The sequence below is a fragment of the Elephas maximus genome, chromosome 2 (genome assembly GCF_024166365.1).
Source record: "Elephas maximus indicus isolate mEleMax1 chromosome 2, mEleMax1 primary haplotype, whole genome shotgun sequence".
Lineage (NCBI taxonomy): Eukaryota > Metazoa > Chordata > Mammalia > Proboscidea > Elephantidae > Elephas > Elephas maximus.
Genome location: NC_064820.1, coordinates 196,536,124 through 196,606,945, shown reverse-complemented (window position 1 = coordinate 196,606,945; position 70,822 = coordinate 196,536,124). Strand labels below are relative to the sequence as shown.

Below are 70,822 nucleotides of genomic sequence, written 5' to 3'. Positions count from 1 at the left end.
TCCTTCTGCTCCGAGGCGCCCCCTTGGAGCCTGTGTTGTGTCTGTCCGTCCGTCTGTCCTATCCGCCCGCGTCCACTCCTGGGGAGAGGACAGGCAGGGGCTGCGGCCGCGGCTGGGAGTCTCGTCCCACCAGGGTTGCCCCCTTCCTGCCCCCTCCCGTCCAGTGTCTGCGCGGATGTAGCATGTTCTATGTTTTTAAACGAAGATCGGAAAGCGACGGCTGTCCTGCTCCCCGAAAGGGGCTCTTCGAGGGGCCCCTGAGCAGCCCGAGAGCCCCCAGCCCACTCCCACATCGACCCCAAGTACCTTTTTTTTAACCAAAAACCAGGAGCCAGGCTGTGCCATGACCCTTCCCCCCAGCCGGCCAGGTCCGAATGCGGGCGTCGTGTGTTGTGATGTGGCATGGAGAGTTCTCAAACCCCCCGTGTGAGCGTGTCCCGGGCGGGCGGGCCCGGCCGCCCCCCGCGTGTCCATGAATAAAGCCAATCTGTCTGTACCCGGGGCCACACGGGCAGAGCTGGGCTGGGCGCCGGGTGGGAGCGGTTGACCGGCTTCCAGGTCCCAGCCCTGCCCAACTCCAATCTTTGAGGCCTGGTACGCTCAGCCCAAGTACAAAGCGGGCCACCTCAGCTTCTCCATCTCCTACTCGCTCGATGACCTAGTGGGGAGTCGGGTCCCCCAAGGTCGGGACACGCAGTGAACTGGTAGATAGCAGAGAGCCGCAAAGTGGCTTAGAGTGCCACCTGCTGGGCCGTGAAGCGCCTGCTGGGGATGCGAAACCGAGAGCGCACACCTCGGCTCACAAGTAGCGCAGGCGCGCGGTGCCCACGCACGCGCGGACATGCGTGCAGGTACGCTGGTGTATTCGCGCGAACCCGAGTGTACCCACCCTAACGGGCGTGCACGTGCACACACGCGTGCCCTCACAGTTGCCCACGCGTACCGTTGAAACCTGAAATCAACAGCGGGCACTAGAAGACGCTGTTAATCCGCAGACAGACCTCTCTCACTCCAGACTGCACGCACCTCTGCACACACCCGCCAAACGCAGAAAACCGGGTCTACCCGGAGGGGAAATGGGTAGGTGCCCCAGGAGGGGGCGGGGCTTCGGCAACCAGTGCCCCGCCTCCCGGAAAGGTGCCCGAAAGTTTGATGGAGGTAGGCGAGGGTCCGCAGAAACCTGGGAAGCCACCTGGGCGGAACAGGACCGGCACTAGGGGACCTCCGACACCGCCTCCAGTGGGGAAGGCTGGGGCAGAGAAGCCGCGGGTTCTGCGCAGAGGCCCCGCCCCCGTCAAAACAAAGGTCCTGGTCTGATTTGGCACACCTCGCGCGGAGGCCCAGTCCTCATCGATGCACAGGTCCCGCCCCGGTGTGCAGCGCTCCTGCCCTCACCTGCCGCAGAGGTCTCTTCTCCCAGCTCTTGCACACTGGCCCCAACCCCCGTCCCTGCAGAAGATCTTCTTTTCTTTGCCGCAGAGGCCCGCAACCTTGTCTGCGTAAGGCCCCGCCCCCGTCTCTGCAGCGGTCCAGCCTCCATTCCCTAGGAAGTCGTGTCACGCTCTCCAGTCCGGTGGCTTGGAGAAGCTTGCTCTAGTCAGTCAACTTCCAAGTGTTAGCACCCCTCCCTCCTTCCCTGATTCGTTGGGACTGGAGTTAGTGCAAGGGCAAGGGAGGCCTTGAACACTGGGGGAGACTGGCCCGCTTGGGTCACTTTACCTTGCAGTGTAAATTATTTCCGGAAGCTGGAGGCAGCAGGTGGACGCTTCCGAAAGGAGAACAAACCGGTGGACTATGATTCTCTGATTCACTTACGTGCTGGTGCCCTTTGGCTGAATGAAGACACTATTTACATCCCGCAATCCATGGGGACTGCAAACTCGTGGCCCTCGGGCTGAATTTGGCCTGTCGATGTATTTGATTAGTTAGCACAGTGTTTTAATTTGAATACTTTTGGTCTGGGCACACCCTTTCCTGTCGGCCCCGGCCCGGTCCCTTCAATATTGGATTACATCCATCCACTGCACTCATTTTCGTGAACTGCCTAAAAGGTTTGACTGTGTGACCGCTGCTCCAGTCACTAGCACCTGATCCCCATTTCTAGATGCCACCATTTGGCCTGTGGGGGTTATTTCTCTTTCCCGGGTTCAAACCCTGCACCTGGCCCCACTGAGCCTGGTTCTGCTCAGAGACCAATGTTCTCATCTGTCAGGGTCACTAAACGCTATTGCAGGCACAGGCCCAGGAAGCATCTGGGGAAGATGCCAGCACTAGCTGAGACAGCAGTCCTGACTGCACGTGCATGAGAACACACAGCTCACAGGCCCCTCCCTCTTAACAGAGACAGAGCCATTTCCTGAGCACCCAGGATGTCCCAGGCATTAGACACTTGTTATCGCCACGCATTTCACTTAAAACTGTCCTCAAGGCTGCCTTACCACTAGCCCCATTTTACAGACGAGGGAGTGGAGACCGGAGAGACAAAGTTACCTGCCCCAGGTCACATTGCTGGGAAGTGGCAAAGGCCACATTCAATCGAGGCCTGACTCCGAAGCCTAACTCCTTTGGCATTTTCCAAGAGGGACTTGCTCTGACTCTGAGGGGGGACAAACAAACAGCAACAGGAAATGTGGAGGCAGCGGGGTGGACGCTACAGACCTCGTTCAGCGTCAGGGAGAGGACAAGCAAGATTATGGGCATGGGTGGGCTTGAGTTCCTGTGCACACTCGAGTAGGTGAGATGGGCATGCTGTGTCAGTATCTCTGTTCAGGTATGGACATGGATGTTGCCCACATGTGCTGTGTGTGCCCATGAAGTCGTTCAACAAGCGTACACCTGCCCTGACCTCCGAAATGGTGGGTGGCAGGGGCAGCCCGCAGGTGCAGCCCTGCCAGAGCTCACATTCCAGCTATCACAAGACCATCAACAAACACATGCAAGAACAGCAAGTGGAATGATGAGATGGAACACGACAAGGAGAGGGCAGTGGACAGCAGTTAAGTAGGGTGGTCAGGCCATTTCTGAGGAGGTGAGGTTGGAATTGACACCTGAATGAAAGGAGGCAGGGACTGTTGCTTGTGGGGGAAGAGCCCACCTCCCTGTGTGTCTGTGTGTGCGTGAGGTGTGCTTAGGGTCTGGATGTGCACATCGAGGTCTCCTTGCTGGACCCACCACCTTTCCTTAGTTGCCTGCTCTCTTCCCTCCAGCTGCCTTCACCTTTTGCCTGTTGAACTCCTTCACTCCTTTGAGCTTTCCGTGGTACCCCATCAGAAGTTACTTCTCCTCACCCTCATCCTGCTCATTTGTGCACACAGAGAGCCCGCTCCCCTACCCCCACCGGCATCAGCTCTCTAAGAACCCCCATTGGCCTGCTGCCCTCTCCTGCTGATGAAGGGCTGGGGAGCAGGGGAGCTGACCCCATGTCTCCACCATTCACCTGCCTCTGTCCCAGCCTGCCCACCCCAACCCCCAGTAACTCTGCTGTACAGCTTTATCAGGAACTTTATTTTTGTTTTCTCCCTCCCCTATTTATAGCTCTCTCCCCTCCAAACCATCCCTGCATCCTTCCCGTTGCCTAGAAACGGGCTCTGGGCTGAGGGTGGGGGAAGGCCAGGCCCAGCCCAGGCAGGGGGAAAGGAAGAGCTGTAACCCACGTCCCCTCGCAGCACCACCCCCAGGCTCCCAGAAGCCCACCCACCCTTTGCACAGCACCCACTGATAGTTTCTAGAAAAATAAAACAAAATGTGAAAAACAGCAGTCTTGTGAAGACCTTTGTGGCTTCTAAAGGGCATGGTGCCCATGATTCCACTTGCTCCTCTCAGTAGCCTACCTTGCTGGACATCTGGACCCATTTTTCCAGATGAGGAATCTGAGGCTCCAGGAGGCAGAGGTCCCAGAGCTGAAGCCTTCTCAGTGAAAACTCCGTGCTCTGGATTTGTTACCCTTGGGTTATTAGCCCAAAATACTGGAAAGAAGAAGACTTAAAAACAAATAATTCCATAATTTCCTTAGTGGCTGTCAGGGTGAAAGAAAAATTTAGCCACAACCCTGCCACACACCAAGCCATCACCATGCCCCAGCCATGCTCCCACTATGCCAACCCACCATGCCCCGAACCATGACCTCACCATACCCCCCACTATGCCCCATCATGCCCCCGCCATACCCTCCACTATATCACCCCACCATGCCCCCCGCCATGCCCCATCATGCCCGCACCATGCCCTCACCATGCCCCCATCATGCCCCCACCATGCTCCTCACCATGCCCTCACCATGCTCCCACCATGCCCCCACCATGCTCCTCACCATGCCCCCACCATGTCCTCTGCTTATGTCTCATACCCCCCACCATGACACCCTACATGTCCCCAACATGTCACTCTACCATGCCCACCATGCCCCCCACTATGCCTTCTGCCATGCCCCCACCGTACATCCATGATAGCTGACTGCAGCCGAATGCTGACCTTCCTGGGCGCTGGGCCAGGAGGCCTGTGCTTGCTTCCTGACTCTGCCATTTCACAAACTGTGTAAACTTGGACAATTTGCTTAACCTCTCTGAGCCTGTTTCCTCAGATCAAAAGTGAAGGTACTAATTTCCATCTTTTTTTTTAGGACTAGTAAATTGTCACTATGAGTAACTGACCTTAAAGTCAGAGCAAAACTGCCCTATAGGTTTTCCAAGGCTGTAACCTTTACGGAAGCAGCCACCACGTCTTTCTCCCGTGCATCAGCTGGTGGGATCCAACCACTGACCTTTTGGTTAGCAGCTGAGCACTTAACCACTGAACCACCAGGGCTCCTTATAGGACTAGTAGGAGAATCAAATTCAATGCTGATGAGAAACTGCTTTGTAAACTGTAGAGTGCTTTATAAGTGTGAGCAATCAATTATTGTTGATACTATTGGGGCCAAGAGGTGGGGCAGGGGAGCCAAAATGAGCCCTGAGACTAGAAAGAGAGCCCCTGGCTAGCATCAGGGCAGAAGGCCTCTTTCCCTGGCAGAGTGAGTGTCATGGGTGGGGCCGCCTGAGAGCACCTGTGGAAATTTGGGCAGTGGAGGAGGACACAGAGGCTCCTTGCATCTGACCCTATTTCTCCAGGAGCTGGATCCTAAGTGCCTCGTGCCTAATGCCCTGCTCCCTGTCCCCCGGTCCAAGGCCTGCTCTTGCCTTCAGAATAGACTCTCTGGGCAGAATGGGGGAGGGGGCTGCCAAGGAGCAGCTGGGTGGTGATTCAGCTTGAGTCACCCATCCAAATCCTGGGGCCACCCCCAACCGGGCCAGACCTGCAGCTGCTGGGGGCGGGGTGCAGACAAGGAAGGAGGGAGTGAGGGAGGTTGCGTGGGCAGTGGGCTGTGCTCATGTGCTCGGGCCAGGGGTGTTCATAAATATTGGGGCAGCACTGTGGGGCCTGGTGCATGGGAGGAGATCAGGATGGAGAAGGTGACCCCATGGGCATCTGTTATCTGAACTGATTGGGGAGGCAGGGTTTGCTCATGCATGTATTGCAAGTATACCTGAGTGTATAAAAACCATAAAACCTGTTGCCGTTGAGTCGATTCTGACTCATAGCAACCCTATAGGACAGAGTAGAACTGCCCCTAGAGTTTCCAAGGAGTGCCTGGCAGATTCAAACTGCCAACCCTTTGGTTAGCAGCTATAGCACTCAGCCAGTATGCCATCAGGGTTTCCATCTGAGTGCGTAAGGAAGGGTTAATAGTGTGAGGTGAAGTTTGACTCCCAGCTGCTCACTTTTAAGCTTTGTTGCCCTGACAAGTTGCTCAACCTCTCTGAGCTTCAGTTTCCTCATCTGCAAAATGGGAACAATAATCATATCTACCTCAGATGGTTTTGCTATGAGGATTAAGTGGACTGAGATCATGACTATAAAACACTTAGTAAATGGCACACCATCATCATGACCATCACCTGGGGTATATCAGGTTACATGCTGCACTCGTGAAGATGGCTGTGTATCTTAGTGTCTGTATTCAGGGGAGAATCTTACAAGCCTCAGGGGTGCTGGGTATGGGTGAGTATTTCTTGAAGGAGTGTGTGAATGTGTGTTCTGTGTGCATCCCTGAAGAAAAAGAAGAACTTCGTAGAAAGTTGGGTTTATACAGCATTGCCTGTCATATAATCCACTCCCTTCTCTGTCACAAACACCCAGCACACACACCTTCCTTCGAGTTTGTGATTTGCTGAAATTTGACCTAGACCAGGACGAGTGTACCAGTGAAGGGGACAGAATTGTGCATGCACTATTGAGAATCTCAGATCTTCTCAAAAGGCTGCAGCCTCAAGTAGAGCTGTAACAGGTGTAGCTGGCAGGATCCCAAGGATGAGCGTGCCGGGGGGTGAAAGGAGGAGGGTTGGTTGTGTATTTGCTGAAGTGGGTATTTACATGTGCTTGTGCGTGCATATGTGGGTATTGTGTGTGGGTGTGTGCATGTGTGTGAGTGCACGCCATGGGTGTGTGTGTGTGTACATACACGTGTGTATGAGTGTGCGTGTGGTTAGAGGTGGCATGGGGGGTGGCTGCTGCTCTGATACAGTCTGCTTGTCTCCATGGTGCCTGTTGCCACACATGCTTGCTTTTCAGAAAGTCACTGGGATTGTTTATTCCGCCCCCAGCCTGGGCGCCAGCCAAGGAGCTGCAGGCACTTGTTTATCTTGTGGTGCGTACGAGTGTGTATGGCTCCCCAGTGGCAAACCAGCTGAGAAATGTGCACACACACACTCACACGTGGGTGTGGATGACCATAATGGTTCTAATAGGCTGACTCTGAACCCCAGAATGAGCCACAAACCTGGCCCAGGCAGACTCTGCATATGGGGACAAAAATGACCCCCAGCAACTCCAGGTGTAAATCAAACCAAACCAAACCAAACCCAGTGCTATCAAGTTGATTCCAACTCATAGCGACCCTATAGGACAGAGTAGAACTGCCCCATGGAGTTTCCAAGGAGCGCCTGGGGGATTTGAACTACTGACCCTTTGGTTAGCAGCCGTGGCACTTAACCACTACGTCACCAGGGTTTCCACTCTAGGTGTACACACCACCAATTTAACAAGGCCCAAAAGTTCCAAGGAAGTGCGAGAGCCATTTACCCTGGCTTTCTTCCAGCGCTCCAGCCTCACCCCCAGAACTAATCACCAGGACTGTGGCTGGTGAAGCTGGGGTGTGGCCCACCCCAAAGGCTGGCAGGGCTTCCAAAACGCTGGCATCCACCATGAGTGCCCATGCTGTGCCAGGCACTTGGTATTTTTTTTTTTTTTTTTTACTTAGATCTTCAGGGCTCTGGAAGCTAAAAGTGACATGTAATGAAGCTGAGACTCAGAGAGACCTCAATTAAGGCCACACAGCTAGTAAATGGCAAATTTAGGAGTTGAACTTGCCACTGACTGTACCCCCTTAAAAAAATTATTGTGATGAAATTTATATAACAAAACACTTGCCATTTCAACCATTTTTATGTATACAATTCAGTGACATTAGTTCTATTCTCCAGGTTGTGCAAACATGACTACTGTTTCTAAATTTTTAAATCATCTTTAATAGCTACTCAGTACCCGTAATGCAATACCCTCCCCCTTCCCATTCCATGCCTTCTTGGAGCCCCGACTTTGCCTTAGCAAATTTTTTGTTTTGGAAATTTTCATTTTAAAGAATGTTTTAATCAACAAGTTACTACAGAACAAGAGTGGTTGGAAAGTATGGCAAAGGACAAAGATGGGAAATGGCCCTAACTGTGCCCATGATGAAGACACTGTCACTGCCCTGATCACATCCCCTCAGATGCCCTTGACATTTCTGTGCCTGCACCATTACTCCCAATGGCCAGCACTTGCATCTTTGTCTAAGGGTTGCCCTTGGGCTGCTGAGCCCACTTTGCCTACATGGTTGTGGGCCAGACCAATCCCCAAACCAAACTCACTGCTGTCAAGTCAATTCCGATTCATAGCAACCCCATAGGGTTTCCAAGGCTGTAAATCTTTACAGAAGCAGGCTGGTGGGTTCAAATGGCTGACCTTGTGGTTAACAGCCGAGTGCTTTCACCACTGCACCACCAGGGTTCCTTTGTGGGCCAGAAATGTCTGGAAATTAACACACGGCTCCATTCAACACATCCCAGGGAAAGCCCTTAACCAACATCTGCCAGATGTTGGGATATGAATATCCCAGCTCCCTTGCCCTTGGCCAGGGTAATTCTGAGGTGTGCATTGTATCCCATTTCTCAAAACTTCCCTGCAGGATTAAGTTCAGGTGCCTGTTGTTGTAGCTGGCTTAATAACTACCTTTCATTGACACCCTGGAGCCCTGGTGATGCAGTGGTTAAGCGTTCGGGTACTAATCAAAAGGTCAGCAGTTCGAATCCATCAGCTGCTTCTTGGAAACGCTAAGGGGCAGGCAGTTCTACTCTGACCTATAGGGTGGCTATGAGTCTGAATCAACTCAATGGCAACAGTTTGTTTTTTTTTTAATTGACTTCCTTCCCTTTCTAGGTTACCTCCCCACTCCCCTGCTAGTGTCCTTGTTATTCGGTGCTGTTGAGCTGATTTTCAATTCATAGAGACCCAATGTGACAGAGTAGAACTTCCCCATAGGGTTTTCTAGGCTGTAATCTTTATGGGAGCAAATCACCAGGTCTTTCTCCTGTGGAGTCCCTGGATGAGTTCGAACCACCAACTTTTAGGTTAGCAGCCAAGCGGTTAACTGTTGTGTCACCAGGGCTCCTTGCTGGTGTCATTGTACCTCCCAAATAAGCAACATGCCCTCATGCTTCATCTCAGGGTCTGTGAGGCGCCCTGGGGCTCTGGATCCCACCCTCTCCTCCAACCTTGGGCGTCTGGGCCCAGCCATCATCCTTTCCCTTTCTGGCCTCTCTCCCTTTCCCTCTCCGATGGCCCTCTCCCACCTGGATCTAAATGTCTTCAAGTCTCCACCATCTTAACCTTCCATTCCTCTGTAAGCCAGTTGCTGTGGAGCTGACTTCGACTCCTGGCAACCCCATGTGTGTCAGAGTAGAATTGTGCTCCACAGGGTTTTCAATGGTTGATTTTTTGGAAGGAGATTGCCAGGCCTTTCTTCTGAGGTGCCTCAGGGTAAACTCAAACCTCCAACCTTTGGGTTAGCAGTCAAGCACGTTAACCATTTGCACCACCCAGGGACTCCTATAGAGGTTATCATCTCTTCTCCCTCAAAGCCCAATCTTCTTGAGAGAGCTCTCTACACTTGCTCTCCCCACTTCCTTACTCCCATTTACTCACCAATCTTCCTGCCCCCACCCCACCAAGTCTGGCTTCCACTCCTATCACTCCACTGACTATTCTCACCAAGTTTCCAATTGCCTTCTTTTTAAGCCCAGAGGATATCTCTCAGGCCATATCTTGTCTTTCTGAGCCAGTTGACCCTGCCCTCCTTCTGGAACATTCTCTTCACTTGGCTTCTGAGACCTCACACTCTTCTGGGTTTTCTCCAGTTTCTCAGACCACTGTTCTCATTCTTCTTTGCAGCCTTCTTTTCGCTGCCTGTCCCTTAATGTTGGTGTTCCTCGGGGTTGTCCTGTGGCTTCCAGCTCTATTTATTTGGATTACACTCTCCTTCCATGTACTGTTGCCCCTCCCATGATCTCCATCATCAGCTCTTGGTTGATGGCCACCTGGTCTGTCTTCAGCCTTGGCCACCCCAGAGCTCAGCTCTGGACTCAGATGTCTCAGCATGCTGTCCCACACGCCCCTCATTTCCCCCCCCCAGGCTCACCAGGTATCTGTCTTTCATCAACCCAGATCCCCAAGGCAGAACCTCAGAGAGGCAGCAAAATCCTCCCTCTCCCCACAAGCACATTCACTCCGTGACCAAGGCCTGTTGATTTTACCTGAAGTGGGTATTGAATCTGTCCCCTTCTCTCCATCCTGACAAACGTTGAGGTGGTTCAAGCATGATGGTCTCTCCCTGGATGACTGCTACAGCCTCCTCGCTCATGCCCTGGCCCCCCATGATCTGAATTCCCCTCCTGCCCACTCTCTCTTTGCCCCAAGAGGAACTTTTTAGATCACAGGTTGGTCCTTGCCACTTCTCACGTCTGGTACACTTCCCCAAGCCTCAATTTCTTCATCTGTATCATGGGGCCAGTAATGTTTACCTTAAAGGGCTGTAGGAGGAATAAAATAAGATGATGAACGTGGAGCAGGGTTTGTAAACTCTGAAGCAGAGTGCTCTTGTGAACAGTGAATGAGTAATTTTCAGGTACAGAAATGTTAGGCAGCAGCGCTGGTCCGTGGTGCTGTCCGTGGTGCTGAAATTTTCTCCTCTGCTGGGATGCTATAGGGTGGCTCTGAGTCGGAATCGACTTCTTGGCAACCGATTTGGTTTGGTTTTGGTTTGGGGTCGGCCTGCCATTTAGATTAAAAAGGAATTTATTTTTTAAAGATCATGGTAACTTATGGTTCAGCAGGTGAGAGGAATAAAACATCATTGTTAAGCGTGAGGTTTCAGGAGTTACATTGCCTAGGTTTGTAATCCCAACTCCACTACTAACTAGCTGTGCGACCACACACAAGTTACCCATCTGTATCTCAGCTTTCTTGTTTGAAAATGGGGATAATGAGCTATTAATACTAACTTTCTCCATGGTGATTGGAACTTGATATTAGATAAAAACCTGTTTTAAAAAATCTTAGCACCATGTCTGCCCCTAAATAAGGGTTTCATTAACACTAGTTGCACCCATTTTTAGTAAGTTGTTTCATGGGACAGGCAATAGGCTTTCATCGTCTCTCGCACAATTACAGAATTAGCATTTCTCTTCTGGGAAGTTGGCTATTTCTCTGCGTGTAAACGTGGAGAGGATAGGCCCCGAGTCCTCAAGTCCTTGGCAATTCAGATTCAACTTGCAGCCTGTGATCACCTACTTCAGGCTCCTTCATCCTTCCAAAACCACTGTGAGTGATGATGTTTGTCCCCATTTTACAGATCAGAAGACTGAGGCTCAGAGAGGCTAAATGACTTGCCCAGTGGCACCCAGCGGGAGGAAAACCGGGCTTGCACAAAACAGTGGGTGAGCGGGCACCCTAGCTGGAAAGGCTGGCAGCTGGGGAATCCAAGACGCCTCTTACCCCCTCCCCACTACCACGCGCGTCCCCGCTGCTCGCGGGAGCGTGGGCGGCGAGAGACAAAGGGCCGGGGGCGGGGGAGGGCGGTGGAGGAGGCCGCCGGAAGTGCGGCCGAGGGAGAGGCGGGAAATTTCCGCGCCGGGGGAGATCATAGACCGAGCCGATCTGGGTCTCCATCCAGGCATCGCGTGTCCTCGGACAAGTGGCTACCTCTGAGTCCCAATTCCCTTCTTGGTAAAACAAGAAGGCGTTCGCGGGGCTGGATTGAGTGAGATCTAGGGGCAGCGCGCCTCGCCCTCAGCATGCGCGCAGCAAATGGGCTGCGTCTCCGCCCCTCAGTCTCCTAGTCTGTGAAATGGGAGCCTGACCGTGGACGGCGGGGCCCGCGGGGGCCCAGGGGCTGCGGTGAGGGGCGGCTGGCGAAGGACTCCTCTAGCTCCGGGCTCGGCTTCCCCGCCGGCACCGCCCCCTCCCCGTTTCCGAGGCTGCGGGTGGGTCAGCGCGCATGCCCGGGGCGGGGCGCGGGGCGGGAGCGCGGAGCCGGCGCGGGGGACGGCGGCGCGGAGTCCGCGGGTCCGCCCGCCAGCCGGGCCGGAGGCAGCAGAGGCTGCTTAGGCGGCGGCAGCGGGCGGCGGGAGTCAGCGCACAGCGCGCCGAGGAGCCGGAGCGGCGCACGGGCCGGGTAAGCTCTGCGCCCGCACCTCCTGCCCCTCCGGGCCGGCGGTGTCGATTCCTTTCCTCCGCTCGGGGCCGGCCAGGAGCCGCTGTCCGGAGTGCTCTAACCTCCTTAGTCGCCAGGCTTCGGCCCCGCGCGCGGCGTGCGCCCAGGTGTGTGTGCGCGCGCCCGGGGGCGGTGGGTGCCCGTTTCCGAGCTTCTTGCCGGAGTGGGGCGGGGCAGGGCGGGGGCAGGTCCAGCAACCCCGGGCCAGACACCCCAGGGGCCCTGGAGGCCAGGCCTCCCTGTATGTTGGGCCGGGCCACCGCTCCTGGCCTTGCAGCTGGCGGCCGCTTTGTTCAGCAGGGCCGGACAAAATGGGGCGCTTCCCGCCACGGCGGGGGGAGGGGGGGAGGTGGTCTGCCGCGTTGATTCATCTCCCCCTGGAGCGAGCTGGGCGCTGGAATGGTTCCACTCGCACCACTGAGCACACTCGGCATCACACACCCAGTGTGGCACACACTCGGGCACTATCACGCATGCTGACACATACCGCGGCCATGCATGGGTGCCTCACTCCTGGGGGAGACCACAGATATACACACATACTGTGGCCCGTGGTCATTCCATTAGACGTACACACAGCCACCTGTGCACCTTCCACTATACAGTGCGGGAGTCCCACGTACACACCCAGGCACAGCACACACTCACATCAGCCATTGCTGAGCACACCACATTCAATTCACCAGTACTCACTGATCACAACACACAGCCACCTTGCTCATGGCATCTCTTATGTATTCCTGGACCCTGGAGTAGGCTGTCACTCATGTGCACATGCTCCCTCTCACACACACTTTGTTTCCTAGCCCACCCTCACCCCTACCCAGCCCAAGTGTGCACACCCCTTCATGTCCACTCCTGGATGGATGGTCTGGGGCTGTTTCTGGAGGGTCTGGCTATCTTCTTTGCTAGATTCCTCCTTCCCTTTCAGCCCCAGGCAGGAGGCATTACTGTTATGAGGATACTAGGGGCAGAGGTACAAGGAACAGGCGGATGGGGATTGTCAGACACACACAGGTGCACACACTTGGCAAAGCCCCACAAGCCTTTTTCGGTCTTGTCACCATGGGAGGAGGTGTTTGCAGACACTGGCAGCCCCGGCCCTGATTGGGGGTGGCAATGGGTCCACAGTGGGAAGAAATCCTAGAGGGAAAGGAATGGGTTAGCTGGGTCTCCGTGGCCTGAATGGTTATTCACCAGGGTCGTTCTGCCTGGTGACCCACCTGTGCACACCCCTAGGCCAGCTCTCTCATGAGTGAGACTGTGAGGCCATGTGCACATGTGCATACCCACAGGGTCCAAGTGGTTCTGACAAAGGATGCACGCACAGGCCGTTCTGCGCGTACAGGTTGTGCGCGTGGACACCAAGCTATTCTTGAGCAGGACATGGCCAGGTCCTGGTTCCCCAGGCTGGCCTACCCTGCACGGACATCCACAAGCCCCCTGACATGCCTCTATATGCCCAGGTGGGCAGGCTTACACACCCAGTGGTCAGTGCAACCATCTCTGTGAGTTGGGCCACACTTACTTGTTTGTGCACACATGTGTAAAACATTTGTTCCTGGGGTGTACATGTACCCACAGGTGGGTGTGTGCATGCAGGAACATTCTTGCATCCTCTCCCTGGCGCTATTGTCTCTGGGGTCCAGGGGATCAGAAGGCCCCTTGGCCTGACCCCAAAGAGCAGAAACGGGTTTTATGGGCTAAGCATTGGTGTCCAAAATCTTAGCTGATACAGGTGGGAAGAACCTGAGCTTTAGGTTCAGACACTATTGACTTTGAACACCAGTTCCCCATCCCCTAGGTGTGTCCTTGGTTAAGTCTTTTTAACCCTCTGACTCTCAGTGTCCTCATCTGTAAAATGGGATGATAATGCCTCCCTCCTGAGTTGTGGGGCCCAGATGAAAAAATGGTCCTGAGAGTGCTGGACCGAGCCCTAGGCACTCAGTGGGAGAGTGAGCTGAGTTCTGGGGAGAGGTTGGGGTAAGGAGGGGAGGCCCCAGGGCTGGGTGCCTCTTTGAGAAGGGGCTAGAGGATACTGAGGCCTCCTCAAAAGCTGGGAAGAGCCCTGCAGAAGCGAACAACAGAGGCTCTGGGAATGGTCTCTGAACAGAATTTAAATCCAGGGCTGGGCCAACTCTTCCAGATACAACTACACCCTTCCATTTCACAGATTGGGAAACTGGGGCCCAGAGTGTAGAAAAACTCACCAAAAGTCACAGAGCAAGTCAGTGACCAAGCTGGGGCTTGATGTCAGATCTGTCTAACTTCCTGGCCAGCTCTGTCCCTACCAGCCCTTATCCCATATCAGAGGCTGAGAACTACAAGACTTGGGCAGCTGGCCACTTCCAGGGAAGCTTCCAGAGAGGCATGTTAGCAGATGGGATGTGTCTGCCTCTCAGAACCTCTCATTTTCCAACTCTGGAAATAGGAATACAGTACTCAACTGGCAGGTGTAGGAGTCTCTAGGTGGTGAAAATGGTTAAGCGCTTGACTACTAACTGCAAGGTTGATGGTTCAAACATACCCAGAGGTGCCTTGGAAGAAAGTCCTGGCAATCTGCTTCTGAAAGGCAACAGCTTTGAAAACCTTGTGGAGTGCAGTTTTACTGTGCATACATGGGGTCACCATGGGTAGGAATCAACTCTATGGCAACTGGTTAGGCTTTATTTTCTGGCAGGTATATGGGGTCTGCACATATAGTAAGGGCTGGATGTGCGTGAGGTTGCCTCCCACCTTTCTCGGTGTCTAGGCCAAAAGTCAAAACCTCAGGTGACTGCAGGCCAGGAGGACAGCATACATGGGGCACTGGCTGTGAGAAAAACAACAGTGCAAATTCAGTGATCAATGGCGACAGAACACCTCAGTGCCCCTCAGTGTCCGGGACACCATAAGGAGGGGTGGAAATTTCAGCTAATTGGAAAGCACACACCCCTCTCAGGAGGCTGCCTTCACTCAGTTCCAGCTGACTGTTGCCAGGCAGGATACAGCTCAGGGTGGCCACATTTTAGTTTTCCAACAGAAACTGGAAATCTGATTCTCACATGAAATCATCTAACTTTTAAATGCTCAAAAATTAATTCCTCTTTTTTTTTTTTGCACTCTCGGTCCACCAAGCCTGTCTGAGGGCCTGGTTTTGCTTGTTGGTGCCTCTGCTACAGGCCTGCCCTCCCCTGCCCCCTCCTGGGAGCACAGCTGGGCTCTGACAGGCTGAATAGATAAAAACAGGCCTTCCTGTACACAGCCCAGCCCTAAAGTGAGCAGAGCCTCACACACCCCTCATCTTCTTTAATTCCCACAGCAGCCCTGTGGGGACAGCAGGTGGGCTTGTCAGCATCCCCAGGGAAGGGAAGGGCCTTGCCAGAGGTCACACAGTCAGTGTGGGGAGGTCTTGACTTCTTGCCCTGGGGCCCCTGCTCCAGACCCAGGGTTCACGCATGGGGATGGAGCTTGTTGAAGGGGCCTAGTGTGTGAGGACCCCAGGATGAGCACCTGGGTGACCCCTTCCAGCTTCAGCCTTCACCAGAACCTGGGCCCTTTCTCTTTCCCCTCTTGCCCACTCCCTCTGACTTACAGTGTCCTCTGCCACAGTCCCAAAGACCAGAGGTTGCAAGCAGGGGACCAAGGAGTCAAAGTTGGCTCACAAAAGCTTTTTGTTTGACCTACATGGTATTTAAAAAATGAGCCAATATTTAAAATATAGAAAAAAACAGGTTTATGACTTTGTTTTAGAAATTAGGAGACCTGGCCACAAGGGGGCCACATTTACTTCCCTGCTTAAAACACTCAGGGTTTCCCGGTACCCTCAGGATAAACCCTGACTCCTCCCCTGTGGCCCCATGTGATCTGGCCTGATAGGCTCTCTTCTCCCAGTCTCCTCCCTCACCTCCCCTCTTCCTTCTCTCCCTTCCACCTCCAGCCACTAAGGCCTCTCTATGGCTGGCTCAGAGGTTACCCTCAGAGGCACCTTCTTTGACCACCTTATCTAAACCAGCTACCCACTCCTTTGTTTCACAGCATCTATTATTGAAATTATATCATTTATTTGCTTACTTATATTCACTGTTGAATCCCCAGTACCGAGAACAGTGTCTAGAACATTGCATACGTGTTTAATAAATGATAAATTAATGGATAAATTCCTACTTGGCCAAAATCAGTGGGAACTGAGTGCGGCTGCCCCTTTAGAAGGGGCCAGTTTGCCTCAGTCCCCACCACTCCTTCTTGTCTCCCTGACTCTGAGGATGTCAGGAGCCTTTGGTCATATTGCTTGCTCCATTGTTTTTCTTATTGGAAGTAATGTTTATCTGTGTCCATATCACTATCATAAGGCGAAAAACGAAGATGGGCCCAGCCGATGCTACTGAAATCTGGTGTCTGCCTGACCCACAGGGACTAGTAAGCTTCTTGCTCCTGATCAAAACCAGATGCACTGTCCTGTGCTTCAGACCTGCCTCCCTGCTGCCTCTTGGATGTCCCCCCTACAAGTCCCACAGGCACCTCAGTTCCGCATCCTCAAACCCAGTGCCTCACCATCCTCTGGACACCTGCCCCTCCTCCCATGTCCCCATCTTGGTGATGGTCCCCATTCCCCCAAGTCCGATAAGGCCAAAGCTTGGAGGACCCAGTGGTTAACAGCATCACTGAGTCCCTCTCCAGGGACCTGAGATCTAGTGGGGGCCCCAGAGATACAAATAACTATATGGAGGGTGGCATGAGCCTGGTTAGGGGAAGAACAAGGGGCCATGGGAAGCCAAAGGAGGCTGATAGGCAAAGAAGACTTACTGGAGGAGGTAGTGTTCAAACTGAGACCTGAAGGCACAGTAAGAGATAGCCAGGCAAGGAGGGAAGGAAAGATTCCTCCAGCACAGGGTGGGTGTTTTTGGAGCCTGAGATGAGCGAATATGAAGCCTTGAATGAGCCCAGGGAGATCATGTGTGTGTGTCCACATGTGAGAGTGTATGTGTGTGCACACACACCTGCTTTGGGAGTGGAAATGGGTAACCAAAGATAAAGCCCAGCAGGTAAGTAGTTGGTACATAGGGGCTTGGAAGCACATTAAAGAGTTGGACTTGGCCCCCAAGGTAATAGGGAGTCATTAAGGGTTTAAGGGTTTGTCTCATTTTTTTTCTTCTTCACTTTTAAAAAAAGTAGTACGTGCACACATAACCAAAATGCAGAAATCATACAAGGGCGTACAAAGAAAAATCTCATTTCCCAGAGCCAATCACTGCTAAAAGTTCCATGGATTTCCTTTCATAATTTTTCTCTTTATACATAAATGTGTGTCTGTCCTTATCCTTGGCTACACGCATGGGATCTTAATAACAGTTGCCCCCTGGCTTTTTTGAGGGGTATTAAACACTTAAGTTATTGGTTCTTGGGCTTATTTCTTTTTTTTTTGAAATTTGATGTATCGCCACTGATTTTCAACTGAGCCATTAATCTTGTAGCTTCATCAACATTAACTGGCTTGTTTTCATGATGCTGCTGAAGAATCCGCTGTTTCTGCAAAAGCTCGAAGGAAAGGCCTTTTGAGAAGTGTACAAGTTCCTTTCGTATATCTACAAAAGCTTAATTTACTCAGTTAACTTTTTCCTCATTCACTATGTGTATCTTCTTAAGATTCACGCTAACTGGTTTTGCCTTGTTTTTAGCCTTAATTTTTTGCCTGCCTGTAGAGTCCCTGGATGGTACAAACAGTTAAGCACTAAGCTGCTAACCGAAAGGTTAGCGGTTTAGAGTCCACCCAGAGGCACCTCAGAAGAAAGGCCTGGCAATCTGCTTCTAAAAAATCAGCCATTGAAAACCCTATGGAGCAGTTCTACTCTGGCACACATGGGTCGCCATGCGTAGGAATCAACTCAGCGGCAACCAGTTTTCTTTTTTCTTTTATGTGAAATACATTCCTAGACTTCTGTCCTAGGTGACACCATCCCCTAACTTTTGTCACTTAATTTATCTTGGACATCTCGCCTTATCACTCCATGCATTCTCACAGCTGCATGCTGTTGGGTGTGGATGTCTGCTTTTCATGTAACCCGTCCCTGGTTGTCGCCATCACCAGCCATACCCTCGTACACCCCTGCCATATCACTGGCCATCTTCAGGACCCTTTCTGGAGGTGGACTTGCTGGCTTCAGTGCTATCTGCATTGTAAACATTGATGGAACCTGATAAATGTCCTTCCTAAAAGATTACAACCAATTTAGTTTCCCAGCAAGACTGAGGATGGTTTTGAGCAAGGGAGGGACATGATTGGATCTGCATGTTAGAAAGATCAGTCATTCATTGAACAAGTATTGATTGGGAGCTTACTTACTTACTGCATGCCAGTCATTGTTCTAGCCTCTGGGGATACATTTGTGAGCACGACAAACTCCCCACCCTCCTGGAGCTGACATTCTAATGGGAGAGACAAACCATCAATAGTAAACAAATACACATAATATGTCAGCTGATGACAGGTTCTATGAAGAAAAATGGAGTAGGGCAAGGGCTATGAGCAGTGTCAGCCAGGGTAGGAGAGGAGGCTTTTGTATACAGGATGGGAAACCTCAGGCAGCAAAAACTGTGAAGATACTTGGAGGAAAAACATTCTAGGCAGAGGAAACAGCCAGTGCAAAGGCTCTGAGGCAGGGCGTGTTCAAAGATCAGTGAGGTGCCAGTGTAGCTGAGGCAGCTTAATGGAGAGGGACAGCTGTAGGGGGCAAGATCAAGAGTGGTAACGGGCCCAGAAAATGCACGGTCTGTGGGCCACTGTAAAGTGTGCATTTACTTTGAGCGAGCTGGGGAGACACTGCGTGGTCCTGAGCAGAGGAGGGATATGATCTGACTTGGGTTTTACCAAGATCAGTCTGGCTGCTCTGTTGAAAGTCAACTGTAGGGGTGAAAAGAAAGGCAGGGATTATCCAAGTGAGAGGTAATGGGGGCTTGGCCCAGGGTAGTGGCCAGCTTCTGGATACATTCTGTAGGTACAGCCATTACATTTTGCTGGTAAATGGGACATGGGGTATGAAAGAAAGTCAAGGGTGACTCTAAGGATGTTGATCTGAGCACTGGAGAAAGAACTTTGGGAGAAGATGGTGGGAAGAGCAGGTTTAGGGGAATCAGGAGCTCTGCTCACCCTGGCTGCTGAGTGGCAAATGGAACAGGGGAGCCTGTAGCTCCGGCTGTCTTCCGGACCCTACTCCCTGATGTCCTCAGGCACCACAAGCTCAGCCTGTCCAAAGCGGAACTCCCCCTCCTCCAGATCTTACCAGCACTATCACCAGCAACCCCCACCCTAACCAGAATCCTGCCTCACTTCCCCACCCCCACAGTCAGTTGGTTTCCTGACAGTTTCCCTCCAGTCCTTCAGTTTGACTTCCAGCTCTCCATCCCCAGGACCTCTCTTGCACTATCATCTAGACTACTGCAACTGCTCAGGGCCTGTAACAGAGAAGGTCCTAGCTGAATGGGTTAATGATTGAACAGCCTCCTCAGAGGTCTTGGCTGGCCCCTCTCTTCCTTCATCCCAGTCTCCACGCCATCCCAGAGCAATCTTTGAAAACACATACATCTGACTGTGTCCCTTTCTTGACTATAAACCGTTTGTGGTTCCCCAGGACCTACACAAACATAGTTTGATGGCCTACAGACATCTTTTGTTTGGCCTGTGTAGTGTTTCTTTTTTAACTTGAATTAAGTAGGAACTTTTTCATTAAAATTATGGATTTCCCACTTCTCTTGAGAAAACAGAAGAGCTGATACTACCAGGTCCACACTTCTCCACAGCAGCACTCAGCCAGGTTGAGTAGTGGCTCCCGCTTTAGACAGGGCATATGCTCTCTGGTTTGTCACAGTCCCCACCACTCCCTCTTGTGTTTTACTCAGCCTGCTTCCTCAGTTAAGTTACCTACCTGGCCCCTATGGCCTCAGAGTTTATGGCCCCTGGCCTAGAAGAGCAAATGTATAACTTCTGGGTAGCCTGCGCATGGGATGGGGCTGACAAGGGAAAGTCAATAGTAAATGAAGTTGAAAAATTAGACTGAGGCTACGTTGTAAAGGGACTTGAATGCCATTTTATCCAGAGGGCCACTGGAAGCAGTGACGTGGTTGGATTTGTGTTTCTAGCATAGGTTCACTGAACGAGAGGGATCCAGATGGGCAGAGAACCCAGTGAGGAGGCCCTGCTGCTTGGAGGGCTTGTAGAAGTAGAATCTGCCTTCTGGCAATCTCCTTCCAAGAAGGAGGAGGCATCTTCCCTGCTGAGTCTCCCCTGAGTCTGAGTCTGCTTTCTCTGTGTTTCAGAACCAGGCAGCAGCTGTGGGGCCCAGCATGGTCGTGAGAGCAGATGGGCAGTGCTGAAGACCCAGCCTGGCTCCAGCTGCTTCAGAAGGACCCCAGCCCCCCAGGACGGCAGCCCACAGCCCTCTCCCACCCACAGGATGGGAGCCTGGGGGCTGGGGGCCCAGCCATGAGGGAGTGCTGCCCCTCCCAGCAAAAGGCCAGCTCTGCACCCCCCAGACACTCCCCTGACCAAGGCCCAGGCATGGACTCTAGACACAGCAGCCCCAGTGGGGCTGTGGAAGGTGCCTCCTGCTCTGAGGCCCCTGGTGGGAACTTGGCCTGCCCTTCCCCAACCTGCATCCCTCCCCAAGAGGCAGCCATCCAGGGGACACTGGGGATCCACGAAGCCCTGACCTCAGGGACCCCAGAAACCACCTTCTCTGTGAAGCCAGGGGTTTCGAAGGCAGAGCCTGTGTCCTCAGTAAAACTTGATCCCACATCTTCAGAGAATAGAAGTCCTATGTTCTTGGAAAAGATGGATTCCAAGTCTTCAAAGAAGGCAGATTCCACTTCCACAGCCAAGGAAGATGCTGGGTCCTCAAGGAAGACAGATCCCATAGTTACAGCACAGACAGAGCCTACCATCCTGGGAAAAGGGGATCCTGTGTCTTCTGGAAAGATGGATCCTGGATCCTTGGGAAAGGAGGATTGTATGTCCTCTAGAAAAGTGAATACAGTGTCCCCAAGGAAGGAGGATCCTGGGTCTTTGAGAAAGGTGGATCCTGTGTCCTCGGGCAAAGTGGAGCCTGCATTGCCAAGAAAAGAGGATCCCGGGTGCTCAGGAAAAGAGCACCCGGTGTCCTCAGAAAAGGTGGGTCCTGCATCCTTAGGAAACGTGGATCCCATGTCCCTGGAAAACATGGGTTCTGCTTCTGCAGAAAAGACAGATCCTGGGTCCTTGGGAAAGGTGACTCCAGGATCCTCAGGCAAGATAGAACTTGTATCATCTGGGACAGTGGAACCTGGGTCCTCAGGAAGGGGGGATCCTACAGGCTTGGGGATGGCAGATCTTATACCTGTGGGAAATGCAGAAATTGTGTCCTCCACAAAAGAGGACCCCAAGTTCCTAGGAAAGATGGATCCTGCCTCCTCAGGAAACGGGGATCCTATGTCTATGAGAATGATGAAAACTCTATCTGCTGGGCAAATGGATCCTGTGTTTTCAGGAAAGATGGATCCCACATCTTTGAAAACTGTGGAGCCCATGTCTTCAGATAAGGTGGGTTCTGTTTTCTTGGGAAAGGTTGGTCCTGTGTCCTCGGGAAAGCCAGAGTCCTTGTCTTCTGCGCAGGCCAAGCCTGTATCTGTGGAAAAGTCAGACACTCCATCCTCAGGAAAAGAGGTCCCCGTGACCTCCAGGAAGGTGGATCCCATTTCTGTGGGAAATATAAAAGCATCATTTTATGGAAAAGTGAATCCTGAATCCTTGGGGAAGAAAGACCCCTTGTCCTCAGGTCCAGGGGATCCCAAGTCCTTGGGGACTGCAGGGGCCCCATCTTCAGTAAAACCTGAGGCAGTGACTGGGATCGGAGTGGGACCACTGTCCTCGGAGAAGGCAGATCCTGTGGCCTCTGGGAAGGCTGAGTCCCTGGCTTTGGGCAAGGTGGAACGGGTAGAGACCAGGGGAGAGGCAGAAGCTGGCTCTTCTGGAGAAGTGGACTCTGTGTCTTCAGGAAAGGTGGACCCCAGTACTCCAGGAAAAACAGTCCCTGTGTCCTTGGGGAAGGGGGATCCCATGTCCTCAGGAAAAGCAGGAGCTGTCCCAGAGAGAAAGGTGGATCCTCTGCCTCCAGAGAAAGGGGATTCTGGGAACTCCAGAAAAGTGGATCCCAGTGCCTCAGGGAAAGCAGAGCTGACCTCTGAGGGCAAAGCAGAACCGATGCCCCCTGGGAAAGAGGCTGCAGTCTCATCAGGAAAAGCAGAGGCCGTGTGTTCACAGAACGAGAAGCCGCTGGCCTCGGTGAATCCCGGCTCCTCGGGAAAAGCAGACCCCATTGCTTCTGGGAAGGTGGCTCCTCTGGGGAAGGCACCCTCTGCGTCTCCAAGAAAACCAGAAACTCGAGCCTTGGGGAAGGTGGTCCCCACGACTCTGCAGAAAGTCGAGGGCTTCTCCTTCAGGCAGTCAGATGGCAAGTCCCACGGTGCAGCCCCTTCCCCAGAGGGTGTCGGGAGCGGCAGAGGCAGCACAGAGCCAGAGCCCGCCCTCCGCATCGAGGCTTCTAGCCTCGGCCCGAAAGATCCGGCGGTGGCCCGGGCGACGAAAAGCCCTGGCTCCGAGGCCACAGCGACCCCGTCCGGGCAGCGGACTCGCGACAACTTCACCAAGGCGCCATCGTGGGAGGCTAGCGTACTTCCGCCGCCGCGCGAGGACGCGGGCACGCAGGCGGGCGCGGAGGCCTGTGTCTCAGTGGCCGTGAGCCCCATGTCTCCGCAGGACAGCGCGGGCGACCCGGCCTTCAGCTTCCAGGCGGCTCCTCGCGCGCCGAGCCCCGCGCCCAGGCCGCCCTTGCGCCGGGACGCAGGCCTGCAGGTGTCGCTGGGCGCCGCCGAGACACGCTCAGTGGCCACCGGGCCCATGACGCCGCAGGCCGCTGCACCGCCCGCCTTCCCCGAGGTGCGGGTGCGGCCCGGTTCGGCGCTGGCGGCCGCCGTGGCGCCCCCCGAGGCGGCCGAGCCTGTGCGCGACGTGAGCTGGGACGAAAAGGGTATGACCTGGGAGGTGTATGGCGCTGCTATGGAGGTGGAGGTGCTGGGCATGGCCATCCAGAAGCACTTGGAGCGGCAGATCGAGGAGCACGGCCGCCAAGGGGCGCCAGCACCCCCTTCCACCTCCCGCCCAGGCCTGGGCCGCTCGGGCTCTGTGCGCGCCGCTCCCCCCGAGGGCGCGGCCAAGCGTCCGCCTGGCCTCTTCCGCGCGCTGCTGCAGAGTGTGCGGCGGCCGCGGTGCTGCTCGCGGGCCGGACCCACGGCTGAGTGATCCGCGCCTCTTTTGTATGCCGACGCCCGGGTTTCCAACCTCAGGCTCCTTTCTGGACCCAGGCCTCTAGAAAGGATCCCCTCGGCGCGCGCCAGACCCTAAGGGGTGGGCAGCCTCTAGGTTCCTTCTCAACCCCTTCTTTCCAGCCCACTTTCCTCCCAGACTCAAACACTGAACCCCCCTCTACCCAGATCCCTCGTGGCCATGAGCCCACGAACCCAGCCCTGATGCCTCATTGCCCCCTCACAGCCCTCAGTTCCACTCCTGGTCACACTGGGCTACCATGGGGACCTGTGCAACACCCCACCCTCATCCCTCAGAGCCAGGCAGGCTACTGAGTTGTTCAGACTGGTGTGTTGAGGCCTGAAGCAGGGCCAGGTCCCCAGAGTGGGAAAGACCGTGAGTACAAATCTGTGAGTGGGCAAAGCTCCAAGTGTGCAAGGGTTGTTGTTTGGGATCTTGAGGGCGCAAGGCTCCGAATGTGTGGCCCTGGGCGTGTGAGGTTCTGAAAGAGTGAGTGTGTCCATGTGGTGGGCTGGCCCCCAGGGCGTGGACGACTCCTGCATGCTGTTGGTAGACCTTCCCCAATTCACCTGTGCCCACCAGCCCAGTCCCCCTCCCCTATCTCCTCCTTGCATCTGGTCTGGTTCACAATTCCCAGATAGGCCAAAGGCAGTGCAGGACGTGCCCTGGGGGCTTAGCTGAGAGGGAGAGTCGCAGAAACGTCAGAGGGTCTCAGACAGGCCAGGAGGTCACAGAGGCTCATGGAAGGTCTCAGGCCACAGGCAGCCTGGTGACCGATGGGGACAGTATGGAGAGCTCATTCTATAACAGCTGTCCTTTAAAGGCCACCCTCTGCAGCCCTCTGTTCCCCCTGTGCTGTTAGCCCCCACAAGTCCCTTGTGACCACTCAGTCCCCTGCCCCCCCGCCAGCCATGGTTTTTGACTACAAGCTGTCACAGTATACATTGGTAATAAAATCTTTCCCCGACCCTTATCTGTTCTGATTGGCTAAAAGCAGAAGAGGGCAGGGCAACAAGATATATTTTTGTACCCAGAGAGGGATAGGTACAACTTGGGGGTAACCAAGAAGAGCAGGCAGAAAGGTGGGGCTCTGCGGCAGGGCCCTGTCACAGTTCTGTGGTGTCCAGGCCATTGTTGGTGAATGACAGTGCTTCCTGCCGGTCTCTGGCGCCCTGCTGCCTTCCCGATAGCACCAGGCTCAGGGGCTCTGCATCTGGCTCCATCACATTGGGCAGTGGCTCCTTCTGGGGGGACAGAGAGGGCAGGTGTGGACAGGGGCAAGATGGGGTGATCTCCCAGGCTCTGGGGGAGGGGGCACGCCTCCAAGCCTACACCCAGATGGCCACATGACTGGGGATTCCCTGCTCCTCCTGGACCTTGGTTTCCTGGCTGTGTCCCGTGGTGGTGCAGGTGGGCCTGGGAGGGTCTGCTTGGCCTTTGCCCCACCGTGGACACAGCTGCACTTTGGTGATCTGCCCAATCCTGAGTTGCACCAGGCCCTGTGCCAAGGAGCCATCCAGACACGGTTCCTGACACCTGAACCTCATGGCAGGCGTGATGCTGGGTATGCTCCACCCATTACCTGGAGTACCCACAAAGGGAGGGAGCATGTCCCCCATTTTATGGCCCAGAGGGCTTTATGGCCAGGAAAGGGTGGAGCAGAGTTTGGACCATTGGTTTTGCTGGCTCTAAAGCCCTTGCCCTGTCCGTGGTGTGATGCTGTCCCTGGTGGAATTCAGCATCTCTCTCCTGCAACCCTCAGAGGGACACAGCACGCCCAGGGTCCCCCCTGTAGTTCATCATGGCACTCACTCACCTTACCTGCCCTTATCCCCCTCCCCATGTGACCTGCCCAAGGCTCACAGATAGCCCGCCTATGGACCGACACCCCTCCCCCCGCACACACACACACCTCAGCTACTCTGCTGCAGACCCACTCTCAGGGCCAGAGCTCCCGCCGCCACCACCCTCCCTGGGGCACTCCAAGGGCTTTTTCCAGACAGGCTGTTCAGTCTCTGGTAAACAGTGGAATATGTAAGGAACCCCAGAGGGGTGGAACATTCTGCCTGTGCTCTCCGGAGCACTTGCCACAGACCCTGAGCTGGCAGCTGTTATGCAGAGCGGCCCAGGATAAAGACCTGGCCTGGGAGGCAGGAGTCCTGGGTTTAGGTCTGCCCCTGAATTGCCAGCTGTCTAACCTTGACCAATTCCATTTCCCTATTGGTGACTTGGAAAGGGTAGACTGGATGAACCTCTCAGGTCACTAACATTCCACACAAACATTTATGGAGCCCTGGTTGGGTAGCATATAGGGTTGCTATGAATTGAAATCGACTCAACAGCAACAGGTTTTTTTTTTTTTGGTGCCATAGTAGGTAAGAGCTCAGCTGCTAACCAAAGGTTGGCAGTTAGAACCCCCCAGGTGCCCCTTGGAAACCTTATGGGGCAGTTCTACTCTGTCCTGTAGGGTCGCTATGAGTCAGAATTTACTCCACGGCAAAGGGGTTGGATTTGGTATTTTTGGTTTGGCACAAACAGGGAGCCCTAGTGGCCTAGTGGTTAAGAACTCAACTGCTAACTTAAAGGTTGGCAGTTTGAATCCACCAGTTGCTCCTTGAAAACTCTATGGGGCAGTTCTACGCTGTCCTGTAGGGCCACTATGAGTTGGAATTGACTTGATGGAAACTTTTTTTTTTTTTTTGGTTTGGGGTACAGATGGTTAAGTGTTCACTGGTATCCAAAAGTTTGGCGGTTTAAATACACCCAGAGGTGCCTTGGTGATCTACTTTTGAAAAATCAACCATTGAAAGCCCTACTGAGACACACATGGAGTTGCCACAGACCTGGTTTTTTGGTTTGGGATGAGTCAGCAGCACCAAGGGATTCCCTGAAAAAGGTGCCACTTGTGTTCTCCACCCAGGGAGAGGAGGGGAGGTGAGGGGACAGGAGGCTCCTGAGAAGGCCAAACTCCACCGCTGCAGGAAGACAGTGGAGGTGGCTTCTCAGAAATATAACCCCATCTCGCTTCCCTTCCCCCAGGACAAAGTCTTTTCTCTGGCTTTGAAAACTCTGTGACCCGGCCCCACCCCCTCCAGACTCTTCCCTCTGTGTTCCCTGCCCCTTCCAGCCTACAGGTCCAATCCCCCCCACAGTGGGGCACCTGACTCCACTCCTTCCATTCTCCCAGGGGGGCCAGCCCCTGCCTGGGCCACTAGCCTGCTCTCTTCAAGCAACCAGCTCCGGCAGGCAAGAGGCTCCCTTCTGCCTCCAAAAAACCAAACCAAACCCAGTGCCATCGAGTCTATTCCGACTCATAGTGACCCTATAGGACAGAGTAGAACTGCCCCATAGAGTTCCTTCTGCCTCAGTTCCTCCCAAATGTGGTTTTTGCCTCAAACCATCTTCAAACAGAGATCAGTGGTTCACCCTCCCTCACTTGACTGTCACATATTGTAAAGCCCAAGAGTGACTTGCTGACCAAATCGTTCCAATTAAGGGGTCCTCAGGGAAATACTGAAGCATGAGGGGAAGGCTGGGAGTCTGGGAGGGCAGGGCCTATGAGAGGGCAGGACCCAATGTGGGCAGCGCCGAGTGGATGGTGGGTGTAGGGTGGTTGGGTGGGTGACATCCTCTACCAAACCGTAGGCTCAGAATGGAGAGGAGGGAGGCGGGGCTCTCCTCATGGTACCTTGCGCCTGCAGGTAGAGGAGGCCCACCACCACCACCATCAGCAACTGCAGTGTGGAAGCATCTCTGTCATTAGGCTGTTGTTGTTACTTGCCATTGAATCGATTTTCGACTCACAGTGACCCCATGTGACAGAGTAGTACTGCCCCGTAGGGTTTTCTGGGCTGTAAGCTTTATGAGGGAGACCCTGGCAGCGTAGTGCTTACGTGCTAAGGCTGCTAACCAAAAGGTCAGCAGTTCGAATCCACCAGGTGCTCCTTGGTAACTCTATGGGGTAGCTCTACTCTGTCCAGTAGGGTCGCTATGAATCGGGTTTTTTTTTTTTTTTTTAATCTTTATGAGAGCAGATGACCAGGTCTTTCTCCCATGGAGCTGCTGGGTGGGTTCAAAATGCCAACCTTTAGGTTAGCAGCCGAGCATTTAACCGTTGCCACCAGGGCTCTTTGGCATTGGCCTAGTGGTGGCTTTTACCTGCCGTGAGGCCCCAGGTACAGCCCTCTTAGGCAGGGCAAGGAGGCAGCAGTGGTAGGAGAAGATGCCCTGCCCTGGATTAGCCGCATCAGCCTCACCTGCCCCACCCTCAAAAAACCAGTTCTGTCTAATTGACTCTGAACTCATGGCACCCCCATGTGTGTCAGAGTAGAACTGTGCCCCATGCCATTGTTAGGTGTCATCAAGTTGGTTCCAACTCATAGCGACCTTACATACAACAGAACAAATCACTGCCTGGTCCTGCAACATCCTCACAATCATTGCTCTGCTTGAACTATTGTTGCAGCCACTGTGTCAGTCCATCTCATTGAGGGTTTTCCTCTTTTTCGCTGACCCTCTACTTTACCGAGCATGATGTCCTTGTCCAGGGACTGATCCCTGCTGATAACATGTCTAAAGTATGTTAGACATCGTCTCACCATCCTTGCTTCTAAGGAGCATTCAGGTTGTACTTCTCCAAGACAGATTTGTTTGTTCCTCTGGCAGTCCATGGTATATTTAATATTCTTCACCAACACCACAATTTGAAGGCGTCAATTCTTTTTCAGTCTTCCTTATTCATTGCCCAGCTTTCACATGCATATGAGGCGATTGAAAACACCATGGCTTGGATCAGGCGGACCTTAGTTTTCAGGGTGACATCTTTGCTTTTCAACACTTTAAAGACGTCTTTTGCAGCCGATTTGCCCAATGCAATACGTCATTTGATTTCTTGACTGCCGATTCCATGGGTGTTGATTGTGAATCCAAGTAAAATGAAATCCTTGACAACTTCAATCTTTTCTCTGGTTATCATGATGTAGCTTATTGGTCCAGTTGTGAGGATTTTTGTTTTCTTTATGTTGAGGTGCAATCCATACTGAAGGCTGTGGTCTTTGATCTTCCTCAGGAAGTGCTTCAAATCCTCTTCACTTTCAGCAAGCAAGGTTGTGTCATCTGCATAATGCAGATTGTTAATGACTCTTCCTCCAATCCTGCTGCCCTCTTCTTCTTCATATAGTCGACCTTCTTGGATTGAATAGGTATCTGGAAAGGATACAACCCTGACACGCACCTTTCCTGACTTTAAACCACTCAGTGTCCCCTCGTTCTGTTGGAACGACTGCCTCTTGATCTATGTACAGGTTCCGCATGAGCACAATTAAGTGTCCTGGAATTCCTATTCTTTGCAATGTTATCCATAATTTGTTATGATTCACACAGTTGAATGCCTTTGTATAGTCAGTAAAACACAGGTAAACATTTTTATGGTATTCTCTGCATTCAGCCAGGATCCTTCTGACATCAGCAATGATATCCCTCGTTCCATGTCCTCTTCTGAATCTGGCTTGAATTTCTGGCAGCTCCCTGTCTATATAGCATTGCAGCCACTTTTTTTTTTTTTTTTTTTGTACTTTAGATGAAGGTTTATAGAACAAACTAGTTTCTCATTAGACAGTACACATATTGTTTTATGACATTGGTTAACAACCCCACAACATGTCAACACTCTGCCTTCTCAACCTTGGGTTCCCTATTACCAGCTTTCCTGTTCCCTCCTGCCTTTTAGTTCTTGCCCTTGGGCTGGTGTGCCCCTTTAGTCTCATTTTGTTTTATGGGCCTGTCCAATCTTTGTGCAGCCGCTTTTGAATGATTTTGGCAAAATTTTCCTTGCATGTGATATTAATGATATGATTCAATAATTTCTGCATTCGGTTGGCTCACCTTTCTTGGGAATAGGCATAAAAATGGATCTCTTCCAGTTGGTTGGCCAGGCAGCTGTTTTCCAAATTTCTTGTCATAGACGAGTGAGCACTTCCAGCACTGCATCCGTTTGCTGAAACATCTCGGTTGGTATTCTGTCAATTCTAGAGCCTTGTTTTTTGCCAACGCTTTCACAGGGTTTTCGATTGCTGATTTTTTTTTCAGGAAGTAGATCGCCAGGCCTTTCTTTTGAGGCATCTCTGAGTGGACTCAAACCTTCAACCTTTTGGTTAATAAATAGCCTAACACTTTTAACTGTTAGCATCACCCAGGAACTCCCAGGCCCCACCCTAGACCTGCTGAATCAGAGATCCTGGGGTGGGGCCCAGCAGTCTGTGTGTAGCAAGCCCTCCTCATGTGGCTCTGATGGCCCTCATATGTGAAAACCTGATCTACTCCAGTGGTTCTCAATCCTGGCTACACTCTAGAATCCCCTGGGGAGCTTTTACAATGTATTTGTTCCCAGGCCCCACCCCAGGCCAACAGAATCAGGATCTCTGGGGTGTGACCTGGGGGATATTTTTAAAGAGCTCCCTGGGTGAGTCCGATCGACAGCCCAGGTTGTGCACTATTGACCTAATCTAACCACTAAGACATTTAACAGACGGCTGCACTGTTGTCTGTTTGAGCTTACCTTCATCTCTTTTGCTGCCTGTGCTTATTCATCTCCTTGTCTCTCCCCCACCCTCAGCAGTTTTTATATAAAGGTTATAAAGGGATGGAATCAGATTTGTGAGAACTTGCTTTGGCTAGGTTATGTGTATGTGTGCTCTTACTTAATCCTCATAACAGCCCTGTATAGTTGGCATTCTGACCCCCATCTTACAGATGAGAAATTGAGAACCAGAGAGAAGTCATCCACCCAGGGTCACATGGGGAATGAATGGAGGAGCAGGGATTGGACCCCATTCTAAAGCCACAGGCCTTCCTGGGGCCGGGTACAGAGAGGCAAGGCTGCTGTTGCTCCCCATGTCTGCTGCAGGTCCCTCGAGCTCTGTCCTGAACCCCACCCCTTCAGAGAAGAACCCTGAGTCAGAAGCCCCAGGCATCAACTCACTACCTGTGTTGCCTTGATTTCCTGGTCCAGGTCCACAATGTTGTCATCCAGGGAGTTGAGGCTACAGGAAAAGATGGAGCTCAGGTAGTTGGCAGGCCCAGCCCTCCCTGTCTGTGGCCAAAAACCAACACAACCACCACTATCACTCCAGCCACTACCTCCATCACCACCACCACCATCACCATCACCTATCACCACCACCACCATCACCACCACTATCACTCCAACCACAACTACCACCATCACCACCACTATCACTCCAACCACAACTACCACCATCACCACCACTATCACTCCAACCACAACTACCACCATCACCACCACTATCACTCCAACCACAACTACCACCATCACCACCACTATCACTCCAACCACAACTACCACCATCACCATCACCACCACTATCACTCCAACCACAACTACCACCATCACCACCACTATCACTCCAACCACAACTACCACCATCACCACCACCACCACCATCACCCATCACCACCACTATCACTCCAACCACAACTACCACCATCACCACCACTATCACTCCAACCACAACTACCACCATCACCATCACCACCACTATCACTCCAACCACAACTACCACCATCACCACCACTATCACTCCAACCACAACTACCACCATCACCACCACTATCACTCCAACCACAACTACCACCATCACCATCACCACCGCTATCACTCCAACCACAACTACCACCATCACCACCGCTATCACTCCAACCACAACTACCACCATCACCACCACCACCACCACCATCACCCATCCCCACCACCAACACCACCACCATCACTACCATTACCATGGCCACCATCACTACCACTATCATCACCACACCATCATCGCCATCACCCACCAGCCTGCCTGCATAGGGTCAATGCTCACCTGATGTGGTCTATATCGCTAGAGGAAGAGAGGGACTCAAAGCCCAAATCCTTAGTGGGGAGGTTCAGCATAGGGTTGGCTCTGAAAGAAGATGCACAGTTGGCCTCCCAGTCAAGCAGTCAAGGCCCTGAGCCACCCCATGAGGCTTCTTATCCACCCTTGACCCTGTTTACCGCTCAGTGTTGTATATGTTAGTCCCGGGGATGGCAGGGGCTAAGGGCATCTCCCCTGCTGCTGTCTTCCTGGCCTCCTTGGCAGCTTTCATAGCCCAAAGCTTCCGGCTGTAGCTGTGGGAACCAGGAAAGCCATTATTTGCTGTGCACCCCCATGTGCACCCGTGCAGGCTCTGAGAGAGTGGCTTCACCATGAGCCTGGCAGGTGGGGATGTTAGCTCTGTTTTACAGGGGCTACAAGGAAGAGTCAGAGAAGGGAAGTGATTTGCTGAAGGCCACACAGGTGGCCAATGGCAAGGTCTGGAATCCAACCCACATGTAACATGTAGCTCTGACTGCATATGTATTGGAAAAAGAAAAAGAAGAAGTATTTATTCAATGCATAGTATGTGCCAGACATCTTGCTGGGTGTGAGATGTATATCACTTCATTAAGTGTTTTGAGGACTCTAGTATCATGCCCATTTTGCAGATGAGGAAACTAAGGCTCAGGCAGAGAGGTGACCTGCCCATGATCTCACAATGAGCTACTGGGAATTGAATATAGATATACCTGACACCTAAACCCAAGCTCTTTCTACCCCCCCTGGATATCTTGGGTGGGGGGACAGGCGGCGGGTTGGAGACACAGGGGGCGATGGGAGCAGCACCTCTTCCGGACACACATGAGGACAGTGGTCATGACCACGAGGACCAGCAGCAAAAGCGCGGCCAGCACCACAGTGACGATGACGAGCACCTTTGGCAGGTCTGACTCCAGGCTCTCCTGGGAACCCTGGAGAAGAAGGGTGGGTGAGGGAGGTTGTGGGGTCAGCACCCCACCCCACTCCCAAGTGACTCCCGCCCTGCCACCACGCTTACCAGCACCACCAGGCCCAGTTGTAGCAACTGTGTCAGCGAGTCCCGGTCTTGCCGGATTGTCCTGGCCAGAGAAGCCGCTCAGACCGAGGGACATTGGCACCCCTAGATGGCCTGCTCACCCTCCTCCCACCCTGGGGGTAACCCCACTCACACACTCAGCTCATTAAGGGTCAGAGCAGACCCATTTGGGAAGACGAAGTAGGCATCGAGGTAAGAGCGACCTCGGGCCCTGGAATGGGACATGGTGAAGAGTCAGTAGCCCAAACTACCCTGCAGCCCCCTGCCTCTTGTCCTCACCCCCAACCACTGGGCCAGTGGGCACTCACCGAGCTGTAGAGTCTATGTCTTGAATGCTCACAATGTAGACAGTAGTCCTGGTTGCTTGGGCAAGAGCCCTGTGAAAGGAGTGGGTGTCACAGAGGCCTGGAGTGGGAGCCTCAGCCCAGGCTAGGGGCCAGGGCTCTGACAGTGGAATTAGGAATTGTGGGAATTAGATAAGGGCAGCTCCTCTGGACAGACCCAGCCCCACTGGCTCAGAAGCTAGCACATCTGTGCAAATTAGGAAAAGATACCCCTTCTTCTGGGGTTGAACTCACAGGCTGGCAAGCAGAGTGCCCTTGTGCAGTGTACAGCCTTCAAAACTGTACATGGAAGCTGTGCTTAGGCCTCTCTCTGCCCAACCAGCCATAGGCTCTGAGGGCATGGGCAATAGGGGTGAAGGCACAAGTACAGGGTTAAAACAGGGACCAGGTCAAGTGTGGGTCAGAGGCAGAATTGAGAGACAGTCTGCTCAGGTCTTGTCTAAGACCAAGCTCCCAGGCCCTGTTCTTCCCCATGGTCCCCTGCCAGGATCCCCAGACGTACGCCTTAATCTTCTCCAGGTTGGCGCCCACCTCCTCCTTATTGGTGGAGAACTGCAGCCTCACACGGTAACTCTGGTCCACAGTGAAGAGCTACAGGAGAAGGGTGTCAGGGGAGATGAGGTGCACGGGGCCAGGGGGCTGGAGGCAAGACTCAGCACTCACGTTCAGGGTGGTTTTGGCTTCCTGGGCAGCACCCATGGAAGGTCTGTCTTGGGCCTGGACTGTCACTTGGTAGGTGCCTTGGAGACTAGCATCAAGGTTGGTCACCAGCCTATGGAAGGTGAGAGGACACAGCTCAGCCTTGGAACCCGAGCTGCAGTCCTCTGGAATCCACTTGTTCCCCTCCCAGTACTGGGAGCTCACTGCCCCAAGGCCCGCTTTTGTCCCGCCTTCAATCTAGGGGCCTGCCCGCAGTTACTCAATGTTGCCAGTGAACACATCAGCCTCTGAGGAGGTGGAGATCCGGAAGAAGCCCTGGAAAGATGTGGTGACCCCATCCTTAGAGAGGAAGTCCACTTGAAGGATGGAGAACAGGATGGCCCCATTGTTCCCTGAGTCATCATCTCTGGCCTAGGAGAAGGAGTGGATGGCAACAGGCAGCCAAGCCAGGCACCCTGCAGCCCCCAGCAGGGACCAGGGGCGGGGGTAGACCAGGAGGCTGGCCGCCTTGATTTCCATCGGCCACCTCGATTTCCATCAACCGCCCCCACCAGCCACTGTCAAGTTGATTTCAACTCACGGCGACACCATGTGTAACAGAATAGAACTGTGCTCCATTGGATTTCCAATGGCCAATTTTTCAGAAGAAGATGACCAGGCCTTTCTTTTGAGGCACCTCCGGGGGGACTTAAACCACCAGCCTTTTGGTTAGCAGCCAAGCGCTTAACGGTCTATGCCACCCAGGAACTCCATCAGCCACCCCAGGCCACCCCAAGTAAGCAAATGCTTTACACAAACAGTGTGCTTGCCCTGCAAGTCTAGGTTTGCACAAGTCTCTGATTCTTCCTCCTCAACAGATCACAGCCCAAATGTCCCTCCCATATGGAAATCGCCCCCACCCCTCCCCACCAACGTACACAAGCACAGGGACGCTTAGATTTCCTGAGCACCAACTGTGCCCAGGCCTCTCCCTGAGTCCTCTCATTTCCCTGTTTGCCAACCAAACCCACTGCCATCGAGCGGATTCCGACTCATAGCAACCGCGTAGGGTTTCCAAGTCTGTAAATCTTTATGGAAGCAGATTGCCACATCTCTGTCCCACAGAGCTGCTGCTGGTTTTGAACTGACGGCCTTTTGGTTAGCAGTTGATTGCTTTACCCACTGCACCACCAGGGCTCCAAAGTGAGTACACATTCCCTTAGTACACCATGAAATGATGGGGCGGGGTGGGGGTGGGCCACAACATTTTTATTCATTCTAGTGCCTTTTAGAGAAAAATAGAACCAACTCATAGAGCTGCGAGTCCACTGACATTACTGCTCAGGATTAGGACAAAGTTGGTGTTAAGTTTCAAAAAGGAGTTGATTTAAAGAAAATTGTTAAACCAAAAATACATGGAGGTTCACACCAATGCTAAACTCATAACATTGGAATGCAATTGGCTGAAGACTGGGAAATAGGGAAAACGACCGTTTAAGGCTTGGAAACCCCCCTGCCAAAAAAAAAATTAGTTGCTGTCGAGTCAATTCTGACTCATGGCAACCTCATGTCTGCCAAGATGCAGAGTAGAACGGCACTCCATAGGGTTTTCAAGGTTGTGACCTTTGAGACACAGGTCGCCAGATCTTTCGAGGCGCCTCTGGATAGGTTGGACCCGCCAACCTTTCAGCTAATAGCACTTAACAGATGGCACCTCCCAGGGACTCCTTGGAAAACTCAGAAAGGGGGAAATGCTATCTCCATTTTACAAGAGAGACCCTGCCCTGCACAAGGGCACACTCAGCTTTAAGTGGGGAGGGCCAGGCCTGTCCACCTCCTATGCCTGTGCTCTCTCCACAGCATAGGGGTGGCACCCGGAGACCACCCCGCCTCTTAACCCTAACTGCTGGGAACTAGTGTCACTGATGGCATATGATTTGCCAGCTTCTTATCAGGAGGAGAAGGAACCCTGGTGATGCAGTGGTTAAGCTCTTGGCTGCTAACCTAAAGGTTGGTGGGTCAAATCCACCAGCCACCCTGTGAGAGAAAGATGTGGCAGTCTGCTTCCCTAAAGCTTACGGCCTTGGAAACCTTATGGGGCAGTTCTACTCTGTCCTATAGTGTTGCTATGAGTTGGAATCAACTCGAGAGCTATGGGTTTGGGTTTTGTCCAGGAGGGGAAACTGAGTCCCAGAGAGAGGAGGCAACTCAGGAAGAAGAGTCTGGACTATGTGGGAGGCCTAACCTCTCACACACTATAAGCTATCACCCTCTAATAAACGCACCCAAATCCAACACCATAAACACATTTTTATAATTTTGCTCTGGAAATTATTTAACTACAAGGAATTCATTTAATCTATAATCAGCTATAATGTCTCTGTAACACTCAAGAACTCTGGTGTAGTGAGAAAGATGTAGCCTGCAAGTGGTTTTTATACTCATGAAATTTTTATGAATACTAGCTTTAACAATTAATGAAGTTTGATCACATCAGTTAGGCAGGTGTTAATTTCCATCTTGGGGTTTTCTTTTCATATGTTGGAGCCAATAAGTTTCCCTTCTAGTGTTAAAATATTTTGGGGGCAGCTGAAAGGCCCAAAGCCTTAGCTCTGTGTCTCCTGAGGCTACTGTGACTGCCAGCTGCCCAAGGGTGAAGCCAAGGACTTACCTGGACAGAAGCCACCTGCTGGTTGGGTACCACAAGTTCTGGAATGATCACTACAGGTGTGGACAGGAAGGGGTTAGTGAGGGCAGGGGCAGTGTCAAGCCAGCTCAGGTCTCATCACTGGAGACCCCAGTACAGTTATTCCTAAGCCAGTAGTTAGCATGTCATCCAACTCCCATTGTACTGGGGAAACTGAGGCCCAGAGAGGCACAGCCCAGGGTCAGACATGAGTTGAGGCAGAGCTGGGGTGAAAACTCAAGTCTCCCCTCCTGTTGGAACTCTGGGGTGAGGTAGGGTGGGAGGCCTTCTTCCATTTCTAAGGTTCTACCTAGGTCCTGAGGAGGGTCCATGGGGGCTGCCCAAGGGTGGTCCTGGTGAATCAATTTGTACGTGTGTGGGGTGGGAGAGATCGCGAAGCTGTTGCTTACCAAAAGTCTTACTCTCAGGTAGAAAATAGGGTGCATTGTCATTCACATCCTCGATGGTGATGGGGAGGCTTCCTAGGGGGACAAAGGAGGTTGGCTTTGGGCTCTGTGCAGAGGCCTGACCCAGGGAGCCTGAGACTCAGCCATACTCCCTGCAGCCTCCCTCCCATGCATCTGTGCTCAGTCAACTCCCCTGCTCTTGACCCTGGGATGCCCACTCATCTTCTCTGGCCTGTGTAGGAGGGAGTATCATTCCCAGACCTCAGAGAGGGTAAGCAGCTTGTCCAAGGTTATACAGTAAAAGTGGTGGGCCAGGACTGAGCCCAGCCCAGGTATGTCCCACCTGACCATGACATTGCACTGACACTTGCTAGCCGTGTAAGCTAGTTATTTAATTTCCTACTCTGTGCCTCACTTTCCTCGTCTATAAAATTGGATAGGGACCACCTACCTCATGGATAGTGTGGGAGGGCTTATAAGGTGCCTGACATAGTTCTTGGCTGTAGTAAGGACTGGTATATACTAGCTGTTAATATGGCTACTATTGTTATTTGGAGCTCCTGGATGGTGCAAATGGTTAACGCCCTTGGCTGCTAACCGAGAGGCTGGCGTCTCAAGTCTGCCCAAAGGCACCTTAAAAGAAAGGCCTGGTGATCTACTTCCAAATATCAGCCATTGAAAACCCTGTGAATGTCACTGAAATGTACATGTAGAAACTTGAAAAAAAAAAGGTTGGAAAAAAACAAAAAAATTCAGAGGATATAAAAACTTTTTACGTATCTGGAAAAAGAAAACCCCATGGAGCACAGCTCTATTCTGACACACGTGGTGTTGCCATGACTTGGAATAGACTTGATGGCAGCTGGTAGTTTATTGTTGTTTGGTGTCAAAGCCAGGATATGAATTCCGGTCTCTGTGACTCTGAAGTGTGCTTTTTCCTTTACCAAACCAAACCCGCTGCCGTCGAGTTGATTCTGACTCATAGTGACCCTATAGGACAGAGTAGAACTGCCCCATACGGTTTCCAAGGAGTGCCTAGTGGATTCGAACTGCCAACTTTTTGGTTAGCAGCCGTATTTTCCTTTACACCACCTCATAAAACAACAGCATCAATTAAGTGCTTACTTTTTTTTTTTATGTGCCAGACACTACTCTAAATGCATGTTTATACGCATGTTCTCATTTAATCTTCACAGACAACCTACTATCTAACTCCACTTGGCAGATGGGGAAACTGAAGCTTGGGAAGTGTTGTGACTTGCTCCGTGACACAGCTGAGCAAGAACCCAAGCTGATTTGAAACCAGACCTGGTGCTCCCAGCCCAGGGGTCTTTCCCATGAACTGCAGCCTGCCAGACCCTGCAGGCTTGGCAGCCTCACCATTGTCACTGTAGGCCTGGAAGCGAGGATCTGTCATGAGGTCATAGGCCCGCACGACCAGAGTGACCAGGTCACAGGCCTCGTAGTCGATGGCCTCACTCTGATTGATGAACACAGAGCCATTGGACACCACGGAGAACCAGCCATGGCACAGGCTGCCCACATCAACTTCTGCCTTGGTACAGATGACGTTCATAAGCTGGACCACTAGCTGGGCACTGGTATCTATGTCCTGGGCAACGACCTGAGCCACCAGGCCATACTGTGAACCATTCTCAGCCACGCGGATGCCCCGGAGCGAGGCTGGGTCCAGGGTGGGTGGTTCGTCATTCACATCTATCACGTTCACACGGACAGTTGCCGTGGCCTCACCCTGGGGGTCTGGGTCCACGGCATTCACTACCAGATCAAAGAAGGCCTGTGTCTCGTAGTCCAGGCTCACATCCAGGGGCAGCTGGAGGTGGCCCACAGCCTGCCCAGACCCCAGCAGTGAGCCTCGGAGCATGAAGTTGTTGGACCCACTCCCCGACAGGCTGAAGCTGATGCGGTTGTTGGCTTCTGTCTGGTCCGCATCCCAGGCCACCACCACGCCCACCATGGCTCCTGTGGATGAAGGCAGAGCATGGAGGGACCAGTAGCCTGGCCATCGGGAGCCTCCTCTGCCATCTCCTCCCTTGGGTACTACACACCCTCCCTGTGAAGGGTCAGATGCCACATCGAGCCTAGGGAAGACTTACCCGGATCCCTCTCCATCACCGAGAAGTTGTAGCTGGACTGGTTGAAGACGGGCAGGTTATCATTGATGTCCTGCAGGCAGAGGCAGTCCTGAGCCCAAGGGACCCTGGTAGCCCCCAGGGTTTGCCCTATCCAGACCCAATCTGAGAGGGACATTGGTGGTTCAGTGGCAGAATTCTCGCCTTCCATGTGGAAGACCCAGGTGTGATTCCAGGCCAATGCACCTCAGGCACAGCCACCACCCATCTGTCAGGGGAGGCTTGTGTGTTGCTGTGATGCTGAACAGGTGTCAGCAGAGCTTCTAGACTAAGAGGAACTAGGAAGAAAGGCCTGGCGATCTACTTCCAAAAATCAGCCAATGAAAACCCTGTGGATCACAACAGCACAATCCGTAACCAATCATAGGGATGGTGCAGGGCCAGGCATCGTCTCATTCCATTGTGCATGGGACCACCATGAGTCAGGGGCTGACTTGACAGCAGCTAACAGTAGAGCTGACCTAAGAAGCCAATATTGCCTCTGCTCCGAGTCACGGACTTTTTACCCATGTCTCCTCTGACAACACTACCCAGTGAGGTTGCGCACCTATTTCATAGACAAAGAAACAGGAGAGGATGGAATTTGCCCAGGCCATCCACGCTCAGAAGCATGCTGAGGGACCTCTACAACTAGCTATACCCCACCAAGGAGCCCCACAGCTCAGATCTGTATTAGAGTGTGTTTTAGGACCTGTTTTTAGCTCTGGTGGCGCAGTGGTTAACAGCTCAGCTGCTAACCAAGAGGCCGGCAGTTTGAAACCACTAGGCACTCCTTGGGAACCCTATCGGGGGCAGTTCTACTCTGTCGTATAGGGTCGCTATGAGTCTGAATCAGCTCAACAGCAATGGGATTGGGTTTTTTTTTTTTTTGTTTCCCTGAAGGAAGAGTCTTTGGGCGGTGCAAACAGTTAATGTGCTCGGCTGCTAACTGAAAGGTTGGAGGTTCGAGTTTACCCAGAGGCACCTTAAAGAAAGGCCTAGTGATCAATTTCTGAAAAATCAGCCATTGAAAACCCTGTGGAGCACAGTTCTACTCTGACACACATCAGGTCACCTTGAGTCAACGGTGACAGCAGCTGGTTCTGGAAGGATGGTTCTGAGCCCCGTCTGTGTCTCCGCCTGATCCAACTTGACTCCCCATTTCTCAAGATTTCTAACGTTGGGACCACCTCTGTGATGTTTCCACAAAGGCCCTGCAGCCTCAGCTTCCCCTCGTCCCCGCCTCTCTCCTGCCCCTCCTGCACCCAGCCAACCCCAGACACTGGCTCTGAGCTCAGGGCAGAGCCGGGTTCCGGGGACCTATGAGGGCTTACACCCAGACCTGCCCTGAGACACCAACTGCATTCAGGGTCTGCTCACAGGCCCCAGGAAGCTCCCAGGTGGGTGACATTCCAGATGTACACTTTCAACTTTTTCTGTTAGAACACTAAAATAAAGATCCTTGGAAACAGCTTTCCCTACCTTAACTAGATGTGTTTTCTGATTGAGGTTTCCTCATAATGGAGTTACTGGCTCGACCCACGTAGGCCATCCTAATTCACAGGCGCAGTTGAGAGCACAGCTCTCAGGCCTAGTGGGGCCCACCTCTGCCTTGTGTGTGACTTTGAATTCTCTGGGCCTCCGTATCCTCATCTGCAAAATGGGGATAGCAAACCCCACTCACAGGCCTGTTGGGAGGACTGGCTCCTGGATGTGAAAGGACCTGGCTCACTCAATAAATTCAACTCAGCTTTCTCTCTTCTTTGTACCCTGCCCAGGGGCAGATTATCCAATAAGCAAATAAGCACAGCGCTTACTTTGCTTACCAGATCATCTGTAGTGAACAATTTCACTGGGTTTTACCACATCAAAGATGTGAAAGTGTTTACTACAGATTAGCAAATAAGCACAAGGAAGCTTGTGTTTACCTTGCTTACTGGGTCATCCAGCCCTGTCAAGGATTGTAAATTTTAAAAGAGGCTTTGTTTCTGTAGGAAGGTGCTGTGGGGTTGGGAGAGGGACAGATGCCAGCCATACCTAGAAGCAGAGTCTTTCATGTGGTGAAAAAATGTGAAATTTTTCACTATAGATGATCTGGTAAGCAAGGTAAGCACCTTGCTTACCTTGCCTCTTGGATAATCCACCCCGACTATGCCCCTCAAGGGCAAAGGCATTCCTAATTTTGTCTGTTTCTCTGAGGTCTCTTTCTTTAATACTTGTAGGAAAGTGACACATCCCAACCGAGTAGGATACAGGGCTGCTCTGTGAGGTAGCACAGGCTGTGCACTGCACAACCCTGGGAGATGCCTGTTCACACCGTGGACATTGTAGAGATGCATAGTTGTTATGCTTTTCCAGAGAAATGTGCCTTGTGAGCTGGTGGCAGCCCTAGAACCAGATAAACCTGAATTTAAACCTGGATCCATGACCCTACCCAAGTTGCTGAATCTCTCCGTGCCTCAGTTTCCTGATCAATAAAATGGTACCAGCTGTCCCTACCTTGCAGGACTAGGTGTGCGTTAGACAATATACATACTGCTTTTTCTCCCCTTCTCTTTGCCCTTGAATGGTGGTGGGAGACAGGAGAGTTCTGGGTAGAACCCCATGAATGATTATGAGAGCGCCTTCTATGTGCCAGCCACGCTTCTAGGCACTTCCTGTTACTTATATCGTTTCCCAATTATACTGTTATCATCCCCAGGACCCTCTTACCTGCCACACTGCAAAGGGCAGAAATGTGGCCTGGGTCCAAGGGGGACTGGCCACCTGCGCAGGAGCCCCCCAACATAGGGCCAGCAGGCCATCGAACCATCCCAGCGTACCCCCCTGGCTAGGCCCAGCCTTACCTCTACATTGATGGTGACATTGACCTCTGCGCTGAGGACAGGAACACCACCATCAGCCACCCGCACAGTCAGCACAATACGGCCGGCCAGAGTGGGGTCGATAGCCTCTCGGTCCAGGGGCCCCAGGTTTTCAAGGAGCCCTGTGTCAGGGTCCACAGAGAAGTTTTGGCTGTAGGGGCCAGGCAGCAGACTGAAGTACAGGCGGCTGTTGTTGGTATTGGGCTCGTCGTCGTCGTGGGCCTATACGGGGTGGGGGTAGGGAGGTGGGGACTGGCATCAGCATCGGGCAGCCTTTAGGGTTCCAGCCCTTCCCCTGCACCAGCCCACTGACTTGGACCTGGAGCCAGTGGGATGCTGGCCAGTCTCCCAGCCTCAGACTCCCATCAAAGTGGGTCAGATCAGGAGTTTGCAAGTGCTTTTGAGGCCTGAAGCACTGAGAAGTCACTCATTCATTCCACAGATGTTTACTGTGTACCCACCACGTGCCAGGCCCTGTTCTAGGGACTAGGAATAGAGCTGTGGTCAAGACAGCTTCCTGTGGAGCTGACATTCTAGTTGGGAGGGAGGAGTCAGGGCAGGGTATTATAGATTTTCAAAAAAAATTTTAAATGCTGTAAGTGTGAAGTCCAACAAAATTCTGATTTCCCCATGATGACTACTTTGGTGCTGTGTTTTAAAAATAGCTGATGTTTCATCCTGTGTGTGTGTGTGTGTGTGTGTGTGTGTGTGTGTGTCTTCCCGCCCCGCCAGGGCCCTGAACACATGCTTGGTTTGACTTTGGGGTAATCCAGCTCTCAGGGCACAACAGGTTCTCCCATGCCACTGGGACTTTGCACATGTTGCTCTCTCACCTGGAATGCCCTTTCTGCACCGTCTCTGCCTGACCCTATGCTACCTTGGACAAGCACAGGTGACAATGTGAGTGACTGGTTCCTTTCCCCAAATGCAGGCCACTTGGCAAGAACTGTAGTGGGTTCATCTCTGAGGGCCTGGGCCCAGCAAAGGGCTTAGGGCACAGTAGCTCTTCAGCAAATGTGGCTTTGAAGGCAGAGCTGGGGTTCTCTAACTTGTAACACATTATTTGCTCTTCCTTTCCACGCTTCTCCCCTCCACCTGCCCTTGCCCCCCCCCCCGCCCCCACCACCTGCAGCTCTTTCTTTTCAGTTCTATTGGGATCTTGTTCATTAAATGCTTCCTTTGTGGAAGCCCAAGGCTGGTTTTTCCAAAAGGCTGACCCTGTCTTTTCAGCCCTTGGTGCTCTGCCTCAGGCCAGTTAAATTGCCCCGTACTTCTTGGGGCTCACACTGTGCCATGCTAGGCACCAAAGTCACAGGGGCAGATCTGAAATGCTCCCTGCCACAAGGAGCTCACAGGCCAGGGTGGAAAGTATCAAGGAGCAAGGAGAAAGGCCTAGGTTTCAGGGCCAGAGAGGCCTGTGCTCCAGCTCCAGCACTGCCATTTATTGGCTGTGCAACTGCAGAGAAGTCACTTAACCTCTCTGAGCCTCAGTGCTCTTCCTCTGTGAATGGGGACAATTAGGGCATCTGCATCACTCCAGTCAAGAGGCCTGAAGAGGTCAGGGACAGAAATGTACTCTGTCAACCGCACAGACCTAGAAGGATGAGAGGACTCTGTGGCCATGTGACCGTTATTCTGAAGGTCTGGTTTCCTGCTTCTCACAAGGCCCTTTTTTGGACAATAAGACCCAGGGAGAAGCTTCTCTTGTTCTCATGACCTGGGAAAGAAGTTTCTCTCCAGTGTTTCTCTGGAGCCACTAGGTGGGGTTTTTGTTTGTTTGTTTGTTTGTCTAATTTTTATTGTGCTTTAAGTGAAAGTTTATAAATCAAGTCAATCTCTCATACAAAACCTTATATACACCTTGTTATGTACTCCCAGTTGCTCTCCCACCAATGAGACAACACACTCCTTCTCTCCACCCTATATTCCCCATGTCCACTCAGCCAACCTCTGTCGCCCTCTGCCTTCTCATCTCCCCTCCAGACAGGAGCTGCCCACATAATCTCGTCTGTCTGCTTGATCCAAGAAGCTCACTCTTCACCAGTATCATTTTCTATCTTATAGTCCAGTCCAATTCCTGTCTGAAGAGTTGGCTTTGGGAATGGTTCCTGTCTTGGGCTAACAGAAGGTCTGGGGACCATGACCTCTGGGGTCCTTCTAGTCTCAGTCAGACCATTAAGCTTGTCTTTTTATGAGAATTTGAGGTCACTAGGTGAGTTTTTATCTCATAGACTCTGTGAACCTGACCACTGGTCTCATTTCCTTTTTTGCTTTGGCCATTAGGAAGCTAAGAGCTGAATTTGCAGCTTACCTATATGAATTGTGTGACCCTGGTTTCTAACTCAACTGCTATGCCCTTTCACAATGCCATTTTTATTTTCTTTTTCCTTATTTCTTCCCATATTTTAACTTTTTTTTTTTTTTTAATCTAAGCTACCTCAAATATTTTCCATAATGAGGCAGGGTCATGAATAAAGAAAAGCAGGAAGATTTTGAGGGTGTGCTCTGTGCCAGGCCCTGTGCTGAGTGCTGTACATCTATTATTTCATTAACCCCCAGTATATGTCCCTGAGAATAAGTACTATGATGGTCCTCATTTTCCTAAAAGGAAACAGAGACTCAGAGAGACTGAGTGACTTTCTCAGAGCCACACAGCAGAACCTAGCTTGTACCAGGGCCAGCATGACTACAGAGCTGGCTGTTTCCTGGCCACCCACCCCAGGCCAGCTGGTACCTGAATGGTCACGGAGACATTTTCCCGCTCCTCCTGGACAAAGATGTTGTAGGAGCCACTGACCACAGGCACATTGTCATTGATGTCCTCCAGGATGATCTGTAACGTGGTGGTACCCGACAGGTTCCCACCGTCCAGGGCCTGCAGTGTAAGGTTGTACGTAGCCTGCGTCTCGCGGTCCAGCAGCTTGCTGTCTCTCACCATCACTGTCCCACTGTCTGTGTTCACCTCAAAGAGCTCCACCCTGTGCAGAGTTGCCAGGTTTCACAAATAAAATTACAGGGTGTCCAGTTTCATTCGAAGTTCAGAGAAATTACGAAACACTTCTTAGTGCGTCCCATGCAATGTTTGCAACATACTTATATTAGAACATTTGGGGCTTTTCTGGAATTGACATGGAACTGAGCATCCTGTATTTTATCTGCAATCCAACCCTATGGTGAGGCAGAAAGGTGGGCCTGGACCCTGCGTGCCCACCTGCCCGCCCACTACCCCCAGCTCTGAGGCCTTACCCGTTCCCTGGGAGCAGGCTGTAGGTGATGTGGCCGCCCTCACCCGTGTCAGGGTCAGTGGCCTATAAGGCAGAGAGATGGCGGGCACTGTTTGAAGGCAATGGCATTTGCTGCCAACCCCCCAATTATTGGGAATGGAGCTGTCGTACTTCCTGACACAAAGAAAGAACCCATTTGAGACACACAAGAATTCACACATAGACACATACACACCTCACTCACACACTCGTGCATGCATGCGTGCTTACTGAGACCCAGTGACTTTGGATGACACAGAGACTTGGGCAGGGCCACAGTTTCCATCCTCGCCCAGCTGTGTCCCACATCACTCACATGAATGCTGTCAGTGACCACAAAGCCATTGGGACTGTGCTCTGGCACCATGAGGACATACAGGCTCTGTGGGAATGTGGGCGGGTGGTCATTGATGTCTCTGACATGGATGGTCACTGTGGCGATTGAGGAGTCCTTGCTGACCGAGTCAGTGGCCACCACCTGTGGGCAGAGAAGAGGCAGCACACCAAGAACAGAACGCCACTGGTCCCCCCTCCCTGGAACTTGAGCCCCTGGGCCCTCACCTGCACCAGCATCACGGTCTGCCTCTCGTAGTCCACCAGGGATGGCATCTTCACCAGTACCTGCACTTCAGCTGAGCCTGCGGCCCGCACAGGGGAGACACTGAAGGCTTCAGCGTCAGGGCCCTCCAGGGAGAGCAAGAAGGTGCCATTGCTGCCCTGTAAAGGCAGGCCGTTTAAGTAGAGACCCTTCCCCCTGCAATGCATCCACCTGCATCTTTCCCCCAGACTTTGGCCCCAGGTTCCTGCCTCAGGAAGCCCTGCTCATGAGAGGAGGGCTCTCAAAAGATGGAGTGTGCAGGAAGCAGGTGCCAGGAGGCTGGCCTCGTCACTAGTTCCATAAAATGTGGCTCATCAGAGGAAGAACTCTTCAGGCACTGTGAGCCCCAGGTCTGGGCTGGAGAGACAGAGCCTGGACGTACACCACTCACTCCCATAAAGTATCACTATCAGCCATCCTTATCAGCCACCACCACCCAATACCAACACCAGACATCACCCCACTACCCAACACCACCCTCCACTTAACACCAACTGCCAATTCTACACCACCCTCCACTCAACACCAACACCAACACCAACTCAATACCACCTGCCAGTGAAAACCAACCACCACCAAAGACCTAAATGTGAAAACTAAAACCATAAAATTCTTAGAAGAAAATATAGGGATATGGCTGCAGAGCCTAGTTTTCAACGATGGATTATCAGACACAGCAACAAAAACATGAGCAGCAAAAGACAAAATAGATAAATGGGAGCTCATAGATATTAAACACTTCTGTTCATCAGAGGATTTTACCAACAGTGAAAAGACAACCTACAGATTGGGAGAAAATTCTCGGGAACCATACATCCGATAATGTATCAAAAATACATTAAAAACTTCTACAACCTAACAACATAAAGACAAAAAAAACGCAGTAAAAAAAAAATGGGCAAAGAACTTAAACAGACATTACACCAAAGTGGGTATTCAAATGGCCAATAAGCACATGGAAAGATGCTCAATGTCTTTAGCCATTAAACCCAAAAACCAGTTGCTGTTGAGCCGATTCCGACTCAGAGAGCCTATAGGGCAGAGTAGAACTACCCCATAGAGTTTCCAAGGCTGTAATCTTTACAGAAGCAGACTGCCACATCTTTCTCCCACAGAGCAGCTGGTGGCTTTGAACTACCAACCTTTCGGTTAGCAGCCAAGCTCTTAACCAATGCGCCATCAAGACTCCATTAAAAAAAAAAAAAACCAAACCCATGGCCATCAAGTTGATTCTGACTCATAGTAACCCTATAGTATAGAGTAGAACTGCCCCCATAGGGTTTCCAAGGAGTGCCCGATGGATTCGAACTGCTGAACTTTTGGTTAGCAGCCATAGCTCTTAACCACTACACCATGAGGGTTTCCCCATAGCCATTAGCAAGCTGTAAATCAAAACCACAATGAGATACGACCTCATTCCCATTAGAATGGCAATGACTGAAAAACAAAATTACTTTTCCATCATCTCTTTCCACAGATGTAGTTGATTTGATTCCTGTGTATTTCATCTGGCAAGGTCCGTGTGTATAGTCACTGTTTATGCTGGTAAAAAAACGTATTTACGATGAAGTCATTGGTTTTGCAAAATTCAACATGCGATCTCCAGCATCGTTTCTATCACCAAGGCCATATTTTCCAACTACCTATCCTTCTTCGTTTCCAACTTTCACATTCCCGTCACCAGTAATTATCATTGCAGTCGTGTTCGATCAATTTCAGACTGCAGAAGTGGTAAAAATCTTCAATTTCTTCATCTTTGGCCTGGTGAGTAAATTTGAAGAATAGTTGTATTCACTGGTCTTCCTTGTAGATGTATGGATATTATCCTATCACTGACAGTGTTGTACTTCAGAATAGATCTTGAAGTGTTCTTTTTGATGATGAATGCAATATCACTCCTCTTCAAGTTGTCATTCCTGGCGTATTAGACCATATGAGTGTTCGATTCAAAATGACCAATACCAGTCCATTTCAGCTCACTAATGCCTAGGCTATCGAAGTTTATGCATTCCATTTCATTTTTGACAATTTCCAATTTTCCGAGATTCATACTTTGTACATTCCAGGTTCTGATTATTAATGGATATTCGCAGCTGTTTCTTCTCATTTTGAATCACGCCACATCAGCAAATGAAGGTCCTGAAAGCTTGACTCCATCCACACCATGAAGGTTAACTCTACTTTGAGGAAGCAGCTCTTCCCCAGGCATACTTTGCGTGGCTTCCAACCTGAGGGGCTCATCTTCTGGCACTATATCAGACAGTGTTCTGCTGCTGTTCATAAGGTTTTCACTGGCTACTTCTTTTTTCAGAAGTAGACTGATGGGTCCTTCTTCCTATTCTGCTTATTCTGGAAGCTCAGCTGAAACCTGTCCGCCATGGGTGACCGTGCTGGTATTTGAATTCTGGTGCCATAGCTTCCAGCATCACAGCAACACACAAGCCCCCACAGTAGCACAAACCGACAGACGCATGGGGGAATACACAGGAATCAAATCAACTACATCTGTGGAAAGAAATGGTGGAAAAGCTCAATATCATCAGTAAGAACATGGCCAGGGGCAGACTGCGGATCAGACCGTCAATTACTCATATGCAAGTTCAAGTTAAAATTGAAGAAAATTAGAACAAGTCCACAAGAGCCCTTGAGTATATCTCACCTGAATTTAGAGACCATCTCAAGAATAGATTTGATGCATTGAGCACTAATGACCAAAGACCAGATGAGATGTGGAATGACATCGAGGGCATCATACATGAGGAAAGTAAGAGGTAGTTAAAAAGGCAGGAGAGAAAGAAAAGACCTAAATAGATGTCCAAAGAGACCCTGAAACTTGCTCTTGAACATTGAGTAGCTAAAACAAAAGGAAAAAAATGATGAAGTAAAAGAGCTGAACAGAAGATTTCATTGGGTGGCTTGAGAAGACAAAGTAAAGTATTATGATGACATGTGCAGAGACCTGGAGATAGAAAACCAAAAGGGAAGAACACTCTCAGCATTTCTCAAGCTGAAAGAACTGAAAAAAAAAAAAAAAAAAATTCAAGCCTCAAGTTGCAATACTAAAGGATTCTACAGGGAAAATATTAAACAACTCAGGAAGCATCAAAAGAAGATGGAAGGAATACAGAGTCACTATACCAAAAAGAATTGGTTGGAGTTCAACCATTTCAGGAGGTAACATATGATCAGGAACTGATGGTACTAAAGGAGGAAGTCCGAGCTGCCTGGAAAAAAAAAAAAAAAAAAAAGGCATTGGCAAAAAACAAGGCTCCAGAAATTGATGGAATATCAATTGAGATGTTTCAACAAATGGATGGAGCGCTGGGAGAGCTCACTCGTCTATGCCAAGAAATCTGGAAGACGGCTACCTGGCCAACCAACTGGAAGAGATCCATATTTATGCCAATTCCCAAGAAAGGTGATCCAACCAAATGCGGAAATTATCGAATAATGTCATTAATACCACCTGCAAGCAAAATTTTGCAGAAGATCATTCAAAAGCAGTTGCATCAGTATATCGACAGGGAACTGCCAGAAATTCAAGCTGGATTTAGAAGAGGATGTGGAATGAGAGGTATCATTGCTGATGTCAGATGGATCCTGGCTGAAAGCAGAGAATACCGGAAAGATGTTTACCTGTGTTTTATTGGCTATGCTAAGGCATTCTACTATGTGGATCATACCAAATTATAGATAACATTGCAGAGAATGGGAGTTCCAGAACTCTTAATTGTGCTCATGAGGAATCTGTACATGGATCAAGAGGCAGTTCTTTGGACAGAACAAGGGGATACTGCATGGTTTAAAGTCAGGAAAGATGTGTGTCAGGGTTGTTTCCTTTCACTCTACCTATTCAATCTGTATGCTGAGCAAATAAACCGAGAAGCTGAACTATATGAAGAAGAACAGGGCATCAGGATTGGAGGAAGACTCATTAACAAGCTGCGTTACGCAGATGACACAACCTTCCTTGCTGAAAGTGAAGAGGATTTGAAGCACTTACTGACGAAAATCAAAGACCACAGCCCTCAGTATCGATTATACCTCAACAAAAAGAAAACAAAAATCCTCACAAATGGGCCAATAAGCAACATCGTGATAAATGGAGAAGAGACTGAGGTTGTCAAGGATCTCATTTTACTTGGATCCACAATCAACACCCATGGAAGCAGCAGTCAAGAAATCAAAAGACACATTGCATTGGGCAAATCTGCAAGAAAAGACCTCTTTAAAGTGTTGAAAAGCAAGGATGTCACCTTGAGGACTAAGGTGGGCCTCACTCAAGCCATAGTGTTTTCAATTGCCTTATATGCATGCAAAAGTTGGACAATGAATAAGGAAGACTGAAAAAGAATAGATGCCTTTGAATTATGGTGTTGGAGAAGAATATTGAATATACCATGGACTGCCAAAAGAACAAACAAATGTTCTTGGAAGAAGTACAACCAGAATGCTCCTTAGAAGCGAGGATGGGGAGACTCTATCTCACATTCTTTGGATATGTTGTCAGGAGGGATCAGTCCCTGGAGAAGGAGATCATGCTTGGTAAAGGGTCAGTGAAAAGTAGGAAGACCCTCAACCGGGTGGATTGACACAGTGGCTGCAAACAATGGGTTCAAGCATAGCAACAATTGCGAGGATGGCATAGGACCAGGCAGTGTTTTGTTGTGTTGTGCATAGGGTCGCTATGAGTCGGAATTGACCCAATGGCACGTAACAACAACAAAAGATAAAAACAAAACAGAAAACAACAGGTGTTGGTGAGGTGGAGAAACTGGGACCCTCATCCACTGCTGATGAGAATGTAAAATGGTACAGCCACTGTGGAAAAGAGTTTGGCAGTTCCTGAAAAAATTGAACTCAGAATTGTCATATGACTCACCAATCCCAATCCTAGGCCTATACCCTGAAGAAACGAAAGAAGGAACGCAGCCAGAAACATGTACACCAATGTTCATGGCAGCACTTTTCATAATAGCCCAAAAGGTGGAAACAACCAAAATGTCCATCAACAGATGAAGGGATAAGCAAAATGTATATCCATTCAATAGAATATTACTCATCCATAAAGAGAAATGAAGTCTTGATACGTGCCACAGCAAACGTGCTGAACGAAATAAGTCAGTTGCAAAAGGATAAATACTGCTATTCTCACTTACATGAAGTAAGCAAATATATAGAAACCAAAGGTTATTAGTGGTTACCAGGAGGGAGAGAGATTGGGGAAGGGGGAGTTTTTGCTTAGCGAGGACTGAGTTTATGTTAATGGTGGTGTAATGATTTGGAAAAGGATAGGGAGAATGGTTGCACAACATGAAGAATGTAATCAATATCACTGAAATATGTTGCTGTTGTTGTTAGGTGCAGCCAAATTGATTCCAACTCATGGCGGCTCCATGTGTGCAGAGTGGAACTGCTTCATAGGATTTTTAAGGCTGTAACCTTTCAGAAGCAGATCGCCAGGACTATCTTTCAAGGCATCTCTGGGTGGGTTCAAACCGCCAAACTTTTGGCTAGTAGTCGAGCACTTAACTGTTTGCACCACCCAAGGACTCCTAAAAATTGTTGAGTGGAGAATGTTGTATATATTTTCACCACAATTAAAAGAAACAAAATCCAACCACCAACTCAACACCACCCACCAACCTTCCACCACCCAATTCTACCCTCCACTCAACACCAGCCACCAACTCATTACCACCCTTCACTTAACACCGGCCACCAACTCAACACCACCTCTCACTCAGCATCAACCACCAATTCAGCACCACCCTCTACTCAACACCAACCACCGACCTATCACAACCCAGTATCATCTCCCACTCAACGTTTTGTACTAACTTCTCAGTATCACCTAATAACACCAAACACCACCCATAGTTATTTATCAATTACCCATCACTCAATATCAACCTCCATTTAAGAGTACCCTCCAACTTAATACTCACTCAGACCACCCTGTACTCAACACTGCACAACATCCCCCAATGCTCAATATTACCCCAAGTAACTGACCACCCAATACCACCTTTGGCTGGTAAAAATTATATTCCACTTAAAATTACGCACCATCCAATTCCATCCTCCACTTCACATTGCCCTTCTAGTCAACACCACCTAGTACTACCCTGCACACAATACTACCCACCAATTCAACATCACCCAACATTTCCAAGGTCACCCAACAACACTTATTTTCGACCTCTAGTCACTAATCTGCAGCATCATCCTGTATCCACCTCAGGTTTTCTAACATACTCCACGTCCCCTTCTCTGCACTACCACACTCTAGTGTTCACTATCAACTGCCCTCCCACCCCCAATCATCCCCATTCCATCTCACTCTAGCCACTGCCCACCATCATCCCCCACCCACACCTTCCCATCCCTGCCTTGTCTGGGTCGTAGGCCACCAGGGTGAGGTCATCAATGGGGATGCGGGCTGAGGCATGCTCATCCACGGAGCCAGTGAAGTTGACTTGGGCCTCTTCAGATGTGAAGGTGCAGGCCAGGAGGGTGCAGTTGTAAAACTCAGGTTTGTGGTCATTGACGTCTGTCACCCTCAGTGTGACCCATATGCTCACCTTGGCCTCTTGCTTATAGATGTTGAGGTGCATCTCGGTGGCCTGAGGGCAGAGTGCAGAGAGAACCAGTGTTTAGGGAGAGCTGAAATCAAAGGTCAGAGGTTAAGAAGTAGGGGTCAGAGGGGCCATGGAGCCCTCACTCACCGTGACCTGCACCTGAACCTCCTCATCCTCCTCCAGTAGCTGCTCACGGTCCAGGGAACCACTGACCACGATGACCCCGTCTGCCTTAATGTCAAACCAGCCCGGCCTTGTGGAGTCTGATGAGGAGGCAGATGGAACAGCTGCTTCCAGTGGCTCTGATAGAGCCTGCACCATGTCCCTTGCCCCAGCCCCCAGCCTGGGGGCACCCTGTTCTCACTGGAGATGCTGTAGGTCACAGGGTCATTGATGCCTTTGTCTGTGTCCATGGCCTCCACCTTCAGCACAGAGGTTCCCTGGAAGGAGGCATGGTCAGGGCCCAGACGCTTTCCTCTGCCCTCCACTGTCTCAACCTAGACCCCTCCAGATTCCCACACACACCTTGGGTGCACCCTCAGACACAGAGGCCAAGTAAGACTCTCTGACAAACTGGGGGTCCAGGTCAGGCTGGTCGATCACCGAGATGGACAAAAAGACAGTGGGGGAGCACTGGATGGTAAATTTGTCCTGGTATATGTCGCCTGAGTCCTGAAGGGAGAGAGGACCTTCTGTGACCCAGGAACATGGATCCCTATGCCCCTTGATCCTACCTGTGGCCACCCAACTCACACAGGCCTTCAACTCCAGCTGATAGAAGGCACTCTTGTTGTTGTAGCTGAGGCTGCCATTGAGCACGATGGAGCCATTGGCCAGGATCCAAAAGAGATGTTGGTTGTCCACGGTGTCAGGTATGACCTGGGACAGAGCACATTCAGGCCAGGCTCCCATGGGACAGCCTGCCCCTGAAAACCCCAGCTCTGAGAAACCTGGGTTCAAATCCCAGGTCTGCCATTGACCAGTTGTATGACCTTAACCAAGTCATGTAACCCCTCAGCTTCTGGGAAGTGAGGCTCAGGATATCACCTCAGTGGGTTGAAAGGAGGGAGTATTCACTGAGATGACATGCTTACCAGAGACATGGTTGGTACTCAATAAATGGGAGCCATAACTGCAAATTTGTCATCATAAGGACTGAGTTCATGTACCCTTACTGTCTGTGTGAACTTGGACAAGACCCTGAATCTCTCCGAGCCTCAATTTCCTCTTCTATGAAGGCTGAAGTGCCTCCACCACCTGGTAGTGTGATGCTAGCCTTCATCAAGGGCCTAGACAACGTCCGGAGAAGAAAGTGGGAAGAAGAGTCTGGTGCACAGTGGGCAACCTCCATAGGAAAGTGAGGCTTAGATGGGGTCAGAGGAGGGCTCGGGGGCCAAGGGCTGGACCGCCTCAGAGCTGCTGTCTTCACCCCAACTTTCAGGGCCCTGTGGTTTTCTGGGAAGATGCTGCCCCCTGGTGACCACCAGGAGCCATCAGGACACACACTTACCCCCTTGTACTCCCCACACTTTCTCTCTCTCACACACACATTTTCACACTCACCTTCTCTATGAAGTACACAACCAAGCCCCCAGATCCCGTGTCTTTGTCGCTGGCCAGCACAGTAGTCACCACGGAGCCTACTGGCAGGGTCTGTAAGGAGGGACTTGTCACCTGTGAGTCCAAATCCATCTCCACTCTCCAGTACGTCGCCCCCATCCCTGAGCCTCAGTTTCCTCAACTGTACCACAGGGGTAGTGGTAGCACCTTACAAGGTCTGAAGCACAGGTGGTCCACAACTGTTCCCCTTGCCCCCTGCCTGGGTGGGGCCTCTGGAGGCAGCTGTAGGGGGAGCAGGGTCCCTACCTTCTCTCCCCACAGAGCCTCACCACCCACCTGGCCTGCCTTCTGCTTTGTAAGTCCCTCGGGACCCAACCAAACCCAGCCTGACCATGCCATCCTCTGCTCAAACACCCTTGTGGGCTCTCTATCACCAACAGCAGTTGGTTTCAAACAGCACTCTGCAGAGCTGGAAGGTTTTTTCCCAGAGGACTTTGCCCCCAGAAGCTGGCCCTGCAACTCCTGCCCACAACCTCACTACTTCCACATGGTGACCCAAGAGATCTTTTAAAATCTTGAACCAGGCCATGTCACTCTTGTGCTTAAAACCCTCCAATGGTTTTCCATTCTTCCCAGAATACGGTCCAGACTTCTTCCATGGCCTCTCTGCCACTAGGCCGCTGCCAACCTCTCTGACCTCATCTCCTTTGCACCCTCTACCCTCCAGCCACACTGGACTCCTTACAATGCCTAGAACACACTCCAAGCTCATTCCCAAGTCAGGGCTTTTGCACTTGCTGTTCCCCTGCCTGGAACATCTTTTCCTGGAGCTTCCCATGGCCAGTCCCTTCTTGCCACTCAGGTCTCTGCTCAGATATCACCTACTCAGAGAAGCCTTTCTTGACTACCCAACCTAAAGCAGCCCCCACCACAGTCACTTTCTTTCACTTCACTCTGTTTTATGTTTATCACGGAACTCAACACCACCTGAAATAACCCCGCTCATTCTATGTTTCATTGATTATTGTCTGTTCTTCACTAGAACATGAGCTACTGAAGGTAGTCTTGTTCTCCACACATCCTCAGCACCTAGGACAGTGCCTGGCATATAGTAGGTGCTCCATCAGAACCTAAGGAATGACTGTCTGAGCCTCACCAGCCTCATCTCTGGCCTATTTCAGGGTCCCACACCTAGCAGGTCCTCCACACCACTTGGCAATGATGTTTCAAAAACAGTGTGTTGTGTTTGCTGCCTGGCAACCTTGGGGGATTCTTCTCTCCCCACCCCCTACCATGAAGGTCATGTGAGACTGCTCCTCCTTGCTAGACAGGAAGGCCTTTGATGAGGACCTAGCCAATCAGAACATTCTATACCCCCAGATTGGTCCAAGAATGGGCCCATGACCTAAAATGTCCCAATGAAAGTCAGCCCTGCAGCTTTGGCTGGAATCATTGAGCAAGAGATAGTCTCTTTCTACTGAAGTTGCAAAGCTAATGGGATATAAACCCAGAGCACCTGGGGGATGTTTTTAACACAGGATGGAGGCAACAAGAGAAGCAGAGCTGGGAGGTGGAGAGAAACCTTTTCTTGATGACATGATTTGAGTGCCTGGAGTCAGGCATGCCTGAAGTCAGAGTACTCTAAATTTTTCCAATACACATAAGAATATCAATTCTTTTCTTCCCCCCCCCCTTTTTTTATTTCATGACTAAAAGAATTCCAATCCATTCTGACCGATCACCAAATATTGCTGTAAAAATGGTTCCTCAGTTACCTCCCTCTGGATTTGGTTCTTGCAGCTCGTCCCTTCTAGAAGGTGCTTTTTCAGATCCTGGATCCCCTGATGGCTGTCTCTGGTCCCTCTCACTCTGAAAAGTGCCTCTGCTATGCCCCTGCCCCCCCACACACCTTAAACATATATGTTACCTCTTTGATGCTGGTGGAGAAGCTGGTGTTCTGGAAGACAGGAGCATTGTCATTTCTGTCCTCCACGATCACACGCATGTCCTTCTGCACCTGTAGGTGAGAAAGTCCAGGTAAGTCTGGAAAATGTGAGAGCTTGAGAAAACCAAGTGGGAGAGGCTGGGCAGAGTACAAGTTGGCATAGCAACTCAGGAGGACAATTAGGCAGTGCTCTGGGTAACTTTCTATCTGATACATAGTCGATGCTCATTGTTCACAGGAGTTATGTTCTATAAAGTCACCATGCACACTGAATTAGCAAATACTGAGTCATTGCTCCAGGGGAAATGCAGGGTTAGATTCCTGTGAGCCTCTGGTCACAACATTTTCATCACCTGATCAATACATACCTTGTTTTATGTGTATTTCTTCTAAAGACACCTTATTTAATATATATTCCTTACAAATAATTATATGCCATATTTCTTTATAATAAAATACTAGCAGAGAAGAGTTTAACATTTTCCTGACCCTGATTAATGTAAGTGACTGTAAATTTCTTTGGCTCTCAGTCTGACAGCACTGCTGTCCACTGGGCATTGTTTAATCAGTTGTCATCTCATAAATCTACAAATTTATCTCCTTTTCATCTTTTCCACAGTGTCATCACACACTATAGATGTTACCTCCCAGTGCAGCCTAATGTGCAGTTTGGCGAATTTCCTTTTTTTCCGGATGCACCGAGTTTTTGATTCATTAGCACTGAACTCATGGCCAACAGCACTATAACTCATGCCTGAACCAAGCTTATCTAAAGTATTATCTCTGTAAGGCACATCACAGCCTCCTGACACTTAGGAACACCGGACAGCACTTCAGCCCTATGCTTGGGGTCATTCTAAATGCCAAAGTCACCAACAAAGAGCACAAAAATGCAAAAAAAATGACACTAAATAGACCTCAGAAAGGATCCTTGCTTACAGTCTGAGAGCTGAAACAAGAAGGCAGAGCCTCAACTTGTTCTACCTCAGCTGGGAAAGTGCATGTCGAGTGACTCAAATTTTTTACCACTCTGTGTGTGTCCAAAAATGACCGTAAGTGACACAGGGTATTGATTTGGGGGTTACAAATAAATTTTAGTTAGTAGGAAAAATCACAAATATAGAACCAAAGAATAATGAGGATCAACTGTCATTTCACACTCCAGAGAAGTTGCAAATACAGAACAAGTGACTCCTGAGTACCCTTCATCTAAAAAAAAAAAATCATCTAGATTCTCCCATTGTTAACACTTACCACATTTGGTTTCTCTCTCTGTACCTTTTTCTGAACCATTGGAGAATAAGTTACAGTCATCAATCGATTTTTTTAATCTAAGATGTGCCTGCCTCGTTATATGCGTGTTCCTTTTAGCTTTGTTAATAACCCCAGTGTCCGTCAGAGGGGAGACATGGCGCTGAAATGCAGACAAAGGAAATGAGGAAGACTCGTATGTGGAGGCATGGAAAGGTCTCCAAGACAGACGGTTGAGTGGGCAAGGCAGGTTCAAGACAAAATGTCAGATTTGTACAATAAGATCCCATCTGGGTTTCAAAAAACGATCTTTCTCCCATAGATGCATGTATGTACATAAATGCGGACAAGAGACTTGAAAGAGCACAGGAACAGTGGACACTTGGGCAGTGGGAGTGAGCTGGGGAGGTTTGTCATAGGAGACGCTAGCTTGATCTGCAATGCTTGAAAAGTTCACAGAGAGAATGTATGCCTGAATATCCAAGTAATTAAAACTATGGTTAAACTGTGATTACCACCCTCAAAAAAAAAAAAAAATGTTGGAAGCCTAAACCCTATACCTGCAGATGTAATCCTGTTTGGAAATAGGGTTCTCTTTGTTGTGTTAATTAGATCATACCCTAGTAGGGAAAAAAAATTAGTTGCCTCTGAGTCCGTTCTGATTCATGGTTACCCCACATGTGTGTCAGAATAGAACTGTGCTCCACAGGGTTTTCAATGGCTGATTTTTCAGAAGAAGACTGCCTGGCCTTTCTTCTGAGGTGTCTATGGGGGGGTTCAAACTGCCAACCTTTCCATTAGTAGTCTAGAGCTTAACCATTTGTGCCACCCAGGAACTGGGAATATGTCAGAGACAAAACTCTCAACTTCCACAGATAACTTAAACCAGAAAACCAAGACACAGCAACATAAGCATGATTTTTAGAAATACAAGGGTAGATTCCAGAATATTCAGCCAAAGGCATTGAAAGTAATTGCTTCAGAGAAACTAGGATGGGGGTATTGGGCCCTAGTTTGTTATTTTTAAATCTTGATAAGGTTATATGACAAAAAATGGGCAAGTATAATTTTAATAAAAATAACCGTTAAATTAATTTTTGTAACCTGGAGCTGTCTCTTTCTTCTTGAGGGGGTGCACAGTCAGGGAGGCCTAGCCCCCTGCTCATTCCACCCCTGTACTGCCCTCTCTCCTCCACCTTCCCACTTACCGCGCTGTTTTGACCGTCGCTCACAGAGATGGTGATGGTAAAGTAGAAGATGGTCTGTGTCAGGGCAGAGAGAAAGGGCTTGAGTGGGGTAGGGGTACAGGCTGGGTGCCCACTGCCAGGACCTCCATCCCCAGGTCCCTCCCTGTCTCCCCTTCCCCATCTTGAGGCTGCTGTCCTTTATTTACCTCGTAGTCCAGAGGGCTGGCCAGCCTCACTTCTCCAGTGTTCTTGGTGACATCAAAGAAGTAGGCATAGGAACCACTAATTCCATAGGTCAGGGGGTCTCCATCCCGGTCATTAGCCACCAGCCAGAAGACCTGGGCCCCTGAAAATGAAACAGAGTATGCCCACGGTCCACGGTCACTTCCTTCTGTGCTGACCTGGCTGAGTCCGCCCACAGAGCTGGGCCCAGTGGCCTGGCTTCTCGGGACACAGGCTGGACCTCCTCAGCCTACCGCCCCCTCACCCCAGGCTCCAGCCTCTGCGGTCTTAGATGACAGGTTTGTGTGTTGTCACTCAGCACCACTCAGAGGCCTTTTGATAACTGTGCCCTGATTTCCTTTGAGAAATCCCACCCCAAAACCAGTGGACACATTGGGGGGAGGGGGAAGGCAGCTGTTACCCAGATGTCTCCCCCTCCCCAGGCCAAGGGTGAGTTACATGGACACGGCAAGCAAGAGATAAAAGGAAAGGGAAGCAAGCAGAGAGCTGGGAACCTCATACCACCAAGAAAGAAGCACTGGGAGCAGAGCGAGTCCCTTGGGCCCAGGGTTTCTGTGCAGAGAAGCTCCTAGTCTAGGGTAAGATTGACGAGAAGGACCTTCCTCCACAGCAGATGGAGAGAGAGGGCCTTCCCCTGGAGCTAAGGCCCTGATTTTGGACTTGCAGCCTACTAGAGTATAAGAAAATAAATTTCTCTTTATTAAAGCCATCCACTTGTGGTATTTCTGTTATAACAACACTAGATGACTAAGAGTGGGGGCACTGAATTATGTTAATTGTGGTGGAATGATTTGGAAAAGGATAGTGAAAATAGTTGTGCAATTTGAAGAATGTAATCAATGTCCTTGAATTGTACATCTAGAAACGGTTGAGATCTCGTATGTTTTATGTATATTTAACCACACACACACACACACAAAAATCAGAAGGAAAAATGATTATAATACAGCCTGCATTATATTTGTCTTTAGACCAATGCAGCTGTGAAATATAATTTTAATATGCATTTTTCTGGAGGAAGATTCCTGTGTAGGACGTTCTGGTTTTCAGAAATTAGCCCTTGGAATTCGCCAGCAATCAAGGTATCTTTGTTTTCCGAAAACAGCCAGGCAACACTTAAATGTGTGCAAATGGTTGGGAATGCCCCAACTCACCGCCTGGCAACTAACCTCAGGAAGGGGAGGGGCATGATGCAGTTGAACAAGTATATTCATCAAACCAAGCACAGGCACTGAGGTTCCAATGACTTGGGGGCCCTGGACCTTGGAGCTCTCTCCTGTGGGGCTTCCTGGATTGGTGACAGCATCCATCAATGGAAGAGGGTATCACGTGCCTAGGGGAGATGGAAGCCTCATGGTGCTGAGATCTCTCCCAGATCTTGCCTGATGCATCTCTTTACTTGTATACTTTCTGGTTATAATAAATGAGTAACTGTAAGTATGACAGGTAATAGTTTCTGTGAGTCATTCTCGTGAATTATCAAGCCCACTGGGGGCGTGAGAGTGGAGCCCTGGTGGCACTGTGGTTAAGAGTTTGGCTGCTAACCGAAAGGTCAGCAGTTCAAATCCACCAGCCACTCCTTGGAAACGCTATGGGGCAGTTCTACTTTGTCCTATGGAATTGCTATGAGTCGACGGCAATTGGTTCGGTTTTTTGAGGGGAGCAGTGAGAGCCAGCAGAGAAGCTGGCATTTGCTTATTTGGCAGGGGTTGGAAGGACAGAGTCCTAGTTTGTGGTGTCAAAGAGAGAAATTAAGAGCAGATATCTTGCTCTGATTTGGGGGTTTTCTTACAAAACTGAATATTTACTTTAAATAAATTCCTGACCAAAATTAATCCACCAGTGTCTTTTCATCCGAAGTTACAAAGCCTTTCCTGGTTGAAGCCAGGCTTACTCAATTTGAATCTCAAAAGACATGGCTGAGTGGAGGTGCAGACAGTCCTGTGACCTCATATCAGTTGATATCAGTAAAAGGGGGAGGGCAGGGTGCAATCAATCATCCCAAGATTAGCCAATGATTGCTCTTCTATCTTTCTCCCTCTTCTCTTTTTAAGCTTCGTTGTACCTAGCTTCTTTGAACTGTTTGCTTCTTCTGGAATCAGAATGGTCTCCCAACTTGTAAACACACCAGCCACTCATTGGAAACACTATGGGGCAGCTCTACTCTGTCCTACAGGGTCACTAGGATTCTCCAGCAATCAAGGTGTCTTTGTTTTTCTAAAACAGCCAGGCAACACTTAAATGCGTGCAGATAAGTTGGGAACCCCTCAACTCATCACCTGGCAACTAACCTCAGGAAGGGGAGGGGCATTGACTCCATGGCAATTGTTTTTTTATATGTACATAGAATAACTGCTCGGAATAAATCTAATGTTCAAATTTCGTTGAGTTTTGATTACTTTTAACAGTGGAAACCAACTGGGTGATTAGGGTCAGAGAGATAGAGTGCCATATGGGTAACTGGTGTCAGGATAATGGAGAAGTGGGAAAATGGGAATATGAGTTATCTTTGCAGTTTGGGGAAACCCTGGTGGCCTAGTGGTTAAGTGCTACGGCTGCTAACAAAAGGGTCGGCAGTTCAAATCCGCAAAGCACTCCTTGGAAACTCTACGGGTAAGTTCTACTCTGTCCTATAGGGTCCCTATAAGTCAGAATCGACTATAAGTCAGAATCGACTCTACGGCACTGGGTTTGGTTTGTTGTTTGGAAATTTGCCTTATGTTGGTTATGATTAACACAGGGACCAGGAAGGCAAAAGTGCCCACAACAGTCTTCTGCAGTCATGGGGCCCACTACCCTAAGCCTGAGGGCCTCACAGACTCGGCCACTCTTCCTTGCCCTTGGCAGCACATCCCCACCCCCAGCTGGCTATTTTTCAGAAGTAGATCACTAGGCTTCTCTTCCTAGACTGTCTTAGACTGGAAGTTCCGCTGAAACCTGGTCAGCATCACAGCAGCATGCAAGCCTCCATCGAGACTGGTGGCTGCGCATGAGGGGTATCGGCTGTGAATCCAAACCAGATCTCTTGCATGGAAGGTGAGAATGCTACCACTGAAACACCACTGCCCCCATAATTCAAAATAAAAAGTCTAAATAAAATATTTTTAAAAATCTGACAGAAATAGCTTTCATGTTACAGGAGAGGTGTAGAATTCATTCCAGGAAGGGGAAGATGGCCATTTAGTTTAAGATTGCCCCGAAAGGGGCTGTGTGGTTATGGAAGAGGAGACCCTCTCTTAGTCAGGCTGAGAGTAAGGCGGGTGAGTTGCTCTGAACAGCGAAGTAAACAGTTATCCATTTCCCTGGAGGCTAGAGAGGGAAGAGCATGGAGAAGCCCCAGGGCCCGGGGAAATGAGGAGATGGGCAAGGGGTCTGGCCCTTGCAGACACTCCCATAGCTGGAATAGCCGGTTACCATGAGCAACAGCGGTCCTGATTCCTGCTTCGGTCTGGAATTGCAAGTGTGAGAGATGGAAGAGAAATAATGGAACCAAATGGAAACTTTCTCTTTTGTGAAATCAGAAGGACCAAAAGGGACAGAAAACAGAGGAACATTCTCAGGGGTTAAGTCTGGTGGTGTCTTCCACACCCCCGGGGACACTGGTGTTGACCTGTTATGAATTGAATTGTGTCTCCCCAAATTATGTGTTGTAAATCCTAACCCCTACACTTGTAAGCCTTAGTGGCTCAGGGGTTAAAAGCTGCTAATCAAAAGGTCAGCTGTTCGAATTCATCAGCTCCTTCTTGGAAACCCTATGGGGAAGTTCTACTCTGTCCTATAGGGTCGTTATGAGTTGGAATCAACTGGACAGCAACGGGTTTGGGTTTTTGTTTTTTAATACTTGTGGTTGTAATTCCATTTGGGAATAGATTTCTGTTTTGCTAATGAGGTCATATTAATAAAGGGTGTGTGTTAAACCAATCACCTTTGAAGTATAAAATGAGCAGATTAAGAAGAGAGAAGGATGTACAAATGGAGGGAAAAATGCATGCTATTCAAAGATCACCAAGGAATGCCAGAGAAACTGACATAAGGATTTTCCACTAAAGTGGAGAAAGAGAGCCTTCCCCTAGAGCTGGTGCCCTGAATTTGGACCTCTAGGCTCCTAAACTGAAAAAACAAATTTCTGTTTGTTAAAGCTATCTTCTTGTGGTATTTCTGTTATAGCAGCAGTAGGAAACTAAGACATAATTTGGTACTGGGAGTGGGGTGCTGCTCTAACAGATACCTAAAATCTGGAGGTGGTTTTGGAATTGGGTAATGAGTACAGATAGAATGATTTTCTTAAAGATAATATTTTATTGTGTTTTTGGTGAAGGTTCATGCAGCAGTTTAGGTTCCCATTCCACAATTTCTACACAAAGTGTTCAGTGACATTAGTTACATTCTTCACAATGTATGAACATTCTCATTATTTCCTTTCTGGTTTTTCCATTTCCATTAATCTAGTTATCCTGCCCCTTACATTCTCATTTTTGTTTTAAAGTAAGTGTTGACCATTTGGATGGATGGAGGAATTTTGAGGTGCTTCACAGTAACGCCCTAGTTTACCTTGAAGAGACTGTTGGTAGAATTATGGACATTAAGGCGATTCTGATGAAAACTCAAAAAGAACTGAGAGCTGTGATGAAAGCTTCCATCATCATGAACAGAGTGTTGCTAGGTATATGGACATTAAATGTGCCTCTAGAGGTGAGGCTATGAAAGGAAATGCTGAGCAAAACTGGATTTCTTCAGTGCAGAAAAATGAAACAAGATCCATACCTCATGCCATACACAAAAAACGATTCAAAATGGATCAAGGACTTAAATGTTAAATCTAAAACCATAAAGTTCTTGGAAGAAAATATAGGAACAAAGCTTTGGGATGTAATTTTTTCAGCAATAGATTATCAAACATAACAACAAATACACAAGTAGTAGAGAACAAAATAGATAACTGGGACCTCATAAAAGTTAAATAATGTTTATCAAACGATTTTATCAAGAGAGTAAAAAGTCAGACTACAGATTGGGGAAAATCTTTGGGAACAACATAACTGATAAAAGTCTAATATCTAAAATATACAGAAAACTTCTACAACTTAACAAAAAAACAACCCAAACAAAAACTGGGCAAAGGACATGAACAGGCTTCACCAAGGATGGTATTCGAATGGCCAACAGATACATGAAAAGATGCTCAATGTCATTGGCCCTCAGAGAAATGCAAATCAGAACCACAGTGAGATACCATTTCACTCCCACTGAGATGACTAAGATAAAAAACAAAACAAAAACAGAAAATAACGAGTGTTGGAGGGGATGTGGAGAAATTGGAATCCTCATTCTTTCCCAGTGGGAATGCAAAATGGTACAGTCATTGTGGAAAACACTCTGGCAGTTCCTCAAAAAACTAGAGGTAGAGCTGCCATATGACCTAGCAATTCCAAACCAAACCCAAACCCACTGATGTCGAGTTGATTCCGACTCATAGGACCCTATAGCAATTCCACTCCTACATGTATACCCTAGGGATCAAATAGAAGTGACACGAACAGACATATGCACACCTATGTTGATTGCAGCATTATTCACAATAGCAAAAAGATGGAAACAACCTAAGTGCCCATCAACAGAGGAATAAGTAAAATGTGATATATACATACAATGGAACATAATTCAGCAATAAAGAAAGATGAGTTCCACAAACATCTTACAATGTGGATGAACCCAGAGGACATTATTTTGAGCGAAATAAGTCAGTTACAAAAAACCATATTGTATGTTCTCACTTTTATGAAATGACATGAATAGGTAAATGGACTAGGAGAATGGGACCACCTAAAGCTGAGGAAGCAGAGTTGCTGTCCCAGTGGACCTGGAGGGTGGGCTGACTCCTGGGGACATGGGGCCTCCACTCATAATCTGGAGATTGAGGCCAACACCTTCAATTCATTTTGCAGGGATGGATTTAAAAAAATGAACTGTGCAAAATGAAACAAACTTAAAGATTTGGAGGGTAGTTCCATTGCCCAGATAGTCCTGGAGAACAGAGGATTATTTTCAAGCCTTGAGGGCTAACGTAATTTGCTTTACTGGGTTTTGGACGTGTTTGGTGCCTGTTGTGGATTGAATTGTGTCCCCCCCAAATGTGTGTGTCATCTTGGCCCATGATTCCCAGTATTTTGTGATTGTCCACTATTTTGATATCTGATGTGATTTTCCTATGTGTTGTAAATCTTACCTCTATGATGTTAATGAGGCAGGACTCAATTTACAAGATTAGGTTGTGTCTTGAGTCAATCTCTTTTGAGGTAAAGAAGACAGAAGAGCGAGCAGAGACAGGGGGACTTCATGCCACCAAGAATGAAGAACCAGGAGGGGAGGGCATTCTTTGGACCCAGGGTCCCTGCGCTGAGAAGATCCTAGGGAAAGATTGATGACAAGGACCTTCCCCCAGAGCCGATAGAGAAAGAGAGACTTCCCTGGAGCTGGCACCCTGAATTTGGACTTCTAGCCTCCTAGACTGTGAGAGAATAAGTCTCTGTTTGTTAAAGCCATCCACTTGTGGCATTTCTGTTATAGCAGCACTAGATAATTAAGATGGGTTAGATAATTAAGATAGTGCCCATATGCCCTTCTCTCCCTCCAATTGCTCCCATTTGTAAAGGAAATGTCTACCCTGTGTTTGTTCCACCAGTGTACTTTAGAAGCAGATAACTTGTGTTGTAGGTTTCACATGTTCACTCATGGAGAGGAATTTTGCCCCAGGATGGAATACATTCAGCAAAATCTCACCCATACTTGACTTAGATGATTCAGAAGACTTGATTTAAGACATTCGGGATGGTGTGATAGGGTGAATGTGTTTTGTATGTGGGAAGAACATGAATTTGGAGGGGGCGAAAGGGTGGAATGTTGTGAATTCAATTGTGTCACCCAAAAATATGTGTTATAAATCCTAACCCCTATACTTGTGGATGTAAGAGATGAGGAGAAAACAAACTTCTGGTATTGAATAAACTCACTTCAGGCCCCCTGTGTCCCTTGATGGAGAATCTGGTTGGCGAAAATGGTTAACATACTTGACTGGAGGTTTGAGTCCACCCAGAAGTGCCTTGGAAGAAAGGCCTGGTACTCTTTCCAAACAGTCAGCCATTGAAAACCCTATAGAATACACTTCTACTTTGACACATGTGGGGTTGCCATGAATTGGAATCAACTCGACAACGGGTTTACTGGTTTTGCCCCCCGACAAGATGTGCTGGGGTAGAGCTGCCCCCTGACAGCCCCTGGGACCCTCTTTCAGGTATGGGCTTGGGCATAAAAAAAAATTACTCACCCACTGGCAGGTCCTCCGGCAGGGTCACTGCTGTCATATTTGGCAGGAAAGTTGGGGCCGTGTTGGCTGCCACTACAGGAAGACAGGGCACTGGAACATCTGGACCCCCTGCAACATCTGACCTCCCCCCACCTCTCCAAAGCCCACTCCAGTGCCAACCATCTACCCCAGTTCACCCACCTAGACCTTAGATCCCTCCCCAGGCTTCCTAGTGCAGCCAAGCATACAGTTCGGCCATAGGAGCTCAGTATTTATTGATCAGGGAGCGATTGCCCCATCCCTTCAGAAGGATTATGCCAAGGGTCCCCAGCTTAGCACTACTCTGGTTGGGGAGGGGAGGCACCCACCAGACACCACCAGGGCAGGAAGCAGGACGCAGGACAGCCATGGCCACGCCATCACGTCTGGAGGGACCTAGAAGAGGCAGTTTCAGGGAGGGGTGCCTGGATCTGGGCCTCCCTCCTTTGCCAGGTCCTCGTCTGTCTGGACCTGCCCCCCAGACCTGCCCACCACCCAGCAATTCCCACAGAGCCCCTCCTTGGGTCATGCAGGCATATCACCCTCTGTCCATTTTTCAGATGTTCCATGGGTGGGAGAAACAGAGGTGTGGGCAGACAGCTGAGCCCAATCCAGAGCCCCAGCCTCAGGATGAACCTGAACTTGACTCCAGCATTTGGCACCCACTGCATGACAAGCACTGTTCCAAGCAGGTTAGATGCATTATTTCATTATTCCTGCAACTATGAGGTGGTTATTATCATTGTCCCATTCTACACATGTGGAAACCGAGGCTGAGAGATTAGGAGGCTTGCTGGAGGCCACACTGAGAACCAGTGACAAGATCTCACTTTGAACACAGGTCTTTTGGATTCCAAAATGCATTCCCTCAACCACTACATTATCCCCCCTGTTTGAAATGTCCACACTGATAGCATCCTTCGAAAACAGGGGAGAGGAAAGGGACCATGGCTTGACCAGGATCATCCAGGGACTCCATGGCTGAGCCAGGGTCCTTTGACCTACTTACTGACACATTTAATAGCTGCCATTGCAACCTTTCCTAAAGTGTTCTCCATGGAACCCTCGCCCTGTAAGATGCCCCAAGGCAAAAGGGTTCCCAGATCCAGTCAGATTGGTTAGTACTGTATACTCTGTGCCCTTCTTGGTAATTCAGAGCTGGGCAGGGACTCTTGGAAAACTCTATCTGGCCCTGGCTTTTTGGCCTTTCATGTTGCAAGCTGTCCTTCATCCAAGAAAAAGGGTCTCTGATTCATTGTCACCAAGTGGTCTGAAACCCCAAGGCTTTTTCATCCCCAAAGACAATTGATAATAAGCTACAACGAAGAAAAGGGGAGAGCAGCATGGGTTCTTCAAATGTTTTGTTTCATGCCCTCTGTTAAGACAGTGTTTTTCATGCTTGCTACTCTGTGGAAGCAGAGTCAAGAATCCAAACAACCTATTGCATTGGGCAAATCTGCTGCAAAAGACTTCCTTAAAGTTTTAAAAAGCAAACACGCCACTTTGATGGGTAAGGTGCGTCTGACCAAAGCCATGGTCTTTTCAATCACCTCATGCATGCGAAAGTTGGATGATGAAAAAGGAAGACAGAACTGATGTGTTCAAACTGTGGTGTTGGCAAAGGATACTGAATATACTGCAGACTTCCAGAAGAACCAACAAATTGGTCTTAGAAGTAACACAATTAGAATGTTCCTTAGAAACAAGGATGGCAAGACTTCAACTAGCTTACTTTGGACATGTCATCAGGAAAGACCAACTGCTAGAAAAGGACGTCAAGGTTGGTAAAGTAGAGGGTCGCCAAAAACAAAGGAAGCCATCAATGAGATGGATTGATGCAACAGCTGCAAAAATGGACTCAAACATACCAACAATAATGAAGATGGGGCAAGACCGCCAGTTTCGTTCTATTGCGCATAAGTTAACCATGAGTTGGAGCTGACTTGACAGCAACTAACAAAAACAACTCTATAATAATTCTATTAAGACAAGGATCAACAAACTTTTTCTGTAAAGGGACAAATAGTAGTTTAGGCTTGTGGACCACACAGTCGCTTTAGCAACTACTCAACTCTGCCATCGTAGGCCGAAAGCACCCATAGACAATACGGAAATGAATGGACAGGGCTGTGCTCCAATAAAACTATATTTATGGACACAAAAATTTGAATTTCATATAATTTTCATGTTTTACAAAATATTATCCTTCTTTTAATTTTTTTTCCACAATTTAAAAATGTAAAAGCCCTTCTTAGCTCATGGGGTACACAAAAGCAGGCGGTGGGCCACATTTGGCCTGAAGACCACAGTTTGCCAACCCCTGTCTTTCTGTGCTCAAAACGAGACATTGCATGTCACCACTGGCACTCATCCCAGGTATGAACAGTTAGGTCTCCTTCCTTTCTTGTCTCTGGGGGAGATCTTGCCCCAGACTTTGACTGGCAACCCCTCCTATGGGGCTGGGGGTGTTTTTACTGCTCAGATATTTGAAGCAATTTAGAGAAAAGAATTGCCTCACCAGCGAAGGACAGATAAGCAGTGGAGCGAAATTCAATCACTACTACTTAATATTCACTTAAGTAAAATATAAAAGGAACTTAGTTTGAAACACCATTGTGCCTGGAGATATCATTCTCTTAGGGTTTGAACCTTTCTGAATCAAGGAAATCAGGGCCTAGCAAGGTCTTTGGCTGAGAATTCTCCTAAAACAACAATGTGTAATGGCCCATTAAAGGTACTGACAAGTTCTGGAGGGAAGAGGTCTGTTTAGAATCTGATGTTTCTAATTTATTTGACTTTCAAGAGGCTTTCTTCCCATTGGGCCACGTGTGTGGCACTGAATGCATTTTGAGGAACTGCATTCTGGTGGGCTATGAGTATCTGTCTTCCTAGAGCTGATCGACTCTTGTTTCATTTCATTTCAACAATTATTATTCACCTTCTAGGCTCTGGGCACTGTGATTTGTGTGAGAGTAGAGCTGTGGGAATGTCTCCTCCATTTGGGGAGCCAAGGAGGGCATCTCATTGGTGGACACAGTTAGGTGGGGTCCTGAAGGAAAAGTAGGAGTTTTCCCAGTAGACCTGAAAGGAAAGGCCTTCCAGGTGGAGGGGCCAGCATGTGTGAAGGTACAGAGGTCTAACAGCTCATACCTTATTCAGGGAAATGCAGCAGATGTGGCCAGAGGCCCCATGGTGCATGGCCACTAGACTGAGAGGAGGATGGGAAGGCCTTGGTGTCAGGCTGAGGGACTGGACTTGATCTTACAGATTTTGAAGGAAGATCTCCCAGCATTCCATTCCACTCTTAGGGAACCAGCACCTTCATTTTCTGAGAGTGGAACCCTTCCCCCACTCTGGGGCCTCAAAATCAAGAACAGAGCTGGAACAGGTAAGTCCGCCTCTTCTACAACCTGGTGCCTTAAGTCATGGAATCAGAAAGGGCAAGGAACAGCGAGTGTCCTGGACAGGAAGTCTGACCTGGCTGGGATCAGCTGTGACTCAGCCACTCTGGCTTTGTGGGTCTGGGCAACTCCCTGCCTTCTCTGGGCTGTTTCTTCCTCCATAATCAGCATGTTTCAGTTATCTAGTGCTGCTGTAACAGAAATACCACAAGTGAGTGGCTTTAACAAAGAGAAATTTATTCTCTCACAGTTTAGGAGGTTAGAAGTTCAAATTCAGGGTGCCAGCTGCAGGGGAAGGCTTTCTCTCACTGTCGGCTCTGGGGGAAGGTCCTTCTCATCAATCTTCTCCTGGTCTAGAAGCTTCTGAGGGCAGGGACCCTGCTCAGCTCCTGGTTCATCTTGCTTGATGGTAATGGTACCTCTCCTCTCTGCTGGATTGTCTCTTTTATATCTCAAAAGAGATTGACTCAAGATACAACCTAATCCAGTAGATTGAGTCCTACCTCATTAACATAACTAGCTCTAATCCTGCCTCATTAACATCATAAAACTCGTTGGGGTCAAGTTGATTCTGACTCATAGCAACCCTATAAGACAGAGTAGAACCGCCCTATAGGGTTTCCAAGGAGTGGCTGGGGGATTCAAACTGCTGGCATTTTGGTTAGCAGCCAAACACTTAACCACTGCACCACCAGGGTCCCAATAACATCGTAGAGGTTAGGATTTCATAGGATAATCACATCAGATCACAAATGATGGACAACCACTCAGTACTGGAAATCATGGCCTAGCCAAGTGACACAAATTTTGGGGGGACACAATTCAATCCATAACACAGGGGTGAATGTTCCCCCCTGTAAGGGAACATCTTTCTCATTCAATAAAGAAAATGTCAACAACCAAATGGAAAAGTGAGTAAGGATATGAACAGACAGATGATGAACTAGGAAACACAATTGGCTCTTTGAAAATATAAAGCTACTGTGTGAGAATGGCGGTACAACTTGAGGAATATAATCAATGTTACTAAATTGTACATGTAGAAACTGTTGAATTGGTGTATATTTTGCTGTGTATATTCTCAGTGACAACAACAAAATAAATAAAATTTAGAAACAAAAGAAAAAATATAAATCTGCTCAATGTCACTCATAATAAGAGAAATGTGAATTATGACTAATTTGCAGTCCAGTTTTCACTTATGAAACTGACAAAATGAAGGTGTTAGATAATGCATTGCGTGGCTGAGGCCACAGGGAGATGGGCATGCAGTGCTAGGGAGATGCAAATCGGTACAACCTTGGGTAGGGCAAGTGGGCAACATCTCTCAAAATTACAAGCCCATGTACTTATACACCAATGTTCATTGCAGAACTATTCACAACACCCAAAAAGTAAAAACAGTCAAGTGTTCATCAGTGGATGAATGGGTAAATAAAATGTGGCATATCCATACTATGGAATATTACTCAGCCATAGAGAGAAATGAAGTTGACTTGAGATCATTATACTGAGTGAAGTAAGTCAGTCACAAAAGGACAAATATTGTATGATCTCACGTATATGAATTACCTAAAATAGGCAAATACATAGAGATTGATGTTTAATAGCTGTTACCAAGGGCAGGAGCCATGTTTAGGAAGCAGTGAGTTTCTGTTTATGCGATGGGGAATTTGACAACAAATATTGACGATGGTTGCATAACATGACGATGTAATTAGTGTCATTGAACTTTGCACCTGGAAAATGTTGAATTGGCAAATGTGTTATCTATATAGATATTCACAGCAATAAAAACAGAAATGAAGTTCTGATACATGCTATGACGTGGATGAACCTGGAAAACATCATGCCAAGTGACAGAAGCCAAACACAAAAGGACAAATATTGTATGATCCCACTTAATATGAAATATCTAGAATAGGCAAATGTACAGAAACAAAAGTTCATCGGTGGTGACCAGGGACTGGGGAGAGGGAACGACGGGGAGTTATTGCTTAAGGAGCACTGAGTCTCTGGGGAATGAAAAACTTTTGGAAATAAAATTGGTAATCGTAGCACAAGTGGTGAATGTAATTAACGTCACTAATTGCACGTTTAAAAATGGCTAAAGTGGAAATTTTTGGTAATATATATTTTTTTTACCACAATTTTTTTTTTTTTTTTTTTAATGACAAGTGCAATTCCTTCTGATCTGGCATTTCCACTTTGAGGATTTTATCCTTCACGTGTGGTATGATGGAAACCCTGGTGGCATAGTGGTTAAGTGCTGCG

General features: G+C 49.6%; 3 protein-coding genes across 3 annotated transcripts in view; 2 read left to right on the top strand and 1 right to left on the bottom strand.

Annotated features, from left to right (window-relative positions):
• The window catches only part of SNCB (synuclein beta), a 13,537-nt gene extending 10,793 nt beyond the window's left edge, over nucleotides 1-2,744 (top strand). The window contains exon 6 of the mRNA XM_049858951.1: nucleotides 1-2,744. This exon is cut by the window's left edge and continues 139 nt beyond it. The gene's annotated coding sequence lies outside the window, so the exon portion shown is untranslated.
• An 8,945-nt stretch (nucleotides 2,745-11,689) lies between these two features.
• Nucleotides 11,690-23,150, top strand: GPRIN1 (G protein regulated inducer of neurite outgrowth 1). The gene is made up of 2 exons (XM_049858940.1): nucleotides 11,690-11,803; nucleotides 20,135-23,150. Exon 2 carries the CDS (start codon nucleotides 20,178-20,180, stop codon nucleotides 23,148-23,150), a length of 2,973 nt encoding a protein of 990 aa, XP_049714897.1. The 5' UTR covers nucleotides 11,690-11,803; nucleotides 20,135-20,177.
• Nucleotides 23,151-24,280: 1,130 nt separating this feature from the next.
• Nucleotides 24,281-65,528, bottom strand: CDHR2 (cadherin related family member 2). Its single transcript, XM_049858929.1, has 31 exons — nucleotides 65,477-65,528; nucleotides 65,130-65,201; nucleotides 57,769-57,908; nucleotides 57,598-57,637; nucleotides 55,107-55,222; nucleotides 53,183-53,272; nucleotides 52,373-52,498; nucleotides 52,145-52,291; nucleotides 51,984-52,059; nucleotides 51,767-51,882; nucleotides 51,431-51,664; nucleotides 45,002-45,157; nucleotides 44,757-44,918; nucleotides 44,424-44,485; nucleotides 43,912-44,155; nucleotides 41,160-41,399; nucleotides 38,299-38,368; nucleotides 37,562-38,164; nucleotides 36,185-36,256; nucleotides 35,760-35,809; nucleotides 33,369-33,520; nucleotides 33,113-33,221; nucleotides 32,952-33,040; nucleotides 32,414-32,482; nucleotides 32,239-32,316; nucleotides 32,088-32,148; nucleotides 31,877-32,001; nucleotides 31,228-31,341; nucleotides 31,055-31,135; nucleotides 30,157-30,214; nucleotides 24,281-24,412 (listed from the first exon to the last, which is right to left on the bottom strand). The coding sequence occupies exons 1-31, from the start codon at nucleotides 65,526-65,528 to the stop codon at nucleotides 24,281-24,283; spliced, it is 3,936 nt and encodes a 1,311-aa protein (XP_049714886.1).
• Between the last annotated feature and the right edge of the window lie 5,294 nt (nucleotides 65,529-70,822).

Bases quoted from the DNA above. Each gene is read 5' to 3' on its own strand.
- GPRIN1 (XM_049858940.1), top strand. From the start codon at position 20,178: ATGGGCAGTGCTGAAGACCCAGCCTGGCTCCAGCTGCTTCAGAAGGAC.
- CDHR2 (XM_049858929.1), bottom strand. From the start codon at position 65,528: ATGGCGTGGCCATGGCTGTCCTGCGTCCTGCTTCCTGCCCTGGTGGTG. The intron at 57,909-65,129 runs GTGAGTAATTTT...TTTCATTTTCAG, and splicing joins GCCGGAGGACCTGCCAGTGG to GGGCCCAGGTCTTCTGGCTG. The intron at 38,369-41,159 runs GTAAGGCTGGGC...CTCTGCCTGCAG, and splicing joins ATGTCACCATCAATGTAGAG to GACATCAATGATAACCTGCC.